Source organism: Aegilops tauschii, chromosome 5 (assembly GCF_002575655.3).
Source record: "Aegilops tauschii subsp. strangulata cultivar AL8/78 chromosome 5, Aet v6.0, whole genome shotgun sequence".
Lineage (NCBI taxonomy): Eukaryota > Viridiplantae > Streptophyta > Magnoliopsida > Poales > Poaceae > Aegilops > Aegilops tauschii.
Window position 1 is genome coordinate 567733640 of NC_053039.3, and position 72089 is coordinate 567805728.

General features: G+C 44.9%; 4 protein-coding genes and 1 pseudogene across 4 annotated transcripts; 1 reads left to right on the forward strand and 4 right to left on the reverse strand.

The window, feature by feature from the left end:
- Positions 1-5904: 5904 nt before the first annotated feature.
- LOC141022728 (uncharacterized) lies at positions 5905-7497 on the reverse strand. The gene has a single exon (XM_073498986.1). It carries the CDS (start codon positions 7384-7386, stop codon positions 6454-6456), a length of 933 nt encoding a protein of 310 aa, XP_073355087.1. The 5' UTR covers positions 7387-7497; the 3' UTR covers positions 5905-6453.
- A 10661-nt stretch (positions 7498-18158) lies between these two features.
- LOC141023185 (uncharacterized) lies at positions 18159-20270 on the forward strand. Its single transcript, XM_073499525.1, has 4 exons — positions 18159-18744; positions 18833-18921; positions 19494-19856; positions 19917-20270. Exons 1-4 carry the CDS (start codon positions 18159-18161, stop codon positions 20268-20270), a joined length of 1392 nt encoding a protein of 463 aa, XP_073355626.1.
- A 4917-nt stretch (positions 20271-25187) lies between these two features.
- Positions 25188-26836, reverse strand: LOC141022729 (uncharacterized). Its single transcript, XM_073498987.1, has one exon. It carries the CDS (start codon positions 26667-26669, stop codon positions 25737-25739), a length of 933 nt encoding a protein of 310 aa, XP_073355088.1. The 5' UTR covers positions 26670-26836; the 3' UTR covers positions 25188-25736.
- Positions 26837-37601: 10765 nt separating this feature from the next.
- On the reverse strand, positions 37602-39250 carry LOC141022730 (uncharacterized). Its single transcript, XM_073498988.1, has one exon. It carries the CDS (start codon positions 39081-39083, stop codon positions 38151-38153), a length of 933 nt encoding a protein of 310 aa, XP_073355089.1. The 5' UTR covers positions 39084-39250; the 3' UTR covers positions 37602-38150.
- An 18089-nt stretch (positions 39251-57339) lies between these two features.
- Positions 57340-58970, reverse strand: LOC141023186 (uncharacterized; annotated as a pseudogene).
- Positions 58971-72089: the final 13119 nt, after the last annotated feature.

Genomic DNA, 72089 nt, shown 5'->3' on the forward strand with positions numbered 1-72089 from the left:
GTCGGAGATTTGTAAACCGCCCTACCAGGGTGGTCTCGGGATCATGTCCTCCAAACGCATGAACATTGCCCTCCTAACGAGATGGTTTTGGCGGATTGCCAACGGACAGGGTGGCCTGTGGCTTCACCTCATTCAGCAGAAATACCTCCGTGGCCAGCCTCTCACCTTCTGCCAGTGGTCTGGAGGTTCCTAGTTCTGGCAATCCATCATACAGCTCCTACCGATCCTCCGCATCGGCACCTTGATCGCGGTTGGATCGGGCACCTCCACGATGTTCTGGTTCCATAGATGGGCTGGAGACTTACCCCTCGCGGCACGTTTTCCCTACCTATTCTCCATCGCGGTTGACCCGCGGATCTCTGTCGCGACGACCCTTATTGACTTAGGGCAACTCGCGTTCCGGAGAGCGTTTGGCCTGCCTGAGAACGCGGACTGGCATGAGCTGCTGGAATGCATCGCGCTGCACGAACCTGATCTTGAGGTAGGAGAAGACCGTGCCAGGTGGCGTCTAGAGCCATCTGAGCAATTCTCCACTAAATCTCTATACCAGGCCATCACAGCTTCGCTGGGTCATGAGGTACACACCACCATCTGGGATATATGGCTCCCCTTGAAGATTAGGATTTTCTTGTGACAGTGGATTCGCGGCTGCCTCCCATCCGGCGTGGAGGTCCTGAAGCGCAACGGCCCAGGGGATGGGCGATGCCCGCTCTGCGGGCCTGAAGAGGATTTGAACCATATCTTCTTCACATGCTTGTCCGCGCAGTTCCTATGGAGCTGTTTCCGTGAAATAGTGGGTGGAAGCAGGGACCACAACAACTTCCCCGCTCTTTTCGCGGAACTCCAGGCGTCAGCTCCCTCAATTCGCCACATTAGGTGGCTGATCATCGGGGTGCTAACCTGGACGCTGTGGACTGTTAGGAATAAACTTTTGATTCAGCGCATTCCTTTTCGACGTGCTACTGACGCTTTGTTCAAATGGTCTGGTTAGTTGCAGTTTTGGCGGCCGCTTAGCCGTCCCCGGGAGATAGACGCCATCACCTCCATCATCATCCAGCTTCGCTCGATGGCTCTCCTTATGGCTCCACCGCTTCCCCCACCAGCGCCGGAGCCGGATTAGATCTTCTACACCTCGCCACCGCCGTTATGTTTGTTGTGTGTGTCTTGCGCCGATGTTGGGCTTGTTGTGCTGTGCCCACAGCTGAACTTGGGTTTCGACTGTGTGTGTGTGTTCGTCGGAACTGCCTGCGGTGGCTGTGTGTGTGTGTTTTTGTGGTCGGAACCTTGTTAACTTTGTGCTCGATGGTTGCTTTTTTTATAAAGAGGGGAGAAAGCCTTTTTCGGTAAGGGAAGTGTTGATAGATTCAAGATGATTATGCAGATCTAACAGGGCCATTATCAGGCATTCCATTTAGTCTTGCCGCTCTGGCAGAGCCTTCTTGACACCTTCAAGTATGTTTTTGCTAGTGTAAAAGTGTACGTAATCTTCACATATTGAAGTTCATGCTACGCACCTAGCACGACATGCTTCATGTTCTTGCTGCTGCTCTTCTAGGTCCATCTTGACAGCTTCAAGTTCTAGTTGTTGCTCTGCTAGGGTCTTCTTAACGGCTCCAAGTTCTATTTTCTGCTCACCTAGGGCCTTCTTCATAGCATGAAGTTCCTACTGCTGTACAACCAATGTGTGCTCGACTGCTTCTTTTGCTTCATGGTGCACCACCACCACATTGTTGATAGCTTCAGGTTACTGTTTCTGGACCCCAATACTTGCAAGAAAGTCATCATTTGAGAATCCTTGCTTTCCTACAAAATAATATATACGGAGGTTACAACATATGGATGAATTCCAAAATATATATGCACATGCCGCAATACACAGAGGTAGGGTAAATAAAGATAATTACATGTAAATTTTATAAAACATGTGAACATTCTTAGGAAAAAAGAAAATCATTTTCTAAATACATGAGTATCTATTATAAATTATATGGATATTTGTCTAGATAGTTCATGAATCATTTTTGAAAGTACAATAATTTTTTATTTAGAATAGTCAAACACTTTCTAAATTCAATTACATATTTTTAAATGAGTGGGCACTTATTTTTGTACAGGAACTATTTTTTCAACAACAACAACAAAGCCTTTAGTCCCAAACAAGTTGGGGTAGGCTAGAGGTGAAACCCATAAGATTTCGCAACCAACTCATGGCTCTGGCACATGGATAGCAAGTTTCCACGCACCCCTGTCCATAGCTAGCTCTTTGGTGATACTCCAATCCTTCAGGTCTCTCTTAACAGACTCCTCCCATGTCAAATTTGGTCTACCCCGCCCTCTGTTAACATTCTCCGCATGCTTTAGCCGTCCGCTATGCACGGGAGCTTCTGGAGGCCTGCGCTGAATATGCCCAAACCATCTCAGACGATGTTGGACAAGCTTCTCTTCAATTGGTGCTACCCCAACTCTATCTCGTATATCATCATTCCGGACTCTCGATCCTTCCTCGTGTGGCCACACATCCATCACAACATACGCATCTCCGCCACACCTAACTGTTGAACATGTCGCCTTTTAGTCGGCCAACACTCAGCGCCATACAACATTCCGGGTCAAACCGCTGTCCTGCAGAACTTGCCTTTTAGCTTTTGTGGTACTCTCTTGTCACAGAGAATGCCAGAAGCTTGGCGCCACTTCATCCATCCGGCTTTGATTCGATGGCTCACACCTTCATCAATACCCCCATCCTCCTACAACATGGACCCCAAATACCGAAAGGTGTCCTTCTGGGGTACCACCTGGCCATCAAGGCTAACCTCCTCCTTCTCACACCTAGTAGTACTGAAATCGCACATCATATACTCGGTTTTAGTTCTACTAAGCCTAAACCCTTTCAATTCCAAGGTTTGTCTCCATAACTCTAACTCCTATTTACCCCCGTCCGACTATCGTCAACTAGCACCACATCATCCACAAAGAGCATACACCATGGGATATCTCCTTGCATATCCCTTGTGACCTCATCCATCACCAATGCAAAAAGATAAGGGCTCAAAGCTGACCCCTAATGCAGTCCTATCTTAATCGGGAAGTCATCAGTGTCGACATCACTTGTTCGAACACTTGTCACAACATTATCATACATGTCCTTGATGAGGGTAATGTACTTTGCTGGGACTTTGTATTTCTCCAAGGCCCACCGCATGACATTCCGCGGTATCTTATCATAGGCCTTCTCCACGTCAATGAACACCATATGCAAGTCCTTCTTTTGCTCCATATATCTCTCCATAAGTTGTCGTACCAAGAAAATGGCTTCCATGGTCGACCTCTGATACGTCTATTTTGCATGATGCTTTTATATCGATATTTATTGCATTATGGGTTGTTATTACACATTATGTCACAATACTTATGCCTATTCTCTCTCATTTTACAAGGTTTACATGAAGAGGAGAATGCCGGCAGCTGGAATTCTGGGCTGGAAAAGGAGCAAATATTAGAGACCTATTTTGCACAGCTCCAAAAGTCCTGAAACTTCACGGAGGCACGTTTTGGAATATATAAAAAATACTGGAGAAAGAATCAACCAGAGGGGGCCCACACCCTGGCCACGAGGGTGGGGGCGCGCCCCCTGCCTCGTGGGCCCCCTGGCAGGCCTTCGGTGCCCATATTCTGCTATATGAAGTCTTTCACCTTGGAAAAAATCATAAGCAAGCTTTCGGGACGAAACACCGCCGCCACGAGGCAGAACCTTGGCGGAACCAACCTAGGGCTCCGTTGGAGCTGTTATGCCGGGGAGACATCCCTCCGGGAGGGGGAAATCATCACCATCGATCCTCTCAGCGGGAGGTGGTCAATCTCCATCAACATCTTCACCAGCACCATCTCCTCTAAAACCCTAGTTCATCTCTTGTATCCAATCTTTGTCCCAAAACCTCAGATTGGCACCTGTGGGTTGCTAGTAGTGTTGATTACTCCTTGTAGTTGATGCTAATTGGTTTATTTGGTGGAAGATCATATGTTCAGATCCTTAATGCATGTTAATACCCCTCTGTTTATGAACATGAATATGATTTGTGAGTAGTTACGTTTGTTCCTGAGAACATGGGAGAAGTCTTGCTATAAGTAGTCATGTGAATTTGGTATTCGTTCGATATTTTGATGAGATGTATGTTGTCTTTCCTCTAGTGGTGTTATGTGAACGTCGACTACATGACACTTCACCATTGTTTGGGCCTAGAGGAAGGCATTGAGAAGTAATAAGTAGATGATGGGTTGCTAGAGTGACAAAAGCTTAAACTCTAGTTTATGCGTTGCTTCGTAAGGGGCTGATTTGGATCCATATGTTTCATGCTATGGTTAGGTTTACCTTAATACTTCTTTTGTAGTTGTGGATGCTTGCAATAGGGGTTAATCATAAGTGAGATGCTTGTCCAAGGAAGGGCAGTACCCAAGCACCGGTTCACCCACATATCAAATTATCAAAGTAACGAACGCGAATCATATGAGCGTGATTTAAACTAGCTTGACGATAATTCCCATATGTCCCCGGGAGCGTTTTCCTTCATATAAGAGTTTGTCCAGGCTTGTCCTTTGCTACAAAAAGGATTGGGACATCTTGCTGCAGCTTATTTACTTTGATTACTTGTTATCCGTTACAAATTACCTTATCACAAAACTATCTGTTACCGATAATATCAGTGCTTGCAGAGTATACCTTACTGAAAACCGCTTGTCCTTTCCTTCTGCTCCTCGTTGGGTTCGACACTCTTACTTATCGAAAGGACTACGATAGATCTCCTATACTTGTGGGTCATCAAGACTCTTTTCTGGCGCCGTTGCCAGGGAGTGAAGCGCCTTTGGTAGGTGGAATTTGGTAAGGAAAAAATTATATAGTGTGCTGAAATTTACTGTCACTTGTTACTATGGAACATAATCCTTTGAGGGGCTTGTTCGGGGTATCTTCACCCCGGCCAATAGAGCAAAGAGTTGCTCCTCAACCTACTGAACCTGCCGATACAAAAACACACACACACACACACACACAAGGCCGGATACAAGGACGCTGATAACAGCAACACTACCCCGACAAAATCCTAGCCAACATCAGATGAACATAATAAGCACTACTACGAAGATGTCGGGGCCCTCAACCGTGGGCGGGCCACCGCGAGGAGGAGAAGTCGTGTAGGACGAACAATGAGCTCCAAAGCGACGCCTTCAGCAAGGGAACGACACCATTGTGTCGCCACCGCCCAATCCAAGGATTAGAGTTTCCCCCGGAGCACTCCGACGACAAATGAGATGCCGCGACGGCGCCTTCAAGAAGAGGACGACGCTAGAACGCCGGTGCCGTCGGCCTGGCAAAGCAGAACGGGTTTTCACCACCGGCAGGGGCACCCTGCCCCTTCCCGAAGTCCCGTGCCACCACCGGCAGGCCTCGCGCGCACCACCACACCATGGCGCCACCCCGACCCGACAAGCGCGTCGCTGAGTCCAAAGAAGAGGGAGGGAGCTCACCCGAGTCCGACGCTGATGAACCGCCGCCGGAGAGACCCGCAGTTGCCGCGCGCATATCAGACAACCACCAGGCCACAGCAGCGCCGCTGCAGACCACCCCACTCCGAGGTCAAGACCGACCTCAGCCACCGTCCCGCGCCGCCCGCCGCCATCCAGGAGCCGGATCCGGGAGGGTCGGGCCGGATCCGCGCCAGCACGCCACTGCCCAGATCGGGAATCCCAGCGGCCGCCACACCACAAACGAGCCTGCCACTCGACATCGTGTCCCCACCAGGCAACCCCGCCGCCGAACTCCGAGCACGCCGCCGCGCCGCCGGCCCTGCCAAAGACCGGCGCCCCCACTCGACCGGCTGTCTCACGCCAGCCGCGGAGCACGAGGGCGAGGAAGAAGAGGCCCCGCCGCCGCCCCCACCGACCGGGCTTCGCCCGACGGCGTCGCTGGGCGGCGGCGAGGGAGGAGAGCAGAGGAGAGGGAGGACAGGTCACGGCAGCTAGGGTTCACCCCGGTCGCTCGCAAGAGCGACACGGGAGAGGAGGGGAGAGGGATTATATCCCGTGATGCCCTGTACGTTTTGAGGGGAAATGGGTACTTGGATTTGGATAGATGAAACAATCAAGCACCTTTTCAATCACGAACAGAGAAACTGAAACACTAACCATTACTGATAAAAAAAACCTAACCATTACATACGTAATACAAAATGAATATATGGAGAAAAAAATGGAGAAATTAATCAATTCGGCTGCTGCACACGGATTAATTGCTTGTTCATCATCACAATACAATTAGCAAGACACCTTTTGTGCCATGACAATGACATACATCAAAGCTAAGCAAGACTAGTACATCATCTCTTGGATCATCTCCTGGATGCAGGTTTCGGAGTTCTTCATCACGCACTCGGCCCTCACGTGGTGAAAGGATCCACTCTCCTAGACTAGTACAGTCGTGTCGTCGCACAAGCCGAGCAGCTCATCTAACGTGCACCGGAAGGCCTCGTCTTCATCATCTGCAGCACTAGTGCCTTCTTGGACTTCGCCGTCGAGTTTGCCGGGCAAGAACCCCTGCGCCACCACAGCGTCATGGAGCACGGGAAAATCTTGAAGCATGTCGTCGGTGAAGAACCCGCCTGGATCCACGCTTCCGTCGTCCACAGCTCCGGGCGGCAAGAACGTCTCGCCTTCGTCGGACATGAACCAGCGCCCATACTCGTGAAGCATCCCGGGTTGTTGGACGATCGGCGGTTCCTGGCGGCGTGGGGTTTGGGGACGTGGAGCATCCGGGTGCTGGACGTCGGCGGCCTTCCTTTTCCTGGAACCGGGAGCATTGATTACCTCGTGGTATGTGGTCTCGCTCCTGTGACGAGACACGCAGACCTTGCAGAGCACCAAGCCGTCTTGCTTGTCATCGCTGTACTCGTTCATGCACCAGCCGATCCTGATCCTCTCTTTCTCTCCCGGCAACTTCTTGACGTAGCTGAGGTTTCGTCTATGGCCTACGAGTTTACCTTGGTTGTCTAGCACGGGTATCCCGCCCTTCTCCGAGTGCCAGTAGTAACCCTCGCCGGCGTCGGCCACGCCACGCTGTCGCCTCCCGCCACCGCGGCCGCCTTTGGTCTGGTGACGACGGGCAGGGGTGAAGAAGTACCAGACGCCCCCTTTCCCGTCGCCCTTGTCCGTTCCTTGCGCGTGTTGATACATCTCGACGAGGTCGCCGGGGGCGGCGGAGTAGGCGTCGAACTCGTGGATGAGGCGGCTGGCGAAGAAGGCGTCGGCGATCCGTGGGCGGAGGAACTTGGTGATCAGCTCGTGCTCGGCTGGGTCGAAGGCGTAGCCGGCGGGAGGATCCAGCTTGCCGTCGGCCATCGCAGAGCTAGCTACGCACGTACGAGATGGATCAAGTAGCTAGGTATGTACGTGTAACCCTGAACTCGCTAGCTGCTTGCCATCTGGGTACCTAGCTTATATAGATGGATCGACAGCGAGCCCGCCCGGGATTCAGTTTCCTTGACCGGTCATACGTACGTGTCCTAAGCAATCCGTACATGAAATGGATTAGTACAGCAATCCGTACATAAAATGGACTAGTGCAGCGCGCCCCATGATGCTCCGTCGCGGCACCGACCTTGCTCCATTGCAGCTCGCGTCGGTGCACCTTGCCGCTCGGTAATACTCAGCATGCTTCGACGGACATGGTGATGCTACGAGGCGTGCTACATCGACCGCCGCGATGGCGCTTTGACGGCCACGACAATGCTTCAATGGCAGACTTCGACGGTCGCGGTGATGCTACGGGACGTGCTTCGACGACCATGGCAATGGTGCGGCAACATGCTTCTAACGTCGGTGTTGTACTTGGATGGCAGCGATGATGTTGTGACGACATGGTTGGACAGCCACGACGTCCTGCTTCGACAACCATGATGATGTTGCGGCAACGTGTTCCAGGGCCACGAAAGTGTTGCAATGATGGACATGGCTGCACCAACGATAATGCAACGACTGCAGCGGTGCAGCAATGGTGACCCGGCTGCTTCGATGATGCTACGATGGCATGCGTCGAAGAAGGTGGTGGCGTCAATGGTGCTACTCTAAACATTAGCAACCTTCACTTTACCACAATCAGCATCGAGAAAGATGGTGTTCTAGTATTTGTACCATCACATGTGTAGTTACCTAGCAAAATCACTGCATATGGAGTACGTTAAAAAAGATCATTTAAATAGGCAGTTGTCCGAACGCTACCACATGTCACGAACTTTGGATACTTTTGCGTGTGGAAGACAGAGCATTCGCTACCTTCCTGCGTGGGAGATAGCGCTCGCGCCACACGATCATGTGGGATCGGACGGCTCTGGACGTGATTGATAAAGACAAGAAATCATCCGACTTATTTAAAACATTTTCCCTCGCCGAATGCTCACCTTTTACTCGCAATGGCCACTTGTCGGTTAGCCTGGTTGACGCATTTCTGTTTGTTTGTGACTTTGCAGTGTTTTTGCTGCTTTATTTGTTCTTTTATATATTTTTACTGGCCTTTCTTATTTTATCAACTTATGATTATTTTATTATATTATAAAAAATATGTCTGTTTTATTCTAGGTAATGCTTTTTATTTGCACTATTGACAGAAATAGTTCGTATTAAAAAGGTCCTTACTCATTTCAAAATATATAATACATTTGAAATTTGTTAATATATTCTAAATAAAATGTTCTTGTACTTTTGAATATGATTTACCTATTTCGAAAAATATTCATTTAGTTCGTAAAAAAATCTTTTATTCAAAACGAAATTACATGTATTCGCAAAGAGTGTTCACGTATTTCTAAAAATGTCCATGTAATTATTAAAGTATTCTCACATTTAAAAATATATTCACATAAGTTTGGAAAATAATCATTTAGGACATAAAATAGAAAATACACTTGAATTTTTTTATCGCGTATTTAAAAAAAATACTCATCATATATTAAATAAATTTCATTGTGTAAAAAAATATTCATCATTTATTTAAAATACATACGTTGGTCATGTGTACTGTTATTTTCTAATTGCATAAGTAAAATAAGTAAGAAGAAAATCACAGAAAATAAAGAAAGAGAAAAATGTGGGAAAAGAACAACAAATAATAGGGAAATGAAAAAAGAGGCAAAGATAATTAAAAGAATTCAAGAAAAAAAATTGATTAAAAAAACCCACAAGAAACTAGTCGAAAACAAGAAAAAAAGATAATATCATGAACAAAAATCAGGTAGATACACCAAGAAGAGAGCCATGTGTTCAACGAACCTAAAAGTAACCAGTACATCGCATGTGCGTATCGGGCCATGGCCCGGGTGTTCTGCAGGCGAGCTCTAACTAAGAGCATCTCCACCCCCCCCCCCACCCCCAGGACGTCCCCCACGACACCTTTTTAGGCTCGGTTTTACGCTCGGACCATCTTTTTGCCGAAAAACGGCCCAGCAACGCCCCCAGCGCCCCCACAGGACATCAAAATAGCGCCGGCAAACCCAGGAAAAAAGCAGCACGTTGGGGGCTTTTGGGGGCGCCGGCAGAAGTTTCGGCGAATCGTGTCTCACCACATGTCTTTTTTCTTGGCCCACTTAGTCATTTTCCTCACAAACTTTTGATTGGGGTGGGGTGTGGCTGAGAAGATGCCCTCCTCATGCACCCATATTTCGGCCGGATGAAGCATTTGGACCCCCAAGACACCTACTTTTTTGGTTCGGTGGTGTTCTTGGTGCTCCAACGGCTGGAGATGCTCTAATACTTGGTACAATCGATATATATATATTATTTGCCACCCCGAAGCACGTCTAGTAAAAGAGTTTCTCAAGAAGGTTGGGCGAATGTGTGATAGCCCACCCTGAGATCTCCCAACCTTCTATATATATTATAGAAAAGAGTAAAAAAGACATGTTTAACCCTAAAACCGTACGAAAAGATAGTTATTGGCCAAGCTTGGCCTAAAAACGTGGATCTGCCGCTGGTTTTTAAGCTAGCAATGCCTACTGAGGCTGTCCTTCTATTATTAAGCGTAAATTAAATACTTGAGTAATTAAAAATTGGATAATGCCATCAGTGTGTTTTGACGCAAGCTAGAAGGTAGAGTATTTTTAAAGTTAAATATACATGTATCAAGTAACCGGTGCAGCTAGACTCGCATGATCGAGATAAACATTTATTTTGTAACCCTACCAAGTAATTAATAAACGAATACATTTGCTAAGGATTACAGTAATTCTAATGCACAGACGGTTGAATTGTTTTTACGTTTTTATCAATATTTTCTTTAATGTTTTTTATCCATCTCTTTGAAGTTTTTATTTTCTTTTTAAATTGTAGTTTTGTTATTTATTTATCGAGGTATTCATTTATATTTTGTTATTTTTATATGCACAATCACGACAAAAAGCCACGACTCCGCGTGCACTATGTCACCTCCCTCTGTTAAGCCCCTATTCCCTCACTCATTCATTCAAACTAGATGACACCCCGCACATTGTTGCGGGAACTGTTGTAGGAAAAATGGGATATGTTAGACAAATGAAATATAAATAATTTGGATATGCTTTCAGCCATATCGTTTCTTGGCTAAATTAAAACCATTTCATGAGATTGAACAATGCAGAACTGGCTAGAAAAAATACATAACATTTCCTTTAAAAAATATTAAAATTAGTGGTTTCAGTTCCCACTGGCAAAATATCGTGGCCCTGACAAACATTTGTGCATCAAATTGCCCACAAAGAATAAAAAATATAGCACAAATCAAATTGGCATTGGAGATTTGCTTCAGATGTGGTAATGATTCTTCTTATGTGCCCGCATCATAACTCACTACTTATCGTCATGGTGAAGAAAACAAACAATCACCTCCATTAATAGGAACTGAGTGCTGGCACTTGAAAAGTGGGAAAAATAATAGTGTGTAAGAGTTGATGACAGCGAGAACATAAATTGCCAATTCAGTTTGTCCCATAATTTCTGCACATAAAAAGCCGAACCACTCCTACATTTAGTGAAGGCAACATTATACAACAATTAGCATGAAAAAAAATCATGATGAAATAAAATGGTGATGCAATTTTGACTTCATAAGGCAAGACCATTCAAGGGAGAAATCTTTTGAACATAGCACGATGATGATCTTTTGGTCAATAACCGAACATGACAATTCATAAGCATATTATGCATTCAATATTCTATTCTAGATAATATTTTAAGTCTGAAATATCCATGGTTTGGGAAGTCAGGATGACCTGTTCCAAAACAAAGGCATGTACGTAAACCGAACAAATATGAAAATGAAGAGAGAATGGTGAAGTATGTATCTTACTGATTCCGCAAAGGTGAACATAATTAGATTAAAGGTGTTGAACTGAAGTAGTTATATAAGGGTCAAAGGATAAAAGTCAATAAGGAAAATTAAAGGAGGGCATGTTCTTATGTATATAGAATTGAATGAAGATTTGCTTCAGAGGTGGTAATGATTCTTCTTAGTTGCCCACGCCACAGTACTATTTTAAGGCCATGCAAGACTAATGAGAGTTGAATGAAAGAAATAGGCTGACCGTCCTTCGACTATTTTTGTATCATCTTCCTTCAACTGCTCTAAATAGGCTGACCGTCCTTCGACTATTTTTGTATCATCTTCCTTCAACTGCTCAGACCAATACTTGTCAACACTTTCGGGTGTGCATATATGCGGAAGTAACTCACAACATTAAAACATGAGAATGATTGGAAGCGAACTAATCCAGACAAAAGCTTTCTTTACCCCGTAAGTCAGACCAAAGTAACCTGCGAATATCAAGATATTTTGATTATTCTGAAATATGTTCAGAACACATCAGTAATTAAAAATAGAAGATGTATTGCACATCAAAGAAGATTATGGATATCATACCATCAAAAGAGATTTATGCATTTTGTAAGACAATTTCTTCAGAGGTCTCCTTTAGCAAGGGACGATAGAGTCTGTGTAGATTATGTAATCGTACCAACAAAATGGCTCAGCAAGAGTCACCTTTAGTGGATGGTCACAAAGAAATTCAGTAACATTAGTGATTCAACCTGCTAAAGAAAATAAGGTCAATAACAAATATGCATCTTGAAAGTAGTATTTGGTATCTCGGGTGTACCTATATATGTTCTTTAGTCTTGACTGCTAGCGTCTCTTCTCCTCTCAGCAGATCATAATGCAGTTGTCTCGAAAAACTATTTGAAGCAGCAGCTCTCCTCCTCCTGACCATGTCTACACTTCCGTTGGCTGCTGCTACTACTTTTCATGAAGTTAACACAATGTTTAATAAATAAAAAGAAATTTCATGAATTTACAAAAACCAGTGGACTAAGGATTGCTATGACGGGAAAAATTAACAAAACCTATTTTTTCTTTTGATTTTGCAGTGTTTTTGCTGTTTTATTTGATCTTTTTATTTATTTTTACTTGGTTATTTTTCTTTTTCTCCTATTGTATTTATTTAATATATAAAATAATGAGTGAATTCCGGTTTTTACCCCCTATTTTGCCATTTTTGACACTAATTACCCCGTTTAGTGGGATTTTATCCATTTTACCCCATTTAGCAAAAGTGTTACCTCAATTTACCCCGTGGTGAACATATGTGGACCAGCGAAGAATAAGTATATGTTTCCTGAGATACTATAGTGCAATCATATCGAGCCTAGCTTATCAGAAGAAGCTAGGGCGGTGCGGTTCGGCGTGCAGAAAAAGCATCAAGAAAAAACCTGTGGATGTGGCATCTAGCTAGACCTTACAATTGGGACCCATCGGTCAGAACACTCATAAATTTTAAACATGGTGAACTGTGGCAACACTTTTGCTAAATAATGTAAAATGGATGAAATTCTGCTAAATAGGGTAATTGGTGTAAAAAATGTCAAAATAGAGGGTAAAAACCAGAATTCACTCTAAAAATATTCTAAACTATTCTGGTTCAATTTTTTGATTCAATGAAACTGATCCATGTTGATTAAATGAAACTGATGCATATGCAATGATACGCATGGATGCTGATTAAACAAAACATATGCATATCAATCTTCGTATGGGTGCGCGGACCTTTTTCTTTTCGATTGCCTAGCAACTTAATAATTGATTGATGCATCTCAACCTTGGTATCACGGCGACCAAAACCGTGGATTCCTTGCCCTTCACTCCATCAGATCACCACCGGCCAACATTCCTCGCTCATGTCTAGTCTTCTTTCCTCTGCCTCCGCCTCCACGCACTCCTCCTTAGATATAATTAAACCAAACTGACCGCCCCATGGTGGCCCCCATCCTTGTCGGCATGAAATCCAATGCAACGTGCGGAGCAAGTAGTCATCCCTCCCTTGTGGCGAGCTCGGCGCCGTGTGTGGATGAGGCCGTAGGTATTCACATACCAGGAGCACAAGACCATGTCAAGGAGTGGAGAGGAGGTCTATATGGAATGTTGTGTTGGCCAGAGACCACCAAACACATGTCACATGATCACATAACCCCTACCCACCCTAAATCATTGGTTCAGTGGCCAGAACCCCAACTGACCATAGCTCGATGTCTGGACCATGTCAAGGCACATGGAGAGAGAAGGGAGACTAGGGACTCACCAGAACTAACTCGCTATCTGGATCAGCTTGAAAGTTGACTACACGAGGATTGTATCAGCTTCCCTCCTTGACACTCTGACTTCCAGGGTTGTTTTTCCCCTTTAGCTCTCGTCATAATCAAAGAAACAACGATGTTAGATCTCTCTCAAATGAACATAACAAGAGACAGAAAAATATAGTTTGTGTTCAGCGGAGATAAAGATTATGCACCACTCATATAGCTGGTGAGGATATAATAGTAGCGAGCTACTCCACAACAGTTTAAGCAATCGTAATATTAACCAAACCACAAACAAAACCTATGTTCTGGAACCCATTCATCATCACCTAAGAAATAGCAAATTGCACAACACCTACACTACTCATGCGTGGGTAAAGTATCAAATATCTTCATCTAGTCTAAGTAGATAGTACCAAGGGTTATTTAGCAAGCCTATGTAAAGAGTTGCAATTCCCAAATTCCGGCATCAAGAGATATGCCCATAACAATCACATCCATTTGTTAAACATATATAATAGCATGACTAAAGGCTCTAATTATTAATAGGAGCATTAATATTGACCCCAGGTAAATGTGGAGCGATACAAAAGCAGCTACGTATCATCCAATGGCCTAGAATTGTCAACATCGAACGAAAACATGCCATCCTATTCAAACTGGCTAATTACAAGTAGGGAAAATCATATCTAGCAGACTATCATCACCAAAATCATAAGCAGGACAGTGCACCATGACAATATCATAATCATGACTTCAAAAGGTTAGGATAACTAAACAACATGCATCTTGACTAATATGTTTTTTCATAGAAGTTACAGCCTTACCAAGCCACTCAACCGATTTGAAACACCACGACATGTGTGGCCCATGCAGGTCCTTGCTGGCAGTCGCTGTGGGGTCATGGGAATTCAGATTGGCTCCGACGTGATCTACATGTCGGAACCGAACTTCATCGTCGACGTCGGCATCTGTGTTGCTGGCTCAACTGGTCACCTTTCCTGGACCAAGGACTACGCTTCGCGTCAAATCGTCATGATCAGGCGGGTGCCTTCATCATCAACTCTGATCCTAGCCGAAGTCATAGAGGAATTCGTCCATGGAGCTTGGGGGCTCAACGTCAACATTGCCCTCGTGTGATCATGCCGTTTTTGTTGAACAACGGATTGTGTTCACCTTCTCCGCCTCCTCGAGTGTCGCTTTGATGATTGCTTCGGTGAAATTGTGTGGAATTGAGTCTACAACAACCTTGTAAAATTTCCTCGCGTTCCTATGGAGGTATCTCCGGCAATCTCCGACATACCGGAGCCCAATCGAATCTGGACGGGAATCTGGATGACTTTGTGGCGAGGAGTCTAGCGTCCATCCCGGACATCCGTTGGAAAATCCAACTGTTCATCGGTTGCGCAATTCCTATGTTGACCACCACTCAAATTTCAGCTTGGTCCGACCGTTCAAACTCTAGGGAACGTCCGAGTAGTAAATCAATTCTCTGATATGTTTTCTGCGCGCAAACAAATCTGACCCGAGTTCATCTTTTCATGAACGGGTTATCGGACATCCTTTTTGAATGAAATTGCTACTGCTGGTACACGTATGCCTACGGCCTCGTCCACACACGGCGCAGAGCTCGCTAGCACAGAGGGACGGCGGCCTGCTCACCGCGTAGCATTGGATTTGATGCCGCCAAGGATGGGGGCCTTCATGCTGTGGGCAGTTTGGTTTAATTAGGCGAAGGCAGAGCAGAGGAAAGAAGACTAGACAAAAGTGAGGGAGGTCGGGAGGTGGTGTTTTGAGGGAGTGAAGGGCGAGGCGTCCATGGCTTGGTCGCCGTGATACCAAGATTGAGATGCTTCAATCAATTATTAAGCTAGCAGGCAAACGGAAAGAAAAAGGTATGCATCAGTTTCGTTTTTATTAGTTTTGCCTTTTCTTTATTTCCCTCTTTTCCTTTTTTTTTCCTTTCCTGTCTTAGTTCTTTCATAATTTTTTTGTTTTGACTTATTATCCCTTTTCATTTAGAAAATGAACAACATGACTTTTTTATCATATGATTTACATATTTTAATCACCTGATGAATTTTTTTAACACACGATGAATGTTTTTTGATATACAATGGCTATTTTCTTAAATACAGATAATTTTTTTAAGTGTATATTCTGTTTTATATGATTTCTTTTCAAAATTATGTGAATTGTTTCATAAGCATGGCTACTTTAACAATCACATGTACATTTTCTAAAATACATAAACACACTTTGTAAATTCAAGATTTTTTTCTAAAGATTTATTTAGAAACTAAATGAATATTTTTCTAAATAGGTGAATTGGTTTGATAGTATAAGAAAAATTTATTTAGAATAGTTTTATCGTGAGTAAGCATTTTTTTTGTTTACACAAACTATTTTGTCAAATGTGCACAAAGAAAAATTGAACAAGAATACTTTAGAAATACTATATATGTAAGAGGAGAAAAAGTAAAACAACCAAGTGGAAATATATAAAAAGAACAAAAAAGGGCAAAAGCACTGGAAAATCACAAATATAGGAGTCTAGCTGCATGGGTTACTTGATATCATGTTTATTTAACATTTTTTCACTCTACCTTGTAGCTTGCATCAAAACACACTAATGTCCTTATCCATTTTTTATTTCGTCAAGTATTCATTTCACATTTAAGATGAGAGGGACTGAATCAGTAGCCATTGCTAGCTAAATAATAGGCGGCAGAACCGTGTTATTAGGCCAACCTTCTTGAGAGACTCTTTTATCAGACGTGCTGTCGGGCGCCAAATGATATATATCGCTTGTACCGGGCATTACCTAGAGCTTGCCTGCAGAACCGTCTTGATTTATTTTATTATTTTTGGCTTTTTGTTTATTCCCCTTTTGCTGTTCTTCTTTTTCTATTTTTTCTGTTTCTTTAGTTTTCTTTTGATTTTCTTTTTTTACTTTTTTTACTTTTTCATTTAGAGAATTAATATTAGACATGACTTTTTAATCACACGGTTATGGTCACGTAGCACGGTTTTATAATAACCGATTCCTAAATGTGAGCCAATAATAGTAACGATACAATTTGTATATAGAAAGTAAACCCTGGCCACTCCATGGCATATTCATCATGGAACCTACAAAGGACGCATATAAACTCCATTTTTTTTCCCTTTTTGCTTTCGTGTAGGAGGCGCATGACTCCATGGATGATCAGCCATCATTTTTTCTGTGACGTTGACCGTCACTAACAATTACGATGATGCATTTGACCGGTCAACTATTCTGGCATGAAGACCCAATGAGATGCTGACATGGCTGCTACCAAGTGGGTCCAGACGTGGGTAATTTGGCTTCTTACATGTGGATCCAATGCCATACGCGGGCGACGGCATGCATACCTATCCCAATTTGTAGATGCGGTCAATTTATTATATATTGCAATTGGCGGGCATATTTGAAAATTTAATCATTTTTATAATTCGTATATGAATTTGTGCGAGATTTCAATTTTAATGCCAAGTCAGCTATCCTTACTCGATTAAATGACAGACAATTATCACACAGACTTTCTGAACCATTACAATAAAAAACCATGGGACAGAGCCACACAATAAAATTAGGCACATGGCGCATTTTCATGACCATCAAACAATGCACTAGTATGATGGGGTTTGTTTGCTCAGCTATAGACATGGGATCCTGGCGTCGCAATCGTGGCGATGTACTTAAGCGTCCTATCAAGATCATTAAGCTTCTTTCGATAGCTAACGTTTTCTCTTTCTTAGCATTCTTGATGACTTCAAGTTCTCCCTTCTGGTTGCGCCAACCTCGGTTTGTGTCAGTGGTGGCCGCCCGGTGGCGCGAGGCGCGTGATGCCCCCCATCGCGCCCTTTCGGCCGTTGACTCCTGACACTTTTGTGCTAAGCGGTCCCGGCAATTCATGAAAGGATGGGGTGCAAATGTGGGCCGTGACATTCGCGAGCGTAAGAAAGCCCTTCTTGAGGCCATCCAGGCCCTCGATCTGCGGGCTGATGCCGCAGGCCTCTCTGCTGAGGAGTGGATGCTTAGGTACGACCTGGAAGACTAGCTCACGGTCATCTACACGGACGAGGAGGCCTACTGGCGCTTGCGAGGTACGCAGAATTGGGTCCTCAAGGGGGATGCCAATACCGCCTACTTCCAGGCCATTGCCAACGGTCGTCGTCGCCGTAATTCCATCCCGCTTCTCTGGGACGGCGAGACCCTCCTGCAGCTGCCAGAGGACATCCGGGCCCATGTAGTCGGCTTTGACAGAGACCTATTCTCTGCCTCCCCTCGGGGAGGTCTTGCCCTGGCGCAAGACATCTGGCCGGCCCACAGTTGTGTCTCTCCTGCGGACAACGCGGCCCTTACGGCCCCGTTCTCTAAGGCTGAAGTGTGGGCAACAATTAAGGGTATGAACCCTTCTTCGGCCCCCGGTCCGGATGGCCTCCCAGTGAAGTTCTTCCAGACTTTCTGGGAGGTAATAAAACCGGAGGTGATGGCCTTGTCTGAGGAATTCTTTGTAGGGTCCATTGACCTCGCCAGGCTGGACTTTGGGATCATCACCCTCATCCCCAAAGTAACTGGGGCTTCGGATATTCGCCAGTTTCGGCCGATTACGGTGATTAATGTCATCTTCCGCATCCTCGCGAGGGGGTACGCCCTTAGGGTGGCCCCCATTGCCGACGGGATCACTCACCCTGATCAGTCGGCATTTATTCAGGGCCAGTATATCCTTGACAGAGTTCTGGTTTTTCACGAAGCACTCCATGAGGTTCACTCCAAACACCTCAAGGCAGTCTTCCTGAAACTGGATTTCCACAAGGCGTATGACACGGTCAGTTGGCCCTTCCTTCGGGAATGCTTGCTGCGGAAGGGCTTCAACGACAGGTGGGTCTCCCGAGTGATGCAAATGGTATCCTCAGGCCGGACCGCGGTGAACATTAATGGCGAGGTTGGCCCATTCTTCCCCACATCTTGTGGGATGTGCCAGGGCGACCCCTTCTCACCGTTCCTCTTCAACATGGTTGTCGATGCTCTGGCAGCCATCTTAGATAAAGCCAAGGCTGCGGGCCACATTAAGGGCATAGCCCCGCATCTAGTTGGGGGGGGGGGGGGGGAACGGGATCTCCCTCCTCCAATATGCGGATGACACCATTATCATGGTGGAAGGCTCGGCGACCGACATCATGAACTTGAAGTTCCTCCTGATATGCTTCCAGCAGATGTCTGGCCTCGGGATCAACTTCAATAAGAGTGTGGTAATGGTCTTGGGATACTCCCAAGACGAACGGCAGAGCATCACGGATCAGCTCAATTGCCAGCTTGGGTGTTTCCCCACGACCTATCTGGGGATCCCCATTAGTGATTTGAGGCTCACGGTGGCTGAGCTTCGCCCCACAGTTGGGAAGCTTCAACACCGCATCGAGGCTTGGCAGGGCCGATGTCTCTCGAAGGCGGCCCTGACAGTGCTTATTAACTCGTCCCTGGCCATCCTTCTCTTATTCATCATGAGCTTCTACAGCCTTCCTGAGACTCTGATCACGAGATTGCCATAGTTCAGGGGCGCTTCTTCTGGGCCGGCGAGGGCGACAAGTAGAAATACAACATGGTTCGTTGGTCGGAGATTTGTAAACCGCCCTACCAGGGTGGTCTCGGGATCATGTCCTCCAAACGCATGAACATTGCCCTCCTAACGAGATGGTTTTGGCGGATTGCCAACGGACAGGGTGGCCTGTGGCTTCACCTCATTCAGCAGAAATACCTCCGTGGCCAGCCTCTCACCTTCTGCCAGTGGTCTGGAGGTTCCTAGTTCTGGCAATCCATCATACAGCTCCTACCGATCCTCCGCATCGGCACCTTGATCGCGGTTGGATCGGGCACCTCCACGATGTTCTGGTTCCATAGATGGGCTGGAGACTTACCCCTCGCGGCACGTTTTCCCTACCTATTCTCCATCGCGGTTGACCCGCGGATCTCTGTCGCGACGACCCTTATTGACTTAGGGCAACTCGCGTTCCGGAGAGCGTTTGGCCTGCCTGAGAACGCGGACTGGCATGAGCTGCTGGAATGCATCGCGCTGCACGAACCTGATCTTGAGGTAGGAGAAGACCGTGCCAGGTGGCGTCTAGAGCCATCTGAGCAATTCTCCACTAAATCTCTATACCAGGCCATCACAGCTTCGCTGGGTCATGAGGTACACACCACCATCTGGGATATATGGCTCCCCTTGAAGATTAGGATTTTCTTGTGACAGTGGATTCGCGGCTGCCTCCCATCCGGCGTGGAGGTCCTGAAGCGCAACGGCCCAGGGGATGGGCGATGCCCGCTCTGCGGGCCTGAAGAGGATTTGAACCATATCTTCTTCACATGCTTGTCCGCGCAGTTCCTATGGAGCTGTTTCCGTGAAATAGTGGGTGGAAGCAGGGACCACAACAACTTCCCCGCTCTTTTCGCGGAACTCCAGGCGTCAGCTCCCTCAATTCGCCACATTAGGTGGCTGATCATCGGGGTGCTAACCTGGACGCTGTGGACTGTTAGGAATAAACTTTTGATTCAGCGCATTCCTTTTCGACGTGCTACTGACGCTTTGTTCAAATGGTCTGGTTAGTTGCAGTTTTGGCGGCCGCTTAGCCGTCCCCGGGAGATAGACGCCATCACCTCCATCATCATCCAGCTTCGCTCGATGGCTCTCCTTATGGCTCCACCGCTTCCCCCACCAGCGCCGGAGCCGGATTAGATCTTCTACACCTCGCCACCGCCGTTATGTTTGTTGTGTGTGTCTTGCGCCGATGTTGGGCTTGTTGTGCTGTGCCCACAGCTGAACTTGGGTTTCGACTGTGTGTGTGTGTTCGTCGGAACTGCCTGCGGTGGCTGTGTGTGTGTGTTTTTGTGGTCGGAACCTTGTTAACTTTGTGCTCGATGGTTGCTTTTTTTATAAAGAGGGGAGAAAGCCTTTTTCGGTAAGGGAAGTGTTGATAGATTCAAGATGATTATGCAGATCTAACAGGGCCATTATCAGGCATTCCATTTAGTCTTGCCGCTCTGGCAGAGCCTTCTTGACACCTTCAAGTATGTTTTTGCTAGTGTAAAAGTGTACGTAATCTTCACATATTGAAGTTCATGCTACGCACCTGGCACGACATGCTTCATGTTCTTGCTGCTGCTCTTCTAGGTCCATCTTGACAGCTTCAAGTTCTAGTTGTTGCTCTGCTAGGGTCTTCTTAACGGCTCCAAGTTCTATTTTCTGCTCACCTAGGGCCTTCTTCATAGCATGAAGTTCCTACTGCTGTACAACCAATGTGTGCTCGACTGCTTCTTTTGCTTCATGGTGCACCACCACCACATTGTTGATAGCTTCAGGTTACTGTTTCTGGACCCCAATACTTGCAAGAAAGTCATCATTTGAGAATCCTTGCTTTCCTAGAAAATAATATATACGGAGGTTACAACATATGGATGAATTCCAAAATATATATGCACATGCCGCAATACACAGAGGTAGGGTAAATAAAGATAATTACATGTAAATTTTATAAAACATGTGAACATTCTTAGGAAAAAAGAAAATCATTTTCTAAATACATGAGTATCTATTATAAATTATATGGATATTTGTCTAGATAGTTCATGAATCATTTTTGAAAGTACAATAATTTTTTATTTAGAATAGTCAAACACTTTCTAAATTCAATTACATATTTTTAAATGAGTGGGCACTTATTTTTGTACAGGAACTATTTTTTCAACAACAACAACAAAGCCTTTAGTCCCAAACAAGTTGGGGTAGGCTAGAGGTGAAACCCATAAGATTTCGCAACCAACTCATGGCTCTGGCACATGGATAGCAAGTTTCCACGCACCCCTGTCCATAGCTAGCTCTTTGGTGATACTCCAATCCTTCAGGTCTCTCTTAACAGACTCCTCCCATGTCAAATTTGGTCTACCCCGCCCTCTGTTAACATTCTCCGCATGCTTTAGCCGTCCGCTATGCACGGGAGCTTCTGGAGGCCTGCGCTGAATATGCCCAAACCATCTCAGACGATGTTGGACAAGCTTCTCTTCAATTGGTGCTACCCCAACTCTATCTCGTATATCATCATTCCGGACTCTCGATCCTTCCTCGTGTGGCCACACATCCATCACAACATACGCATCTCCGCCACACCTAACTGTTGAACATGTCGCCTTTTAGTCGGCCAACACTCAGCGCCATACAACATTCCGGGTCAAACCGCTGTCCTGCAGAACTTGCCTTTTAGCTTTTGTGGTACTCTCTTGTCACAGAGAATGCCAGAAGCTTGGCGCCACTTCATCCATCCGGCTTTGATTCGATGGCTCACACCTTCATCAATACCCCCATCCTCCTACAACATGGACCCCAAATACCGAAAGGTGTCCTTCTGGGGTACCACCTGGCCATCAAGGCTAACCTCCTCCTTCTCACACCTAGTAGTACTGAAATCGCACATCATATACTCGGTTTTAGTTCTACTAAGCCTAAACCCTTTCAATTCCAAGGTTTGTCTCCATAACTCTAACTCCTATTTACCCCCGTCCGACTATCGTCAACTAGCACCACATCATCCACAAAGAGCATACACCATGGGATATCTCCTTGCATATCCCTTGTGACCTCATCCATCACCAATGCAAAAAGATAAGGGCTCAAAGCTGACCCCTAATGCAGTCCTATCTTAATCGGGAAGTCATCAGTGTCGACATCACTTGTTCGAACACTTGTCACAACATTATCATACATGTCCTTGATGAGGGTAATGTACTTTGCTGGGACTTTGTATTTCTCCAAGGCCCACCGCATGACATTCCGCGGTATCTTATCATAGGCCTTCTCCACGTCAATGAACACCATATGCAAGTCCTTCTTTTGCTCCATATATCTCTCCATAAGTTGTCGTACCAAGAAAATGGCTTCCATGGTCGACCTCTGATACGTCTATTTTGCATGATGCTTTTATATCGATATTTATTGCATTATGGGTTGTTATTACACATTATGTCACAATACTTATGCCTATTCTCTCTCATTTTACAAGGTTTACATGAAGAGGAGAATGCCGGCAGCTGGAATTCTGGGCTGGAAAAGGAGCAAATATTAGAGACCTATTTTGCACAGCTCCAAAAGTCCTGAAACTTCACGGAGGCACGTTTTGGAATATATAAAAAATACTGGAGAAAGAATCAACCAGAGGGGGCCCACACCCTGGCCACGAGGGTGGGGGCGCGCCCCCTGCCTCGTGGGCCCCCTGGCAGGCCTTCGGTGCCCATATTCTGCTATATGAAGTCTTTCACCTTGGAAAAAATCATAAGCAAGCTTTCGGGACGAAACACCGCCGCCACGAGGCAGAACCTTGGCGGAACCAACCTAGGGCTCCGTTGGAGCTGTTATGCCGGGGAGACATCCCTCCGGGAGGGGGAAATCATCACCATCGATCCTCTCAGCGGGAGGTGGTCAATCTCCATCAACATCTTCACCAGCACCATCTCCTCTAAAACCCTAGTTCATCTCTTGTATCCAATCTTTGTCCCAAAACCTCAGATTGGCACCTGTGGGTTGCTAGTAGTGTTGATTACTCCTTGTAGTTGATGCTAATTGGTTTATTTGGTGGAAGATCATATGTTCAGATCCTTAATGCATGTTAATACCCCTCTGTTTATGAACATGAATATGATTTGTGAGTAGTTACGTTTGTTCCTGAGAACATGGGAGAAGTCTTGCTATAAGTAGTCATGTGAATTTGGTATTCGTTCGATATTTTGATGAGATGTATGTTGTCTTTCCTCTAGTGGTGTTATGTGAACGTCGACTACATGACACTTCACCATTGTTTGGGCCTAGAGGAAGGCATTGAGAAGTAATAAGTAGATGATGGGTTGCTAGAGTGACAAAAGCTTAAACTCTAGTTTATGCGTTGCTTCGTAAGGGGCTGATTTGGATCCATATGTTTCATGCTATGGTTAGGTTTACCTTAATACTTCTTTTGTAGTTGTGGATGCTTGCAATAGGGGTTAATCATAAGTGAGATGCTTGTCCAAGGAAGGGCAGTACCCAAGCACCGGTTCACCCACATATCAAATTATCAAAGTAACGAACGCGAATCATATGAGCGTGATTTAAACTAGCTTGACGATAATTCCCATATGTCCCCGGGAGCGTTTTCCTTCATATAAGAGTTTGTCCAGGCTTGTCCTTTGCTACAAAAAGGATTGGGACATCTTGCTGCAGCTTATTTACTTTGATTACTTGTTATCCGTTACAAATTACCTTATCACAAAACTATCTGTTACCGATAATATCAGTGCTTGCAGAGTATACCTTACTGAAAACCGCTTGTCCTTTCCTTCTGCTCCTCGTTGGGTTCGACACTCTTACTTATCGAAAGGACTACGATAGATCTCCTATACTTGTGGGTCATCAAGACTCTTTTCTGGCGCCGTTGCCAGGGAGTGAAGCGCCTTTGGTAGGTGGAATTTGGTAAGGAAAAAATTATATAGTGTGCTGAAATTTACTGTCACTTGTTACTATGGAACATAATCCTTTGAGGGGCTTGTTCGGGGTATCTTCACCCCGGCCAATAGAGCAAAGAGTTGCTCCTCAACCTACTGAACCTGCCGATACAAAAACACACACACACACACACACACACACAAGGCCGGATACAAGGACGCTGATAACAGCAACACTACCCCGACAAAATCCTAGCCAACATCAGATGAACATAATAAGCACTACTACGAAGATGTCGGGGCCCTCAACCGTGGGCGGGCCACCGCGAGGAGGAGAAGTCGTGTAGGACGAACAATGAGCTCCAAAGCGACGCCTTCAGCAAGGGAACGACACCATTGTGTCGCCACCGCCCAATCCAAGGATTAGAGTTTCCCCCGGAGCACTCCGACGACAAATGAGATGCCGCGACGGCGCCTTCAAGAAGAGGACGACGCTAGAACGCCGGTGCCGTCGGCCTGGCAAAGCAGAACGGGTTTTCACCACCGGCAGGGGCACCCTGCCCCTTCCCGAAGTCCCGTGCCACCACCGGCAGGCCTCGCGCGCACCACCACACCATGGCGCCACCCCGACCCGACAAGCGCGTCGCTGAGTCCAAAGAAGAGGGAGGGAGCTCACCCGAGTCCGACGCTGATGAACCGCCGCCGGAGAGACCCGCAGTTGCCGCGCGCATATCAGACAACCACCAGGCCACAGCAGCGCCGCTGCAGACCACCCCACTCCGAGGTCAAGACCGACCTCAGCCACCGTCCCGCGCCGCCCGCCGCCATCCAGGAGCCGGATCCGGGAGGGTCGGGCCGGATCCGCGCCAGCACGCCACTGCCCAGATCGGGAATCCCAGCGGCCGCCACACCACAAACGAGCCTGCCACTCGACATCGTGTCCCCACCAGGCAACCCCGCCGCCGAACTCCGAGCACGCCGCCGCGCCGCCGGCCCTGCCAAAGACCGGCGCCCCCACTCGACCGGCTGTCTCACGCCAGCCGCGGAGCACGAGGGCGAGGAAGAAGAGGCCCCGCCGCCGCCCCCACCGACCGGGCTTCGCCCGACGGCGTCGCTGGGCGGCGGCGAGGGAGGAGAGCAGAGGAGAGGGAGGACAGGTCACGGCAGCTAGGGTTCACCCCGGTCGCTCGCAAGAGCGACACGGGAGAGGAGGGGAGAGGGATTATATCCCGTGATGCCCTGTACGTTTTGAGGGGAAATGGGTACTTGGATTTGGATAGATGAAACAATCAAGCACCTTTTCAATCACGAACAGAGAAACTGAAACACTAACCATTACTGATAAAAAAAACCTAACCATTACATACGTAATACAAAATGAATATATGGAGAAAAAAATGGAGAAATTAATCAATTCGGCTGCTGCACACGGATTAATTGCTTGTTCATCATCACAATACAATTAGCAAGACACCTTTTGTGCCATGACAATGACATACATCAAAGCTAAGCAAGACTAGTACATCATCTCTTGGATCATCTCCTGGATGCAGGTTTCGGAGTTCTTCATCACGCACTCGGCCCTCACGTGGTGAAAGGATCCACTCTCCTAGACTAGTACAGTCGTGTCGTCGCACAAGCCGAGCAGCTCATCTAACGTGCACCGGAAGGCCTCGTCTTCATCATCTGCAGCACTAGTGCCTTCTTGGACTTCGCCGTCGAGTTTGCCGGGCAAGAACCCCTGCGCCACCACAGCGTCATGGAGCACGGGAAAATCTTGAAGCATGTCGTCGGTGAAGAACCCGCCTGGATCCACGCTTCCGTCGTCCACAGCTCCGGGCGGCAAGAACGTCTCGCCTTCGTCGGACATGAACCAGCGCCCATACTCGTGAAGCATCCCGGGTTGTTGGACGATCGGCGGTTCCTGGCGGCGTGGGGTTTGGGGACGTGGAGCATCCGGGTGCTGGACGTCGGCGGCCTTCCTTTTCCTGGAACCGGGAGCATTGATTACCTCGTGGTATGTGGTCTCGCTCCTGTGACGAGACACGCAGACCTTGCAGAGCACCAAGCCGTCTTGCTTGTCATCGCTGTACTCGTTCATGCACCAGCCGATCCTGATCCTCTCTTTCTCTCCCGGCAACTTCTTGACGTAGCTGAGGTTTCGTCTATGGCCTACGAGTTTACCTTGGTTGTCTAGCACGGGTATCCCGCCCTTCTCCGAGTGCCAGTAGTAACCCTCGCCGGCGTCGGCCACGCCACGCTGTCGCCTCCCGCCACCGCGGCCGCCTTTGGTCTGGTGACGACGGGCAGGGGTGAAGAAGTACCAGACGCCCCCTTTCCCGTCGCCCTTGTCCGTTCCTTGCGCGTGTTGATACATCTCGACGAGGTCGCCGGGGGCGGCGGAGTAGGCGTCGAACTCGTGGATGAGGCGGCTGGCGAAGAAGGCGTCGGCGATCCGTGGGCGGAGGAACTTGGTGATCAGCTCGTGCTCGGCTGGGTCGAAGGCGTAGCCGGCGGGAGGATCCAGCTTGCCGTCGGCCATCGCAGAGCTAGCTACGCACGTACGAGATGGATCAAGTAGCTAGGTATGTACGTGTAACCCTGAACTCGCTAGCTGCTTGCCATCTGGGTACCTAGCTTATATAGATGGATCGACAGCGAGCCCGCCCGGGATTCAGTTTCCTTGACCGGTCATACGTACGTGTCCTAAGCAATCCGTACATGAAATGGATTAGTACAGCAATCCGTACATAAAATGGACTAGTGCAGCACGCCCCATGATGCTCCGTCGCGGCACCGACCTTGCTCCATTGCAGCTCGCGTCGGTGCACCTTGCCGCTCGGTAATACTCAGCATGCTTCGACGGACATGGTGATGCTACGAGGCGTGCTACATCGACCGCCGCGATGGCGCTTTGACGGCCACGACAATGCTTCAATGGCAGACTTCGACGGTCGCGGTGATGCTACGGGACGTGCTTCGACGACCATGGCAATGGTGCGGCAACATGCTTCTAACGTCGGTGTTGTACTTGGATGGCAGCGATGATGTTGTGACGACATGGTTGGACAGCCACGACGTCCTGCTTCGACAACCATGATGATGTTGCGGCAACGTGTTCCAGGGCCACGAAAGTGTTGCAATGATGGACATGGCTGCACCAACGATAATGCAACGACTGCAGCGGTGCAGCAATGGTGACCCGGCTGCTTCGATGATGCTACGATGGCATGCGTCGAAGAAGGTGGTGGCGTCAATGGTGCTACTCTAAACATTAGCAACCTTCACTTTACCACAATCAGCATCGAGAAAGATGGTGTTCTAGTATTTGTACCATCACATGTGTAGTTACCTAGCAAAATCACTGCATATGGAGTACGTTAAAAAAGATCATTTAAATAGGCAGTTGTCCGAACGCTACCACATGTCACGAACTTTGGATACTTTTGCGTGTGGAAGACAGAGCATTCGCTACCTTCCTGCGTGGGAGATAGCGCTCGCGCCACACGATCATGTGGGATCGGACGGCTCTGGACGTGATTGATAAAGACAAGAAATCATCCGACTTATTTAAAACATTTTCCCTCGCCGAATGCTCACCTTTTACTCGCAATGGCCACTTGTCGGTTAGCCTGGTTGACGCATTTCTGTTTGTTTGTGACTTTGCAGTGTTTTTGCTGCTTTATTTGTTCTTTTATATATTTTTACTGGCCTTTCTTATTTTATCAACTTATGATTATTTTATTATATTATAAAAAATATGTCTGTTTTATTCTAGGTAATGCTTTTTATTTGCACTATTGACAGAAATAGTTCGTATTAAAAAGGTCCTTACTCATTTCAAAATATATAATACATTTGAAATTTGTTAATATATTCTAAATAAAATGTTCTTGTACTTTTGAATATGATTTACCTATTTCGAAAAATATTCATTTAGTTCGTAAAAAAATCTTTTATTCAAAACGAAATTACATGTATTCGCAAAGAGTGTTCACGTATTTCTAAAAATGTCCATGTAATTATTAAAGTATTCTCACATTTAAAAATATATTCACATAAGTTTGGAAAATAATCATTTAGGACATAAAATAGAAAATACACTTGAATTTTTTTATCGCGTATTTAAAAAAAATACTCATCATATATTAAATAAATTTCATTGTGTAAAAAAATATTCATCATTTATTTAAAATACATACGTTGGTCATGTGTACTGTTATTTTCTAATTGCATAAGTAAAATAAGTAAGAAGAAAATCACAGAAAATAAAGAAAGAGAAAAATGTGGGAAAAGAACAACAAATAATAGGGAAATGAAAAAAGAGGCAAAGATAATTAAAAGAATTCAAGAAAAAAAATTGATTAAAAAAACCCACAAGAAACTAGTCGAAAACAAGAAAAAAAGATAATATCATGAACAAAAATCAGGTAGATACACCAAGAAGAGAGCCATGTGTTCAACGAACCTAAAAGTAACCAGTACATCGCATGTGCGTATCGGGCCATGGCCCGGGTGTTCTGCAGGCGAGCTCTAACTAAGAGCATCTCCACCCCCCCCCCCCCCCCCACCCCCAGGACGTCCCCCACGACACCTTTTTAGGCTCGGTTTTACGCTCGGACCATCTTTTTGCCGAAAAACGGCCCAGCAACGCCCCCAGCGCCCCCACAGGACATCAAATAGCGCCGGCAAACCCAGGAAAAAAGCAGCACGTTGGGGGCTTTTGGGGGCGCCGGCAGAAGTTTCGGCGAATCGTGTCTCACCACATGTCTTTTTTCTTGGCCCACTTAGTCATTTTCCTCACAAACTTTTGATTGGGGTGGGGTGTGGCTGAGAAGATGCCCTCCTCATGCACCCATATTTCGGCCGGATGAAGCATTTGGACCCCCAAGACACCTACTTTTTTGGTTCGGTGGTGTTCTTGGTGCTCCAACGGCTGGAGATGCTCTAATACTTGGTACAATCGATATATATATATATATATTATTTGCCACCCCGAAGCACGTCTAGTAAAAGAGTTTCTCAAGAAGGTTGGGCGAATGTGTGATAGCCCACCCTGAGATCTCCCAACCTTCTATATATATTATAGAAAAGAGTAAAAAAGACATGTTTAACCCTAAAACCGTACGAAAAGATAGTTATTGGCCAAGCTTGGCCTAAAAACGTGGATCTGCCGCTGGTTTTTAAGCTAGCAATGCCTACTGAGGCTGTCCTTCTATTATTAAGCGTAAATTAAATACTTGAGTAATTAAAAATTGGATAATGCCATCAGTGTGTTTTGACGCAAGCTAGAAGGTAGAGTATTTTTAAAGTTAAATATACATGTATCAAGTAACCGGTGCAGCTAGACTCGCATGATCGAGATAAACATTTATTTTGTAACCCTACCAAGTAATTAATAAACGAATACATTTGCTAAGGATTACAGTAATTCTAATGCACAGACGGTTGAATTGTTTTTACGTTTTTATCAATATTTTCTTTAATGTTTTTTATCCATCTCTTTGAAGTTTTTATTTTCTTTTTAAATTGTAGTTTTGTTATTTATTTATCGAGGTATTCATTTATATTTTGTTATTTTTATATGCACAATCACGACAAAAAGCCACGACTCCGCGTGCACTATGTCACCTCCCTCTGTTAAGCCCCTATTCCCTCACTCATTCATTCAAACTAGATGACACCCCGCACATTGTTGCGGGAACTGTTGTAGGAAAAATGGGATATGTTAGACAAATGAAATATAAATAATTTGGATATGCTTTCAGCCATATCGTTTCTTGGCTAAATTAAAACCATTTCATGAGATTGAACAATGCAGAACTGGCTAGAAAAAATACATAACATTTCCTTTAAAAAATATTAAAATTAGTGGTTTCAGTTCCCACTGGCAAAATATCGTGGCCCTGACAAACATTTGTGCATCAAATTGCCCACAAAGAATAAAAAATATAGCACAAATCAAATTGGCATTGGAGATTTGCTTCAGATGTGGTAATGATTCTTCTTATGTGCCCGCATCATAACTCACTACTTATCGTCATGGTGAAGAAAACAAACAATCACCTCCATTAATAGGAACTGAGTGCTGGCACTTGAAAAGTGGGAAAAATAATAGTGTGTAAGAGTTGATGACAGCGAGAACATAAATTGCCAATTCAGTTTGTCCCATAATTTCTGCACATAAAAAGCCGAACCACTCCTACATTTAGTGAAGGCAACATTATACAACAATTAGCATGAAAAAAAATCATGATGAAATAAAATGGTGATGCAATTTTGACTTCATAAGGCAAGACCATTCAAGGGAGAAATCTTTTGAACATAGCACGATGATGATCTTTTGGTCAATAACTGAACATGACAATTCATAAGCATATTATGCATTCAATATTCTATTCTAGATAATATTTTAAGTCTGAAATATCCATGGTTTGGGAAGTCAGGATGACCTGTTCCAAAACAAAGGCATGTACGTAAACCGAACAAATATGAAAATGAAGAGAGAATGGTGAAGTATGTATCTTACTGATTCCGCAAAGGTGAACATAATTAGATTAAAGGTGTTGAACTGAAGTAGTTATATAAGGGTCAAAGGATAAAAGTCAATAAGGAAAATTAAAGGAGGGCATGTTCTTATGTATATAGAATTGAATGAAGATTTGCTTCAGAGGTGGTAATGATTCTTCTTAGTTGCCCACGCCACAGTACTATTTTAAGGCCATGCAAGACTAATGAGAGTTGAATGAAAGAAATAGGCTGACCGTCCTTCGACTATTTTTGTATCATCTTCCTTCAACTGCTCTAAATAGGCTGACCGTCCTTCGACTATTTTTGTATCATCTTCCTTCAACTGCTCAGACCAATACTTGTCAACACTTTCGGGTGTGCATATATGCGGAAGTAACTCACAACATTAAAACATGAGAATGATTGGAAGCGAACTAATCCAGACAAAAGCTTTCTTTACCCCGTAAGTCAGACCAAAGTAACCTGCGAATATCAAGATATTTTGATTATTCTGAAATATGTTCAGAACACATCAGTAATTAAAAATAGAAGATGTATTGCACATCAAAGAAGATTATGGATATCATACCATCAAAAGAGATTTATGCATTTTGTAAGACAATTTCTTCAGAGGTCTCCTTTAGCAAGGGACGATAGAGTCTGTGTAGATTATGTAATCGTACCAACAAAATGGCTCAGCAAGAGTCACCTTTAGTGGATGGTCACAAAGAAATTCAGTAACATTAGTGATTCAACCTGCTAAAGAAAATAAGGTCAATAACAAATATGCATCTTGAAAGTAGTATTTGGTATCTCGGGTGTACCTATATATGTTCTTTAGTCTTGACTGCTAGCGTCTCTTCTCCTCTCAGCAGATCATAATGCAGTTGTCTCGAAAAACTATTTGAAGCAGCAGCTCTCCTCCTCCTGACCATGTCTACACTTCCGTTGGCTGCTGCTACTACTTTTCATGAAGTTAACACAATGTTTAATAAATAAAAAGAAATTTCATGAATTTACAAAAACCAGTGGACTAAGGATTGCTATGACGGGAAAAATTAACAAAACCTATTTTTTCTTTTGATTTTGCAGTGTTTTTGCTGTTTTATTTGATCTTTTTATTTATTTTTACTTGGTTATTTTTCTTTTTCTCCTATTGTATTTATTTAATATATAAAATAATGAGTGAATTCCGGTTTTTACCCCCTATTTTGCCATTTTTGACACTAATTACCCCGTTTAGTGGGATTTTATCCATTTTACCCCATTTAGCAAAAGTGTTACCTCAATTTACCCCGTGGTGAACATATGTGGACCAGCGAAGAATAAGTATATGTTTCCTGAGATACTATAGTGCAATCATATCGAGCCTAGCTTATCAGAAGAAGCTAGGGCGGTGCGGTTCGGCGTGCAGAAAAAGCATCAAGAAAAAACCTGTGGATGTGGCATCTAGCTAGACCTTACAATTGGGACCCATCGGTCAGAACACTCATAAATTTTAAACATGGTGAACTGTGGCAACACTTTTGCTAAATAATGTAAAATGGATGAAATTCTGCTAAATAGGGTAATTGGTGTAAAAAATGTCAAAATAGAGGGTAAAAACCAGAATTCACTCTAAAAATATTCTAAACTATTCTGGTTCAATTTTTTGATTCAATGAAACTGATCCATGTTGATTAAATGAAACTGATGCATATGCAATGATACGCATGGATGCTGATTAAACAAAACATATGCATATCAATCTTCGTATGGGTGCGCGGACCTTTTTCTTTTCGATTGCCTAGCAACTTAATAATTGATTGATGCATCTCAACCTTGGTATCACGGCGACCAAAACCGTGGATTCCTTGCCCTTCACTCCATCAGATCACCACCGGCCAACATTCCTCGCTCATGTCTAGTCTTCTTTCCTCTGCCTCCGCCTCCACGCACTCCTCCTTAGATATAATTAAACCAAACTGACCGCCCCATGGTGGCCCCCATCCTTGTCGGCATGAAATCCAATGCAACGTGCGGAGCAAGTAGTCATCCCTCCCTTGTGGCGAGCTCGGCGCCGTGTGTGGATGAGGCCGTAGGTATTCGCATACCAGGAGCACAAGACCATGTCAAGGAGTGGAGAGGAGGTCTATATGGAATGTTGTGTTGGCCAGAGACCACCAAACACATGTCACATGATCACATAACCCCTACCCACCCTAAATCATTGGTTCAGTGGCCAGAACCCCAACTGACCATAGCTCGATGTCTGGACCATGTCAAGGCACATGGAGAGAGAAGGGAGACTAGGGACTCACCAGAACTAACTCGCTATCTGGATCAGCTTGAAAGTTGACTACACGAGGATTGTATCAGCTTCCCTCCTTGACACTCTGACTTCCAGGGTTGTTTTTCCCCTTTAGCTCTCGTCATAATCAAAGAAACAACGATGTTAGATCTCTCTCAAATGAACATAACAAGAGACAGAAAAATATAGTTTGTGTTCAGCGGAGATAAAGATTATGCACCACTCATATAGCTGGTGAGGATATAATAGTAGCGAGCTACTCCACAACAGTTTAAGCAATCGTAATATTAACCAAACCACAAACAAAACCTATGTTCTGGAACCCATTCATCATCACCTAAGAAATAGCAAATTGCACAACACCTACACTACTCATGCGTGGGTAAAGTATCAAATATCTTCATCTAGTCTAAGTAGATAGTACCAAGGGTTATTTAGCAAGCCTATGTAAAGAGTTGCAATTCCCAAATTCCGGCATCAAGAGATATGCCCATAACAATCACATCCATTTGTTAAACATATATAATAGCATGACTAAAGGCTCTAATTATTAATAGGAGCATTAATATTGACCCCAGGTAAATGTGGAGCGATACAAAAGCAGCTACGTATCATCCAATGGCCTAGAATTGTCAACATCGAACGAAAACATGCCATCCTATTCAAACTGGCTAATTACAAGTAGGGAAAATCATATCTAGCAGACTATCATCACCAAAATCATAAGCAGGACAGTGCACCATGACAATATCATAATCATGACTTCAAAAGGTTAGGATAACTAAACAACATGCATCTTGACTAATATGTTTTTTCATAGAAGTTACAGCCTTACCAAGCCACTCAACCGATTTGAAACACCACGACATGTGTGGCCCATGCAGGTCCTTGCTGGCAGTCGCTGTGGGGTCATGGGAATTCAGATTGGCTCCGACGTGATCTACATGTCGGAACCGAACTTCATCGTCGACGTCGGCATCTGTGTTGCTGGCTCAACTGGTCACCTTTCCTGGACCAAGGACTACGCTTCGCGTCAAATCGTCATGATCAGGCGGGTGCCTTCATCATCAACTCTGATCCTAGCCGAAGTCATAGAGGAATTCGTCCATGGAGCTTGGGGGCTCAACGTCAACATTGCCCTCGTGTGATCATGCCGTTTTTGTTGAACAACGGATTGTGTTCACCTTCTCCGCCTCCTCGAGTGTCGCTTTGATGATTGCTTCGGTGAAATTGTGTGGAATTGAGTCTACAACAACCTTGTAAAATTTCCTCGCGTTCCTATGGAGGTATCTCCGGCAATCTCCGACATACCGGAGCCCAATCGAATCTGGACGGGAATCTGGATGACTTTGTGGCGAGGAGTCTAGCGTCCATCCCGGACATCCGTTGGAAAATCCAACTGTTCATCGGTTGCGCAATTCCTATGTTGACCACCACTCAAATTTCAGCTTGGTCCGACCGTTCAAACTCTAGGGAACGTCCGAGTAGTAAATCAATTCTCTGATATGTTTTCTGCGCGCAAACAAATCTGACCCGAGTTCATCTTTTCATGAACGGGTTATCGGACATCCTTTTTGAATGAAATTGCTACTGCTGGTACACGTATGCCTACGGCCTCGTCCACACACGGCGCAGAGCTCGCTAGCACAGAGGGACGGCGGCCTGCTCACCGCGTAGCATTGGATTTGATGCCGCCAAGGATGGGGGCCTTCATGCTGTGGGCAGTTTGGTTTAATTAGGCGAAGGCAGAGCAGAGGAAAGAAGACTAGACAAAAGTGAGGGAGGTCGGGAGGTGGTGTTTTGAGGGAGTGAAGGGCGAGGCGTCCATGGCTTGGTCGCCGTGATACCAAGATTGAGATGCTTCAATCAATTATTAAGCTAGCAGGCAAACGGAAAGAAAAAGGTATGCATCAGTTTCGTTTTTATTAGTTTTGCCTTTTCTTTATTTCCCTCTTTTCCTTTTTTTTTCCTTTCCTGTCTTAGTTCTTTCATAATTTTTTTGTTTTGACTTATTATCCCTTTTCATTTAGAAAATGAACAACATGACTTTTTTATCATATGATTTACATATTTTAATCACCTGATGAATTTTTTTAACACACGATGAATGTTTTTTGATATACAATGGCTATTTTCTTAAATACAGATAATTTTTTTAAGTGTATATTCTGTTTTATATGATTTCTTTTCAAAATTATGTGAATTGTTTCATAAGCATGGCTACTTTAACAATCACATGTACATTTTCTAAAATACATAAACACACTTTGTAAATTCAAGATTTTTTTCTAAAGATTTATTTAGAAACTAAATGAATATTTTTCTAAATAGGTGAATTGGTTTGATAGTATAAGAAAAATTTATTTAGAATAGTTTTATCGTGAGTAAGCATTTTTTTTGTTTACACAAACTATTTTGTCAAATGTGCACAAAGAAAAATTGAACAAGAATACTTTAGAAATACTATATATGTAAGAGGAGAAAAAGTAAAACAACCAAGTGGAAATATATAAAAAGAACAAAAAAGGGCAAAAGCACTGGAAAATCACAAATATAGGAGTCTAGCTGCATGGGTTACTTGATATCATGTTTATTTAACATTTTTTCACTCTACCTTGTAGCTTGCATCAAAACACACTAATGTCCTTATCCATTTTTTATTTCGTCAAGTATTCATTTCACATTTAAGATGAGAGGGACTGAATCAGTAGCCATTGCTAGCTAAATAATAGGCGGCAGAACCGTGTTATTAGGCCAACCTTCTTGAGAGACTCTTTTATCAGACGTGCTGTCGGGCGCCAAATGATATATATCGCTTGTACCGGGCATTACCTAGAGCTTGCCTGCAGAACCGTCTTGATTTATTTTATTATTTTTGGCTTTTTGTTTATTCCCCTTTTGCTGTTCTTCTTTTTCTATTTTTTCTGTTTCTTTAGTTTTCTTTTGATTTTCTTTTTTTACTTTTTTTACTTTTTCATTTAGAGAATTAATATTAGACATGACTTTTTAATCACACGGTTATGGTCACGTAGCACGGTTTTATAATAACCGATTCCTAAATGTGAGCCAATAATAGTAACGATACAATTTGTATATAGAAAGTAAACCCTGGCCACTCCATGGCATATTCATCATGGAACCTACAAAGGACGCATATAAACTCCATTTTTTTTCCCTTTTTGCTTTCGTGTAGGAGGCGCATGACTCCATGGATGACCAGCCATCATTTTTTCTGTGACGTTGACCGTCACTAACAATTACGATGATGCATTTGACCGGTCAACTATTCTGGCATGAAGACCCAATGAGATGCTGACATGGCTGCTACCAAGTGGGTCCAGACGTGGGTAATTTGGCTTCTTACATGTGGATCCAATGCCATACGCGGGCGACGGCATGCATACCTATCCCAATTTGTAGATGCGGTCAATTTATTATATATTGCAATTGGCGGGCATATTTGAAAATTTAATCATTTTTATAATTCGTATATGAATTTGTGCGAGATTTCAATTTTAATGCCAAGTCAGCTATCCTTACTCGATTAAATGACAGACAATTATCACACAGACTTTCTGAACCATTACAATAAAAAACCATGGGACAGAGCCAGGGAGTGAAGCGCCTTTGGTAGGTGGAATTTGGTAAGGAAAAAATTATATAGTGTGCTGAAATTTACTGTCACTTGTTACTATGGAACATAATCCTTTGAGGGGCTTGTTCGGGGTATCTTCACCCCGGCCAATAGAGCAAAGAGTTGCTCCTCAACCTACTGAACCTGCCGATACAAAAACACACACACACACACACACACACAAGGCCGGATACAAGGACGCTGATAACAGCAACACTACCCCGACAAAATCCTAGCCAACATCAGATGAACATAATAAGCACTACTACGAAGATGTCGGGGCCCTCAACCGTGGGCGGGCCACCGCGAGGAGGAGAAGTCGTGTAGGACGAACAATGAGCTCCAAAGCGACGCCTTCAGCAAGGGAACGACACCATTGTGTCGCCACCGCCCAATCCAAGGATTAGAGTTTCCCCCGGAGCACTCCGACGACAAATGAGATGCCGCGACGGCGCCTTCAAGAAGAGGACGACGCTAGAACGCCGGTGCCGTCGGCCTGGCAAAGCAGAACGGGTTTTCACCACCGGCAGGGGCACCCTGCCCCTTCCCGAAGTCCCGTGCCACCACCGGCAGGCCTCGCGCGCACCACCACACCATGGCGCCACCCCGACCCGACAAGCGCGTCGCTGAGTCCAAAGAAGAGGGAGGGAGCTCACCCGAGTCCGACGCTGATGAACCGCCGCCGGAGAGACCCGCAGTTGCCGCGCGCATATCAGACAACCACCAGGCCACAGCAGCGCCGCTGCAGACCACCCCACTCCGAGGTCAAGACCGACCTCAGCCACCGTCCCGCGCCGCCCGCCGCCATCCAGGAGCCGGATCCGGGAGGGTCGGGCCGGATCCGCGCCAGCACGCCACTGCCCAGATCGGGAATCCCAGCGGCCGCCACACCACAAACGAGCCTGCCACTCGACATCGTGTCCCCACCAGGCAACCCCGCCGCCGAACTCCGAGCACGCCGCCGCGCCGCCGGCCCTGCCAAAGACCGGCGCCCCCACTCGACCGGCTGTCTCACGCCAGCCGCGGAGCACGAGGGCGAGGAAGAAGAGGCCCCGCCGCCGCCCCCACCGACCGGGCTTCGCCCGACGGCGTCGCTGGGCGGCGGCGAGGGAGGAGAGCAGAGGAGAGGGAGGACAGGTCACGGCAGCTAGGGTTCACCCCGGTCGCTCGCAAGAGCGACACGGGAGAGGAGGGGAGAGGGATTATATCCCGTGATGCCCTGTACGTTTTGAGGGGAAATGGGTACTTGGATTTGGATAGATGAAACAATCAAGCACCTTTTCAATCACGAACAGAGAAACTGAAACACTAACCATTACTGATAAAAAAAACCTAACCATTACATACGTAATACAAAATGAATATATGGAGAAAAAAATGGAGAAATTAATCAATTCGGCTGCTGCACACGGATTAATTGCTTGTTCATCATCACAATACAATTAGCAAGACACCTTTTGTGCCATGACAATGACATACATCAAAGCTAAGCAAGACTAGTACATCATCTCTTGGATCATCTCCTGGATGCAGGTTTCGGAGTTCTTCATCACGCACTCGGCCCTCACGTGGTGAAAGGATCCACTCTCCTAGACTAGTACAGTCGTGTCGTCGCACAAGCCGAGCAGCTCATCTAACGTGCACCGGAAGGCCTCGTCTTCATCATCTGCAGCACTAGTGCCTTCTTGGACTTCGCCGTCGAGTTTGCCGGGCAAGAACCCCTGCGCCACCACAGCGTCATGGAGCACGGGAAAATCTTGAAGCATGTCGTCGGTGAAGAACCCGCCTGGATCCACGCTTCCGTCGTCCACAGCTCCGGGCGGCAAGAACGTCTCGCCTTCGTCGGACATGAACCAGCGCCCATACTCGTGAAGCATCCCGGGTTGTTGGACGATCGGCGGTTCCTGGCGGCGTGGGGTTTGGGGACGTGGAGCATCCGGGTGCTGGACGTCGGCGGCCTTCCTTTTCCTGGAACCGGGAGCATTGATTACCTCGTGGTATGTGGTCTCGCTCCTGTGACGAGACACGCAGACCTTGCAGAGCACCAAGCCGTCTTGCTTGTCATCGCTGTACTCGTTCATGCACCAGCCGATCCTGATCCTCTCTTTCTCTCCCGGCAACTTCTTGACGTAGCTGAGGTTTCGTCTATGGCCTACGAGTTTACCTTGGTTGTCTAGCACGGGTATCCCGCCCTTCTCCGAGTGCCAGTAGTAACCCTCGCCGGCGTCGGCCACGCCACGCTGTCGCCTCCCGCCACCGCGGCCGCCTTTGGTCTGGTGACGACGGGCAGGGGTGAAGAAGTACCAGACGCCCCCTTTCCCGTCGCCCTTGTCCGTTCCTTGCGCGTGTTGATACATCTCGACGAGGTCGCCGGGGGCGGCGGAGTAGGCGTCGAACTCGTGGATGAGGCGGCTGGCGAAGAAGGCGTCGGCGATCCGTGGGCGGAGGAACTTGGTGATCAGCTCGTGCTCGGCTGGGTCGAAGGCGTAGCCGGCGGGAGGATCCAGCTTGCCGTCGGCCATCGCAGAGCTAGCTACGCACGTACGAGATGGATCAAGTAGCTAGGTATGTACGTGTAACCCTGAACTCGCTAGCTGCTTGCCATCTGGGTACCTAGCTTATATAGATGGATCGACAGCGAGCCCGCCCGGGATTCAGTTTCCTTGACCGGTCATACGTACGTGTCCTAAGCAATCCGTACATGAAATGGATTAGTACAGCAATCCGTACATAAAATGGACTAGTGCAGCACGCCCCATGATGCTCCGTCGCGGCACCGACCTTGCTCCATTGCAGCTCGCGTCGGTGCACCTTGCCGCTCGGTAATACTCAGCATGCTTCGACGGACATGGTGATGCTACGAGGCGTGCTACATCGACCGCCGCGATGGCGCTTTGACGGCCACGACAATGCTTCAATGGCAGACTTCGACGGTCGCGGTGATGCTACGGGACGTGCTTCGACGACCATGGCAATGGTGCGGCAACATGCTTCTAACGTCGGTGTTGTACTTGGATGGCAGCGATGATGTTGTGACGACATGGTTGGACAGCCACGACGTCCTGCTTCGACAACCATGATGATGTTGCGGCAACGTGTTCCAGGGCCACGAAAGTGTTGCAATGATGGACATGGCTGCACCAACGATAATGCAACGACTGCAGCGGTGCAGCAATGGTGACCCGGCTGCTTCGATGATGCTACGATGGCATGCGTCGAAGAAGGTGGTGGCGTCAATGGTGCTACTCTAAACATTAGCAACCTTCACTTTACCACAATCAGCATCGAGAAAGATGGTGTTCTAGTATTTGTACCATCACATGTGTAGTTACCTAGCAAAATCACTGCATATGGAGTACGTTAAAAAAGATCATTTAAATAGGCAGTTGTCCGAACGCTACCACATGTCACGAACTTTGGATACTTTTGCGTGTGGAAGACAGAGCATTCGCTACCTTCCTGCGTGGGAGATAGCGCTCGCGCCACACGATCATGTGGGATCGGACGGCTCTGGACGTGATTGATAAAGACAAGAAATCATCCGACTTATTTAAAACATTTTCCCTCGCCGAATGCTCACCTTTTACTCGCAATGGCCACTTGTCGGTTAGCCTGGTTGACGCATTTCTGTTTGTTTGTGACTTTGCAGTGTTTTTGCTGCTTTATTTGTTCTTTTATATATTTTTACTGGCCTTTCTTATTTTATCAACTTATGATTATTTTATTATATTATAAAAAATATGTCTGTTTTATTCTAGGTAATGCTTTTTATTTGCACTATTGACAGAAATAGTTCGTATTAAATAGGTCCTTACTCATTTCAAAATATATAATACATTTGAAATTTGTTAATATATTCTAAATAAAATGTTCTTGTACTTTTGAATATGATTTACCTATTTCGAAAAATATTCATTTAGTTCGTAAAAAAATCTTTTATTCAAAACGAAATTACATGTATTCGCAAAGAGTGTTCACGTATTTCTAAAAATGTCCATGTAATTATTAAAGTATTCTCACATTTAAAAATATATTCACATAAGTTTGGAAAATAATCATTTAGGACATAAAATAGAAAATACACTTGAATTTTTTTATCGCGTATTTAAAAAAAATACTCATCATATATTAAATAAATTTCATTGTGTAAAAAAATATTCATCATTTATTTAAAATACATACGTTGGTCATGTGTACTGTTATTTTCTAATTGCATAAGTAAAATAAGTAAGAAGAAAATCACAGAAAATAAAGAAAGAGAAAAATGTGGGAAAAGAACAACAAATAATAGGGAAATGAAAAAAGAGGCAAAGATAATTAAAAGAATTCAAGAAAAAAATTGATTAAAAAAACCCACAAGAAACTAGTCGAAAACAAGAAAAAAAGATAATATCATGAACAAAAATCAGGTAGATACACCAAGAAGAGAGCCATGTGTTCAACGAACCTAAAAGTAACCAGTACATCGCATGTGCGTATCGGGCCATGGCCCGGGTGTTCTGCAGGCGAGCTCTAACTAAGAGCATCTCCACCCCCCCCCCCCCACCCCCAGGACGTCCCCCACGACACCTTTTTAGGCTCGGTTTTACGCTCGGACCATCTTTTTGCCGAAAAACGGCCCAGCAACGCCCCCAGCGCCCCCACAGGACATCAAAATAGCGCCGGCAAACCCAGGAAAAAAGCAGCACGTTGGGGGCTTTTGGGGGCGCCGGCAGAAGTTTCGGCGAATCGTGTCTCACCACATGTCTTTTTTCTTGGCCCACTTAGTCATTTTCCTCACAAACTTTTGATTGGGGTGGGGTGTGGCTGAGAAGATGCCCTCCTCATGCACCCATATTTCGGCCGGATGAAGCATTTGGACCCCCAAGACACCTACTTTTTTGGTTCGGTGGTGTTCTTGGTGCTCCAACGGCTGGAGATGCTCTAATACTTGGTACAATCGATATATATATATATTATTTGCCACCCCGAAGCACGTCTAGTAAAAGAGTTTCTCAAGAAGGTTGGGCGAATGTGTGATAGCCCACCCTGAGATCTCCCAACCTTCTATATATATTATAGAAAAGAGTAAAAAAGACATGTTTAACCCTAAAACCGTACGAAAAGATAGTTATTGGCCAAGCTTGGCCTAAAAACGTGGATCTGCCGCTGGTTTTTAAGCTAGCAATGCCTACTGAGGCTGTCCTTCTATTATTAAGCGTAAATTAAATACTTGAGTAATTAAAAATTGGATAATGCCATCAGTGTGTTTTGACGCAAGCTAGAAGGTAGAGTATTTTTAAAGTTAAATATACATGTATCAAGTAACCGGTGCAGCTAGACTCGCATGATCGAGATAAACATTTATTTTGTAACCCTACCAAGTAATTAATAAACGAATACATTTGCTAAGGATTACAGTAATTCTAATGCACAGACGGTTGAATTGTTTTTACGTTTTTATCAATATTTTCTTTAATGTTTTTTATCCATCTCTTTGAAGTTTTTATTTTCTTTTTAAATTGTAGTTTTGTTATTTATTTATCGAGGTATTCATTTATATTTTGTTATTTTTATATGCACAATCACGACAAAAAGCCACGACTCCGCGTGCACTATGTCACCTCCCTCTGTTAAGCCCCTATTCCCTCACTCATTCATTCAAACTAGATGACACCCCGCACATTGTTGCGGGAACTGTTGTAGGAAAAATGGGATATGTTAGACAAATGAAATATAAATAATTTGGATATGCTTTCAGCCATATCGTTTCTTGGCTAAATTAAAACCATTTCATGAGATTGAACAATGCAGAACTGGCTAGAAAAAATACATAACATTTCCTTTAAAAAATATTAAAATTAGTGGTTTCAGTTCCCACTGGCAAAATATCGTGGCCCTGACAAACATTTGTGCATCAAATTGCCCACAAAGAATAAAAAATATAGCACAAATCAAATTGGCATTGGAGATTTGCTTCAGATGTGGTAATGATTCTTCTTATGTGCCCGCATCATAACTCACTACTTATCGTCATGGTGAAGAAAACAAACAATCACCTCCATTAATAGGAACTGAGTGCTGGCACTTGAAAAGTGGGAAAAATAATAGTGTGTAAGAGTTGATGACAGCGAGAACATAAATTGCCAATTCAGTTTGTCCCATAATTTCTGCACATAAAAAGCCGAACCACTCCTACATTTAGTGAAGGCAACATTATACAACAATTAGCATGAAAAAAAATCATGATGAAATAAAATGGTGATGCAATTTTGACTTCATAAGGCAAGACCATTCAAGGGAGAAATCTTTTGAACATAGCACGATGATGATCTTTTGGTCAATAACTGAACATGACAATTCATAAGCATATTATGCATTCAATATTCTATTCTAGATAATATTTTAAGTCTGAAATATCCATGGTTTGGGAAGTCAGGATGACCTGTTCCAAAACAAAGGCATGTACGTAAACCGAACAAATATGAAAATGAAGAGAGAATGGTGAAGTATGTATCTTACTGATTCCGCAAAGGTGAACATAATTAGATTAAAGGTGTTGAACTGAAGTAGTTATATAAGGGTCAAAGGATAAAAGTCAATAAGGAAAATTAAAGGAGGGCATGTTCTTATGTATATAGAATTGAATGAAGATTTGCTTCAGAGGTGGTAATGATTCTTCTTAGTTGCCCACGCCACAGTACTATTTTAAGGCCATGCAAGACTAATGAGAGTTGAATGAAAGAAATAGGCTGACCGTCCTTCGACTATTTTTGTATCATCTTCCTTCAACTGCTCTAAATAGGCTGACCGTCCTTCGACTATTTTTGTATCATCTTCCTTCAACTGCTCAGACCAATACTTGTCAACACTTTCGGGTGTGCATATATGCGGAAGTAACTCACAACATTAAAACATGAGAATGATTGGAAGCGAACTAATCCAGACAAAAGCTTTCTTTACCCCGTAAGTCAGACCAAAGTAACCTGCGAATATCAAGATATTTTGATTATTCTGAAATATGTTCAGAACACATCAGTAATTAAAAATAGAAGATGTATTGCACATCAAAGAAGATTATGGATATCATACCATCAAAAGAGATTTATGCATTTTGTAAGACAATTTCTTCAGAGGTCTCCTTTAGCAAGGGACGATAGAGTCTGTGTAGATTATGTAATCGTACCAACAAAATGGCTCAGCAAGAGTCACCTTTAGTGGATGGTTACAAAGAAATTCAGTAACATTAGTGATTCAACCTGCTAAAGAAAATAAGGTCAATAACAAATATGCATCTTGAAAGTAGTATTTGGTATCTCGGGTGTACCTATATATGTTCTTTAGTCTTGACTGCTAGCGTCTCTTCTCCTCTCAGCAGATCATAATGCAGTTGTCTCGAAAAACTATTTGAAGCAGCAGCTCTCCTCCTCCTGACCATGTCTACACTTCCGTTGGCTGCTGCTACTACTTTTCATGAAGTTAACACAATGTTTAATAAATAAAAAGAAATTTCATGAATTTACAAAAACCAGTGGACTAAGGATTGCTATGACGGGAAAAATTAACAAAACCTATTTTTTCTTTTGATTTTGCAGTGTTTTTGCTGTTTTATTTGATCTTTTTATTTATTTTTACTTGGTTATTTTTCTTTTTCTCCTATTGTATTTATTTAATATATAAAATAATGAGTGAATTCCGGTTTTTACCCCCTATTTTGCCATTTTTGACACTAATTACCCCGTTTAGTGGGATTTTATCCATTTTACCCCATTTAGCAAAAGTGTTACCTCAATTTACCCCGTGGTGAACATATGTGGACCAGCGAAGAATAAGTATATGTTTCCTGAGATACTATAGTGCAATCATATCGAGCCTAGCTTATCAGAAGAAGCTAGGGCGGTGCGGTTCGGCGTGCAGAAAAAGCATCAAGAAAAAACCTGTGGATGTGGCATCTAGCTAGACCTTACAATTGGGACCCATCGGTCAGAACACTCATAAATTTTAAACATGGTGAACTGTGGCAACACTTTTGCTAAATAATGTAAAATGGATGAAATTCTGCTAAATAGGGTAATTGGTGTAAAAAATGTCAAAATAGAGGGTAAAAACCAGAATTCACTCTAAAAATATTCTAAACTATTCTGGTTCAATTTTTTGATTCAATGAAACTGATCCATGTTGATTAAATGAAACTGATGCATATGCAATGATACGCATGGATGCTGATTAAACAAAACATATGCATATCAATCTTCGTATGGGTGCGCGGACCTTTTTCTTTTCGATTGCCTAGCAACTTAATAATTGATTGATGCATCTCAACCTTGGTATCACGGCGACCAAAACCGTGGATTCCTTGCCCTTCACTCCATCAGATCACCACCGGCCAACATTCCTCGCTCATGTCTAGTCTTCTTTCCTCTGCCTCCGCCTCCACGCACTCCTCCTTAGATATAATTAAACCAAACTGACCGCCCCATGGTGGCCCCCATCCTTGTCGGCATGAAATCCAATGCAACGTGCGGAGCAAGTAGTCATCCCTCCCTTGTGGCGAGCTCGGCGCCGTGTGTGGATGAGGCCGTAGGTATTCGCATACCAGGAGCACAAGACCATGTCAAGGAGTGGAGAGGAGGTCTATATGGAATGTTGTGTTGGCCAGAGACCACCAAACACATGTCACATGATCACATAACCCCTACCCACCCTAAATCATTGGTTCAGTGGCCAGAACCCCAACTGACCATAGCTCGATGTCTGGACCATGTCAAGGCACATGGAGAGAGAAGGGAGACTAGGGACTCACCAGAACTAACTCGCTATCTGGATCAGCTTGAAAGTTGACTACACGAGGATTGTATCAGCTTCCCTCCTTGACACTCTGACTTCCAGGGTTGTTTTTCCCCTTTAGCTCTCGTCATAATCAAAGAAACAACGATGTTAGATCTCTCTCAAATGAACATAACAAGAGACAGAAAAATATAGTTTGTGTTCAGCGGAGATAAAGATTATGCACCACTCATATAGCTGGTGAGGATATAATAGTAGCGAGCTACTCCACAACAGTTTAAGCAATCGTAATATTAACCAAACCACAAACAAAACCTATGTTCTGGAACCCATTCATCATCACCTAAGAAATAGCAAATTGCACAACACCTACACTACTCATGCGTGGGTAAAGTATCAAATATCTTCATCTAGTCTAAGTAGATAGTACCAAGGGTTATTTAGCAAGCCTATGTAAAGAGTTGCAATTCCCAAATTCCGGCATCAAGAGATATGCCCATAACAATCACATCCATTTGTTAAACATATATAATAGCATGACTAAAGGCTCTAATTATTAATAGGAGCATTAATATTGACCCCAGGTAAATGTGGAGCGATACAAAAGCAGCTACGTATCATCCAATGGCCTAGAATTGTCAACATCGAACGAAAACATGCCATCCTATTCAAACTGGCTAATTACAAGTAGGGAAAATCATATCTAGCAGACTATCATCACCAAAATCATAAGCAGGACAGTGCACCATGACAATATCATAATCATGACTTCAAAAGGTTAGGATAACTAAACAACATGCATCTTGACTAATATGTTTTTTCATAGAAGTTACAGCCTTACCAAGCCACTCAACCGATTTGAAACACCACGACATGTGTGGCCCATGCAGGTCCTTGCTGGCAGTCGCTGTGGGGTCATGGGAATTCAGATTGGCTCCGACGTGATCTACATGTCGGAACCGAACTTCATCGTCGACGTCGGCATCTGTGTTGCTGGCTCAACTGGTCACCTTTCCTGGACCAAGGACTACGCTTCGCGTCAAATCGTCATGATCAGGCGGGTGCCTTCATCATCAACTCTGATCCTAGCCGAAGTCATAGAGGAATTCGTCCATGGAGCTTGGGGGCTCAACGTCAACATTGCCCTCGTGTGATCATGCCGTTTTTGTTGAACAACGGATTGTGTTCACCTTCTCCGCCTCCTCGAGTGTCGCTTTGATGATTGCTTCGGTGAAATTGTGTGGAATTGAGTCTACAACAACCTTGTAAAATTTCCTCGCGTTCCTATGGAGGTATCTCCGGCAATCTCCGACATACCGGAGCCCAATCGAATCTGGACGGGAATCTGGATGACTTTGTGGCGAGGAGTCTAGCGTCCATCCCGGACATCCGTTGGAAAATCCAACTGTTCATCGGTTGCGCAATTCCTATGTTGACCACCACTCAAATTTCAGCTTGGTCCGACCGTTCAAACTCTAGGGAACGTCCGAGTAGTAAATCAATTCTCTGATATGTTTTCTGCGCGCAAACAAATCTGACCCGAGTTCATCTTTTCATGAACGGGTTATCGGACATCCTTTTTGAATGAAATTGCTACTGCTGGTACACGTATGCCTACGGCCTCGTCCACACACGGCGCAGAGCTCGCTAGCACAGAGGGACGGCGGCCTGCTCACCGCGTAGCATTGGATTTGATGCCGCCAAGGATGGGGGCCTTCATGCTGTGGGCAGTTTGGTTTAATTAGGCGAAGGCAGAGCAGAGGAAAGAAGACTAGACAAAAGTGAGGGAGGTCGGGAGGTGGTGTTTTGAGGGAGTGAAGGGCGAGGCGTCCATGGCTTGGTCGCCGTGATACCAAGATTGAGATGCTTCAATCAATTATTAAGCTAGCAGGCAAACGGAAAGAAAAAGGTATGCATCAGTTTCGTTTTTATTAGTTTTGCCTTTTCTTTATTTCCCTCTTTTCCTTTTTTTTTCCTTTCCTGTCTTAGTTCTTTCATAATTTTTTTGTTTTGACTTATTATCCCTTTTCATTTAGAAAATGAACAACATGACTTTTTTATCATATGATTTACATATTTTAATCACCTGATGAATTTTTTTAACACACGATGAATGTTTTTTGATATACAATGGCTATTTTCTTAAATACAGATAATTTTTTTAAGTGTATATTCTGTTTTATATGATTTCTTTTCAAAATTATGTGAATTGTTTCATAAGCATGGCTACTTTAACAATCACATGTACATTTTCTAAAATACATAAACACACTTTGTAAATTCAAGATTTTTTTCTAAAGATTTATTTAGAAACTAAATGAATATTTTTCTAAATAGGTGAATTGGTTTGATAGTATAAGAAAAATTTATTTAGAATAGTTTTATCGTGAGTAAGCATTTTTTTTGTTTACACAAACTATTTTGTCAAATGTGCACAAAGAAAAATTGAACAAGAATACTTTAGAAATACTATATATGTAAGAGGAGAAAAAGTAAAACAACCAAGTGGAAATATATAAAAAGAACAAAAAAGGGCAAAAGCACTGGAAAATCACAAATATAGGAGTCTAGCTGCATGGGTTACTTGATATCATGTTTATTTAACATTTTTTCACTCTACCTTGTAGCTTGCATCAAAACACACTAATGTCCTTATCCATTTTTTATTTCGTCAAGTATTCATTTCACATTTAAGATGAGAGGGACTGAATCAGTAGCCATTGCTAGCTAAATAATAGGCGGCAGAACCGTGTTATTAGGCCAACCTTCTTGAGAGACTCTTTTATCAGACGTGCTGTCGGGCGCCAAATGATATATATCGCTTGTACCGGGCATTACCTAGAGCTTGCCTGCAGAACCGTCTTGATTTATTTTATTATTTTTGGCTTTTTGTTTATTCCCCTTTTGCTGTTCTTCTTTTTCTATTTTTTCTGTTTCTTTAGTTTTCTTTTGATTTTCTTTTTTTACTTTTTTTACTTTTTCATTTAGAGAATTAATATTAGACATGACTTTTTAATCACACGGTTATGGTCACGTAGCACGGTTTTATAATAACCGATTCCTAAATGTGAGCCAATAATAGTAACGATACAATTTGTATATAGAAAGTAAACCCTGGCCACTCCATGGCATATTCATCATGGAACCTACAAAGGACGCATATAAACTCCATTTTTTTTTCCCTTTTTGCTTTCGTGTAGGAGGCGCATGACTCCATGGATGACCAGCCATCATTTTTTCTGTGACGTTGACCGTCACTAACAATTACGATGATGCATTTGACCGGTCAACTATTCTGGCATGAAGACCCAATGAGATGCTGACATGGCTGCTACCAAGTGGGTCCAGACGTGGGTAATTTGGCTTCTTACATGTGGATCCAATGCCATACGCGGGCGACGGCATGCATACCTATCCCAATTTGTAGATGCGGTCAATTTATTATATATTGCAATTGGCGGGCATATTTGAAAATTTAATCATTTTTATAATTCGTATATGAATTTGTGCGAGATTTCAATTTTAATGCCAAGTCAGCTATCCTTACTCGATTAAATGACAGACAATTATCACACAGACTTTCTGAACCATTACAATAAAAAACCATGGGACAGAGCCACACAATAAAATTAGGCACATGGCGCATTTTCATGACCATCAAACAATGCACTAGTATGATGGGGTTTGTTTGCTCAGCTATAGACATGGGATCCTGGCGTCGCAATCGTGGCGATGTACTTAAGCGTCCTATCAAGATCATTAAGCTTCTTTCGATAGCTAACGTTTTCTCTTTCTTAGCATTCTTGATGACTTCAAGTTCTCCCTTCTGGTTGCGCCAACCTCGGTTTGTGTCAGTGGTGGCCGCCCGGTGGCGCGAGGCGCGTGATGCCCCCCATCGCGCCCTTTCGGCCGTTGACTCCTGACACTTTTGTGCTAAGCGGTCCCGGCAATTCATGAAAGGATGGGGTGCAAATGTGGGCCGTGACATTCGCGAGCGTAAGAAAGCCCTTCTTGAGGCCATCCAGGCCCTCGATCTGCGGGCTGATGCCGCAGGCCTCTCTGCTGAGGAGTGGATGCTTAGGTACGACCTGGAAGACTAGCTCACGGTCATCTACACGGACGAGGAGGCCTACTGGCGCTTGCGAGGTACGCAGAATTGGGTCCTCAAGGGGGATGCCAATACCGCCTACTTCCAGGCCATTGCCAACGGTCGTCGTCGCCGTAATTCCATCCCGCTTCTCTGGGACGGCGAGACCCTCCTGCAGCTGCCAGAGGACATCCGGGCCCATGTAGTCGGCTTTGACAGAGACCTATTCTCTGCCTCCCCTCGGGGAGGTCTTGCCCTGGCGCAAGACATCTGGCCGGCCCACAGTTGTGTCTCTCCTGCGGACAACGCGGCCCTTACGGCCCCGTTCTCTAAGGCTGAAGTGTGGGCAACAATTAAGGGTATGAACCCTTCTTCGGCCCCCGGTCCGGATGGCCTCCCAGTGAAGTTCTTCCAGACTTTCTGGGAGGTAATAAAACCGGAGGTGATGGCCTTGTCTGAGGAATTCTTTGTAGGGTCCATTGACCTCGCCAGGCTGGACTTTGGGATCATCACCCTCATCCCCAAAGTAACTGGGGCTTCGGATATTCGCCAGTTTCGGCCGATTACGGTGATTAATGTCATCTTCCGCATCCTCGCGAGGGGGTACGCCCTTAGGGTGGCCCCCATTGCCGACGGGATCACTCACCCTGATCAGTCGGCATTTATTCAGGGCCAGTATATCCTTGACAGAGTTCTGGTTTTTCACGAAGCACTCCATGAGGTTCACTCCAAACACCTCAAGGCAGTCTTCCTGAAACTGGATTTCCACAAGGCGTATGACACGGTCAGTTGGCCCTTCCTTCGGGAATGCTTGCTGCGGAAGGGCTTCAACGACAGGTGGGTCTCCCGAGTGATGCAAATGGTATCCTCAGGCCGGACCGCGGTGAACATTAATGGCGAGGTTGGCCCATTCTTCCCCACATCTTGTGGGATGTGCCAGGGCGACCCCTTCTCACCGTTCCTCTTCAACATGGTTGTCGATGCTCTGGCAGCCATCTTAGATAAAGCCAAGGCTGCGGGCCACATTAAGGGCATAGCCCCGCATCTAGTTGGGGGGGGGAACGGGATCTCCCTCCTCCAATATGCGGATGACACCATTATCATGGTGGAAGGCTCGGCGACCGACATCATGAACTTGAAGTTCCTCCTGATATGCTTCCAGCAGATGTCTGGCCTCGGGATCAACTTCAATAAGAGTGTGGTAATGGTCTTGGGATACTCCCAAGACGAACGGCAGAGCATCACGGATCAGCTCAATTGCCAGCTTGGGTGTTTCCCCACGACCTATCTGGGGATCCCCATTAGTGATTTGAGGCTCACGGTGGCTGAGCTTCGCCCCACAGTTGGGAAGCTTCAACACCGCATCGAGGCTTGGCAGGGCCGATGTCTCTCGAAGGCGGCCCTGACAGTGCTTATTAACTCGTCCCTGGCCATCCTTCTCTTATTCATCATGAGCTTCTACAGCCTTCCTGAGACTCTGATCACGAGATTGCCATAGTTCAGGGGCGCTTCTTCTGGGCCGGCGAGGGCGACAAGTAGAAATACAACATGGTTCGTTGGTCGGAGATTTGTAAACCGCCCTACCAGGGTGGTCTCGGGATCATGTCCTCCAAACGCATGAACATTGCCCTCCTAACGAGATGGTTTTGGCGGATTGCCAACGGACAGGGTGGCCTGTGGCTTCACCTCATTCAGCAGAAATACCTCCGTGGCCAGCCTCTCACCTTCTGCCAGTGGTCTGGAGGTTCCTAGTTCTGGCAATCCATCATACAGCTCCTACCGATCCTCCGCATCGGCACCTTGATCGCGGTTGGATCGGGCACCTCCACGATGTTCTGGTTCCATAGATGGGCTGGAGACTTACCCCTCGCGGCACGTTTTCCCTACCTATTCTCCATCGCGGTTGACCCGCGGATCTCTGTCGCGACGACCCTTATTGACTTAGGGCAACTCGCGTTCCGGAGAGCGTTTGGCCTGCCTGAGAACGCGGACTGGCATGAGCTGCTGGAATGCATCGCGCTGCACGAACCTGATCTTGAGGTAGGAGAAGACCGTGCCAGGTGGCGTCTAGAGCCATCTGAGCAATTCTCCACTAAATCTCTATACCAGGCCATCACAGCTTCGCTGGGTCATGAGGTACACACCACCATCTGGGATATATGGCTCCCCTTGAAGATTAGGATTTTCTTGTGACAGTGGATTCGCGGCTGCCTCCCATCCGGCGTGGAGGTCCTGAAGCGCAACGGCCCAGGGGATGGGCGATGCCCGCTCTGCGGGCCTGAAGAGGATTTGAACCATATCTTCTTCACATGCTTGTCCGCGCAGTTCCTATGGAGCTGTTTCCGTGAAATAGTGGGTGGAAGCAGGGACCACAACAACTTCCCCGCTCTTTTCGCGGAACTCCAGGCGTCAGCTCCCTCAATTCGCCACATTAGGTGGCTGATCATCGGGGTGCTAACCTGGACGCTGTGGACTGTTAGGAATAAACTTTTGATTCAGCGCATTCCTTTTCGACGTGCTACTGACGCTTTGTTCAAATGGTCTGGTTAGTTGCAGTTTTGGCGGCCGCTTAGCCGTCCCCGGGAGATAGACGCCATCACCTCCATCATCATCCAGCTTCGCTCGATGGCTCTCCTTATGGCTCCACCGCTTCCCCCACCAGCGCCGGAGCCGGATTAGATCTTCTACACCTCGCCACCGCCGTTATGTTTGTTGTGTGTGTCTTGCGCCGATGTTGGGCTTGTTGTGCTGTGCCCACAGCTGAACTTGGGTTTCGACTGTGTGTGTGTGTTCGTCGGAACTGCCTGCGGTGGCTGTGTGTGTGTGTTTTTGTGGTCGGAACCTTGTTAACTTTGTGCTCGATGGTTGCTTTTTTTATAAAGAGGGGAGAAAGCCTTTTTCGGTAAGGGAAGTGTTGATAGATTCAAGATGATTATGCAGATCTAACAGGGCCATTATCAGGCATTCCATTTAGTCTTGCCGCTCTGGCAGAGCCTTCTTGACACCTTCAAGTATGTTTTTGCTAGTGTAAAAGTGTACGTAATCTTCACATATTGAAGTTCATGCTACGCACCTGGCACGACATGCTTCATGTTCTTGCTGCTGCTCTTCTAGGTCCATCTTGACAGCTTCAAGTTCTAGTTGTTGCTCTGCTAGGGTCTTCTTAACGGCTCCAAGTTCTATTTTCTGCTCACCTAGGGCCTTCTTCATAGCATGAAGTTCCTACTGCTGTACAACCAATGTGTGCTCGACTGCTTCTTTTGCTTCATGGTGCACCACCACCACATTGTTGATAGCTTCAGGTTACTGTTTCTGGACCCCAATACTTGCAAGAAAGTCATCATTTGAGAATCCTTGCTTTCCTAGAAAATAATATATACGGAGGTTACAACATATGGATGAATTCCAAAATATATATGCACATGCCGCAATACACAGAGGTAGGGTAAATAAAGATAATTACATGTAAATTTTATAAAACATGTGAACATTCTTAGGAAAAAAGAAAATCATTTTCTAAATACATGAGTATCTATTATAAATTATATGGATATTTGTCTAGATAGTTCATGAATCATTTTTGAAAGTACAATAATTTTTTATTTAGAATAGTCAAACACTTTCTAAATTCAATTACATATTTTTAAATGAGTGGGCACTTATTTTTGTACAGGAACTATTTTTTCAACAACAACAACAAAGCCTTTAGTCCCAAACAAGTTGGGGTAGGCTAGAGGTGAAACCCATAAGATTTCGCAACCAACTCATGGCTCTGGCACATGGATAGCAAGTTTCCACGCACCCCTGTCCATAGCTAGCTCTTTGGTGATACTCCAATCCTTCAGGTCTCTCTTAACAGACTCCTCCCATGTCAAATTTGGTCTACCCCGCCCTCTGTTAACATTCTCCGCATGCTTTAGCCGTCCGCTATGCACGGGAGCTTCTGGAGGCCTGCGCTGAATATGCCCAAACCATCTCAGACGATGTTGGACAAGCTTCTCTTCAATTGGTGCTACCCCAACTCTATCTCGTATATCATCATTCCGGACTCTCGATCCTTCCTCGTGTGGCCACACATCCATCACAACATACGCATCTCCGCCACACCTAACTGTTGAACATGTCGCCTTTTAGTCGGCCAACACTCAGCGCCATACAACATTCCGGGTCAAACCGCTGTCCTGCAGAACTTGCCTTTTAGCTTTTGTGGTACTCTCTTGTCACAGAGAATGCCAGAAGCTTGGCGCCACTTCATCCATCCGGCTTTGATTCGATGGCTCACACCTTCATCAATACCCCCATCCTCCTACAACATGGACCCCAAATACCGAAAGGTGTCCTTCTGGGGTACCACCTGGCCATCAAGGCTAACCTCCTCCTTCTCACACCTAGTAGTACTGAAATCGCACATCATATACTCGGTTTTAGTTCTACTAAGCCTAAACCCTTTCAATTCCAAGGTTTGTCTCCATAACTCTAACTCCTATTTACCCCCGTCCGACTATCGTCAACTAGCACCACATCATCCACAAAGAGCATACACCATGGGATATCTCCTTGCATATCCCTTGTGACCTCATCCATCACCAATGCAAAAAGATAAGGGCTCAAAGCTGACCCCTAATGCAGTCCTATCTTAATCGGGAAGTCATCAGTGTCGACATCACTTGTTCGAACACTTGTCACAACATTATCATACATGTCCTTGATGAGGGTAATGTACTTTGCTGGGACTTTGTATTTCTCCAAGGCCCACCGCATGACATTCCGCGGTATCTTATCATAGGCCTTCTCCACGTCAATGAACACCATATGCAAGTCCTTCTTTTGCTCCATATATCTCTCCATAAGTTGTCGTACCAAGAAAATGGCTTCCATGGTCGACCTCTGATACGTCCATTTTGCATGATGCTTTTATATCGATATTTATTGCATTATGGGTTGTTATTACACATTATGTCACAATACTTATGCCTATTCTCTCTCATTTTACAAGGTTTACATGAAGAGGAGAATGCCGGCAGCTGGAATTCTGGGCTGGAAAAGGAGCAAATATTAGAGACCTATTTTGCACAGCTCCAAAAGTCCTGAAACTTCACGGAGGCACGTTTTGGAATATATAAAAAATACTGGAGAAAGAATCAACCAGAGGGGGCCCACACCCTGGCCACGAGGGTGGGGGCGCGCCCCCTGCCTCGTGGGCCCCCTGGCAGGCCTTCGGTGCCCATATTCTGCTATATGAAGTCTTTCACCTTGGAAAAAATCATAAGCAAGCTTTCGGGACGAAACACCGCCGCCACGAGGCAGAACCTTGGCGGAACCAACCTAGGGCTCCGTTGGAGCTGTTATGCCGGGGAGACATCCCTCCGGGAGGGGGAAATCATCACCATCGATCCTCTCAGCGGGAGGTGGTCAATCTCCATCAACATCTTCACCAGCACCATCTCCTCTAAAACCCTAGTTCATCTCTTGTATCCAATCTTTGTCCCAAAACCTCAGATTGGCACCTGTGGGTTGCTAGTAGTGTTGATTACTCCTTGTAGTTGATGCTAATTGGTTTATTTGGTGGAAGATCATATGTTCAGATCCTTAATGCATGTTAATACCCCTCTGTTTATGAACATGAATATGATTTGTGAGTAGTTACGTTTGTTCCTGAGAACATGGGAGAAGTCTTGCTATAAGTAGTCATGTGAATTTGGTATTCGTTCGATATTTTGATGAGATGTATGTTGTCTTTCCTCTAGTGGTGTTATGTGAACGTCGACTACATGACACTTCACCATTGTTTGGGCCTAGAGGAAGGCATTGAGAAGTAATAAGTAGATGATGGGTTGCTAGAGTGACAAAAGCTTAAACTCTAGTTTATGCGTTGCTTCGTAAGGGGCTGATTTGGATCCATATGTTTCATGCTATGGTTAGGTTTACCTTAATACTTCTTTTGTAGTTGTGGATGCTTGCAATAGGGGTTAATCATAAGTGAGATGCTTGTCCAAGGAAGGGCAGTACCCAAGCACCGGTTCACCCACATATCAAATTATCAAAGTAACGAACGCGAATCATATGAGCGTGATTTAAACTAGCTTGACGATAATTCCCATATGTCCCCGGGAGCGTTTTCCTTCATATAAGAGTTTGTCCAGGCTTGTCCTTTGCTACAAAAAGGATTGGGACATCTTGCTGCAGCTTATTTACTTTGATTACTTGTTATCCGTTACAAATTACCTTATCACAAAACTATCTGTTACCGATAATATCAGTGCTTGCAGAGTATACCTTACTGAAAACCGCTTGTCCTTTCCTTCTGCTCCTCGTTGGGTTCGACACTCTTACTTATCGAAAGGACTACGATAGATCTCCTATACTTGTGGGTCATCAAGACTCTTTTCTGGCGCCGTTGCCAGGGAGTGAAGCGCCTTTGGTAGGTGGAATTTGGTAAGGAAAAAATTATATAGTGTGCTGAAATTTACTGTCACTTGTTACTATGGAACATAATCCTTTGAGGGGCTTGTTCGGGGTATCTTCACCCCGGCCAATAGAGCAAAGAGTTGCTCCTCAACCTACTGAACCTGCCGATACAAAAACACACACACACACACACACACAAGGCCGGATACAAGGACGCTGATAACAGCAACACTACCCCGACAAAATCCTAGCCAACATCAGATGAACATAATAAGCACTACTACGAAGATGTCGGGGCCCTCAACCGTGGGCGGGCCACCGCGAGGAGGAGAAGTCGTGTAGGACGAACAATGAGCTCCAAAGCGACGCCTTCAGCAAGGGAACGACACCATTGTGTCGCCACCGCCCAATCCAAGGATTAGAGTTTCCCCCGGAGCACTCCGACGACAAATGAGATGCCGCGACGGCGCCTTCAAGAAGAGGACGACGCTAGAACGCCGGTGCCGTCGGCCTGGCAAAGCAGAACGGGTTTTCACCACCGGCAGGGGCACCCTGCCCCTTCCCGAAGTCCCGTGCCACCACCGGCAGGCCTCGCGCGCACCACCACACCATGGCGCCACCCCGACCCGACAAGCGCGTCGCTGAGTCCAAAGAAGAGGGAGGGAGCTCACCCGAGTCCGACGCTGATGAACCGCCGCCGGAGAGACCCGCAGTTGCCGCGCGCATATCAGACAACCACCAGGCCACAGCAGCGCCGCTGCAGACCACCCCACTCCGAGGTCAAGACCGACCTCAGCCACCGTCCCGCGCCGCCCGCCGCCATCCAGGAGCCGGATCCGGGAGGGTCGGGCCGGATCCGCGCCAGCACGCCACTGCCCAGATCGGGAATCCCAGCGGCCGCCACACCACAAACGAGCCTGCCACTCGACATCGTGTCCCCACCAGGCAACCCCGCCGCCGAACTCCGAGCACGCCGCCGCGCCGCCGGCCCTGCCAAAGACCGGCGCCCCCACTCGACCGGCTGTCTCACGCCAGCCGCGGAGCACGAGGGCGAGGAAGAAGAGGCCCCGCCGCCGCCCCCACCGACCGGGCTTCGCCCGACGGCGTCGCTGGGCGGCGGCGAGGGAGGAGAGCAGAGGAGAGGGAGGACAGGTCACGGCAGCTAGGGTTCACCCCGGTCGCTCGCAAGAGCGACACGGGAGAGGAGGGGAGAGGGATTATATCCCGTGATGCCCTGTACGTTTTGAGGGGAAATGGGTACTTGGATTTGGATAGATGAAACAATCAAGCACCTTTTCAATCACGAACAGAGAAACTGAAACACTAACCATTACTGATAAAAAAAACCTAACCATTACATACGTAATACAAAATGAATATATGGAGAAAAAAATGGAGAAATTAATCAATTCGGCTGCTGCACACGGATTAATTGCTTGTTCATCATCACAATACAATTAGCAAGACACCTTTTGTACCATGACAATGACATACATCAAAGCTAAGCAAGACTAGTACATCATCTCTTGGATCATCTCCTGGATGCAGGTTTCGGAGTTCTTCATCACGCACTCGGCCCTCACGTGGTGAAAGGATCCACTCTCCTAGACTAGTACAGTCGTGTCGTCGCACAAGCCGAGCAGCTCATCTAACGTGCACCGGAAGGCCTCGTCTTCATCATCTGCAGCACTAGTGCCTTCTTGGACTTCGCCGTCGAGTTTGCCGGGCAAGAACCCCTGCGCCACCACAGCGTCATGGAGCACGGGAAAATCTTGAAGCATGTCGTCGGTGAAGAACCCGCCTGGATCCACGCTTCCGTCGTCCACAGCTCCGGGCGGCAAGAACGTCTCGCCTTCGTCGGACATGAACCAGCGCCCATACTCGTGAAGCATCCCGGGTTGTTTGACGATCGGCGGTTCCTGGCGGCGTGGGGTTTGGGGACGTGGAGCATCCGGGTGCTGGACGTCGGCGGCCTTCCTTTTCCTGGAACCGGGAGCATTGATTACCTCGTGGTATGTGGTCTCGCTCCTGTGACGAGACACGCAGACCTTGCAGAGCACCAAGCCGTCTTGCTTGTCATCGCTGTACTCGTTCATGCACCAGCCGATCCTGATCCTCTCTTTCTCTCCCGGCAACTTCTTGACGTAGCTGAGGTTTCGTCTATGGCCTACGAGTTTACCTTGGTTGTCTAGCACGGGTATCCCGCCCTTCTCCGAGTGCCAGTAGTAACCCTCGCCGGCGTCGGCCACGCCACGCTGTCGCCTCCCGCCACCGCGGCCGCCTTTTGTCTGGTGACGACGGGCAGGGGTGAAGAAGTACCAGACGCCCCCTTTCCCGTCGCCCTTGTCCGTTCCTTGCGCGTGTTGATACATCTCGACGAGGTCGCCGGGGGCGGCGGAGTAGGCGTCGAACTCGTGGATGAGGCGGCTGGCGAAGAAGGCGTCGGCGATCCGTGGGCGGAGGAACTTGGTGATCAGCTCGTGCTCGGCTGGGTCGAAGGCGTAGCCGGCGGGAGGATCCAGCTTGCCGTCGGCCATCGCAGAGCTAGCTACGCACGTACGAGATGGATCAAGTAGCTAGGTATGTACGTGTAACCCTGAACTCGCTAGCTGCTTGCCATCTGGGTACCTAGCTTATATAGATGGATCGACAGCGAGCCCGCCCGGGATTCAGTTTCCTTGACCGGTCATACGTACGTGTCCTAAGCAATCCGTACATGAAATGGATTAGTACAGCAATCCGTACATAAAATGGACTAGTGCAGCACGCCCCATGATGCTCCGTCGCGGCACCGACCTTGCTCCATTGCAGCTCGCGTCGGTGCACCTTGCCGCTCGGTAATACTCAGCATGCTTCGACGGACATGGTGATGCTACGAGGCGTGCTACATCGACCGCCGCGATGGCGCTTTGACGGCCACGACAATGCTTCAATGGCAGACTTCGACGGTCGCGGTGATGCTACGGGACGTGCTTCGACGACCATGGCAATGGTGCGGCAACATGCTTCTAACGTCGGTGTTGTACTTGGATGGCAGCGATGATGTTGTGACGACATGGTTGGACAGCCACGACGTCCTGCTTCGACAACCATGATGATGTTGCGGCAACGTGTTCCAGGGCCACGAAAGTGTTGCAATGATGGACATGGCTGCACCAACGATAATGCAACGACTGCAGCGGTGCAGCAATGGTGACCCGGCTGCTTCGATGATGCTACGATGGCATGCGTCGAAGAAGGTGGTGGCGTCAATGGTGCTACTCTAAACATTAGCAACCTTCACTTTACCACAATCAGCATCGAGAAAGATGGTGTTCTAGTATTTGTACCATCACATGTGTAGTTACCTAGCAAAATCACTGCATATGGAGTACGTTAAAAAAGATCATTTAAATAGGCAGTTGTCCGAACGCTACCACATGTCACGAACTTTGGATACTTTTGCGTGTGGAAGACAGAGCATTCGCTACCTTCCTGCGTGGGAGATAGCGCTCGCGCCACACGATCATGTGGGATCGGACGGCTCTGGACGTGATTGATAAAGACAAGAAATCATCCGACTTATTTAAAACATTTTCCCTCGCCGAATGCTCACCTTTTACTCGCAATGGCCACTTGTCGGTTAGCCTGGTTGACGCATTTCTGTTTGTTTGTGACTTTGCAGTGTTTTTGCTGCTTTATTTGTTCTTTTATATATTTTTACTGGCCTTTCTTATTTTATCAACTTATGATTATTTTATTATATTATAAAAAATATGTCTGTTTTATTCTAGGTAATGCTTTTTATTTGCACTATTGACAGAAATAGTTCGTATTAAATAGGTCCTTACTCATTTCAAAATATATAATACATTTGAAATTTGTTAATATATTCTAAATAAAATGTTCTTGTACTTTTGAATATGATTTACCTATTTCGAAAAATATTCATTTAGTTCGTAAAAAAATCTTTTATTCAAAACGAAATTACATGTATTCGCAAAGAGTGTTCACGTATTTCTAAAAATGTCCATGTAATTATTAAAGTATTCTCACATTTAAAAATATATTCACATAAGTTTGGAAAATAATCATTTAGGACATAAAATAGAAAATACACTTGAATTTTTTTATCGCGTATTTAAAAAAATACTCATCATATATTAAATAAATTTCATTGTGTAAAAAGATATTCATCATTTCTCAAGAAGGTTGGGCGAATGTGTGATAGCCCACCCTGAGATCTCCCAACCTTCTATATATATTATAGAAAAGAGTAAAAAAGACATGTTTAACCCTAAAACCGTACGAAAAGATAGTTATTGGCCAAGCTTGGCCTAAAAACGTGGATCTGCCGCTGGTTTTTAAGCTAGCAATGCCTACTGAGGCTGTCCTTCTATTATTAAGCGTAAATTAAATACTTGAGTAATTAAAAATTGGATAATGCCATCAGTGTGTTTTGACGCAAGCTAGAAGGTAGAGTATTTTTAAAGTTAAATATACATATATCAAGTAACCGGTGCAGCTAGACTTGCATGATCGAGATAAACATTTATTTTGTAACCCTACCAAGTAATTAATAAACGAATACATTTGCTAAGGATTACAGTAATTCTAATGCACAGACGGTTGAAGTTTTTATTTTCTTTTTAAATTGTAGTTTTGTTATTCATTTATCGAGGTATTCATTTATATTTTGTTATTTTTATATGCATAATCACAACAAAAAGCCACGACTCCGCGTGCACTATGTCACCTCCCTCTGTTAAGCCCCTATTCCCTCACTCATTCATTCAAACTAGATGACACCCCGCACGTTGTTGCGGGAACTGTTGTAGGAAAAATGGGATATGTTAGACAAATGAAATATAAATAATTTGGATATGCTTTCAGCCATATCGTTTCTTGGCTAAATTAAAACCATTTCATGAGATTGAACAATGCAGAACTGGCTAGAAAAAATACATAACATTTCCTTTAAAAAATATTAACATTAGTGGTTTCAGTTCCCACTGGCAAAATATCGTGGCCCTGACAAACATTTGTGCATCGAATTGCCCACAAAGAATAAAAAAATATAGCACAAATCAAATTGGCATTGGAGATTTGCTTCAGATGTGGTAATGATTCTTCTTATGTGCCTGCATCATAACTCACTACTTATCGTCATGGTGAAGAAAACAAACAATCACCTCCATTAATAGGAACTGAGTGCTGGCACTTGAAAAGTGGGAAAAATAATAGTGTGTAAGAGTTGATGACAGCGAGAACATAAATTGCCAATTCAGTTTGTCCCATAATTTCTGCACATAAAAAGCCGAACCACTCCTACATTTAGTGAAGGCAACATTATACAACAATTAGCATGAAAAAAAATCATGATGAAATAAAATGGTGATGCAATTTTGACTTCATAAGGCAAGACCATTCAAGGGAGAAATCTTTTGAACATAGCACGATGATGATCTTTTGGTCAATAACTGAACATGACAATTCATAAGCATATTATGCATTCAATATTCTATTCTAGATAATATTTTAAGTCTGAAATATCCATGGTTTGGGAAGTCAGGATGACCTGTTCCAAAACAAAGGCATGTACGTAAACCGAACAAATATGAAAATGAAGAGAGAATGGTGAAGTATGTATCTTACTGATTCCGCAAAGGTGAACATAATTAGATTAAAGGTGTTGAACTGAAGTAGTTATATAAGGGTCAAAGGATAAAAATCAATAAGGAAAATTAAAGGAGGGCATGTTCTTATGTATATAGAATTGAATGAAGATTTGCTTCAGAGGTGGTAATGATTCTTCTTAGTTGCCCACGCCATAGTACTATTTTAAGGCCATGCAAGACTAATGAGAGTTGAATGAAAGAAATAGGCTGACCGTCCTTCGACTATTTTTGTATCATCTTCCTTCAACTGCTCAGACCAATACTTGTCAACACTTTCGGGTGTGCATATATGCGGAAGTAACTCACAACATTAAAACATGAGAATGATTGGAAGCGAACTAATCCAGACAAAAGCTTTCTTTACCCCGTAAGTCAGACCAAAGTAACCTGCGAATATCAAGATATTTTGATTATTCTGAAATATGTTCAGAACACATCAGTAATTAAAAATAGAAGATGTATTGCACATCAAAGAAGATTATGGATATCATACCATCAAAAGAGATTTATGCATTTTGTAAGACAATTTCTTCAGAGGTCTCCTTTAGCAAGGGACGATAGAGTCTGTGCAGATAATGTAATCGTACCAACAAAATGGCTCAGCAATAGTCACCTTTAGTGGATGGTCACAAAGAAATTCAGTAACATTAATGATTCAACCTGCTAAAGAAAATAAGGTCAATAACAAATATGCATCTTGAAAGTAGTATTTGGTATCTCGGGTGTACCTATATATGTTCTTTAGTCTTGACTGCTAGCGTCTCTTCTCATCTCAGCAGATCATAATGAAGTTGTCTCGAAAAACTATTTGAAGCAGCAGCTCTCCTCCTCCTGACCATGTCTACACTTCCGTTGGCTGCTGCTACTACTTTTCATGAAGTTAACACAATGTTTAATATATAAAAAGAAATTTCATGAATTTACAAAAACCAGCGGACTAAGGATTGCTATGACGGGAAAAATTAACAAAACCTATTTTTTCTTTCGATTTTGCAGTGTTTTTGCTATTTTATTTGATCTTTTTATTTATTTTTACTTGGTTATTTTTCTTTTTCTCCTATTGTATTTATTTAATATATAAAATAATGAGTGAATTCTGGTTTTTACCCCCTCTTTTGCCATTTTTGACACTAGTTACCCCGTTTAGTGGGATTTTATCCATTTTACCCCATTTAGCAAAAGTGTTACCTCAATTTACCCCGTGGTGAACATATGTGGACCAGCGAAGAATAAGTATATGTTTCCTGAGCTACTCTAGTGCAATCATATCGAGCCTAGCGTATCAGAAGAAGCTAGGGCGGTGCGGTTCGGCGTGCAGAAAAAGCATCAAGAAAAAACCTGTCGGTGTGGCATCTAGCTAGACCTTACAATTGGGACCCATCGGTCAGAACACTCATAAATTTTAAACATGGTGAACTGTGGCAACACTTTTGCTAAATAAGGTAAAATGGATGAAATTTTGCTAAATAGGGTAATTGGTGTCAAAAATGTCAAAATAGAGGGTAAAAACCAGAATTCACTCTAAAAATATTCTAAACTATTCTGGTTCAATTTTTTGATTCAATGAAACTGATCCATGTTGATTAAACGAAACTGATGCATATGCAATGATACGCATGGATGCTGATTAAACAAAACGGATGCATATCAATCTTCGTATGGGTGCGCGGACCTTTTTCTTTTCGATTGCCTAGCAACTTAATAATTGATTGATGCATCTCAACCTTGGTATCACGGCGACCAAAACCGTGGATTCCTTGCCCTTCACTCCATCAGATCACCACCGGCCAACATTCCTCGCTCATGTCTAGTCTTCTTTCCTCTGCCTCCGCCTCCACGCACTCCTCCTTAGATATAATTAAACCAAACTGACCGCCCCATGGTGGCCCCCATCCTTGTCGGCATGAAATCCAATGCTACGTGCGGAGCAAGTAGTCATCCCTCCCTTGTGGCGAGCTCGGCGCCGTGTGTGGATGAGGCCGTAGGTATGCGCATACCAGGAGCACAAGACCATGTCAAGGAGTGGAGAGGGGGTCTATATGGAATGTTGTGTTGGCCAGAGACCACCAAACACATGTTACATGATCACATAACCCCTACCCACCCTAAATCATTGGTTCAGTGGCCAGAACCCCAACTGACCATAGCTCGATGTCTGGACCATGTCAAGGCACATGGAGAGAGAAGGGAGACTAGGGACTCACCAGAACTGACTCGCTATCTGGATCAGCTTGAAAGTTGACTACACGAGGATTGTATCAGCTTCCCTCCTTGACACTCTGACTTCCAGGGTTGTTTTTCCCCTTTAGCTCTCGTCATAATCAAAGAAACAACAATGTTAGATCTCTCTCAAATGAACATAATAAGAGACAGAAAAATATAGTTTGTGTTCAGCGGAGATAAAGATTATGCACCACTCATATAGCTGGTGAGGATATAATAGCAGCGAGCTACTCCACAACAGTTTAAGCAATCGTAACATTAACCAAACCACAAACAAAACCTATGTTCTGGAACCCATTCATCATCACCTAAGAAATAAAAAATTGCACAACACCTACACTACTCATGCATGGGTAAAGTATCAAATATCCTCATCTAGTCTAAGTAGATAGTACCAAGGGTTATTTAGCAAGCCTATGTAAAGAGTTGCAATTCCCAAATTCCGGCATCAAGAGATATGCCCATAAAAATCACATCCATTTGTTAAACATATATAATAGCATGACTAAAGGCTCTAATTATTAATAGGAGCATTATTATTGACCCCAGGTAAATGTGGAGTGATACAAAAGCAGCTACGTATCATCCAATGGCCTAGAATTGTCAACATCGAACGAAAACATGCCATCCTATTCAAACTGGCTAATTACAAGTAGGGAAAATCATAAGCAAGACAGTGCACCATGACAATATCATAATCATGACTTTCAAAAGGTTAGGATAACTAAACAACATGCATCTTGACTAATATGTTTTTTCATAGAAGTTACAGCCTTACCAAGCCACTCAGCCGATTTGAAACACCACGACATTGGTGGCCCATGCAGGTCCCTGCTGGCAGTCGCCGCGGGGTGATGGGAATTCAGATCGGCTCCGACGTGATCTACATGTCGGAACCGAACTTCATCGTCGACGTCGGCATCTGTGTTGCTGGCTCAACTGGTCACCTTTCCTGGACCAAGGACTACTCTTCGCGTCAAATCGTCATGATCAGGCGGGTGCCTTCATCATCAACTCCGATCCTAGCCGAAATCATAGAGGAATTCGTCCATGGAGCTTGGGGGCTCAACGTCAACATTGCCCTCGTGTGACCATCCCGGACATCCGTTGGAAAATCCAACTGTTCATCGGTTGCGCAATTCCTATGTTGACCACCACTCAAATTTTCAGCTTGGTCCGACCGTTCAAACTCTAGGGAACGTCCGAGTAGTAAATCAATTCTCTGATATGTTTTCTGCGCGCAAACAAATCTGACCCGAGTTCATCTTTTCATGAACGGGTTATCGGACATCCTTTTTGAATGAAATTGCTACTGCTGGTACACGTATGCCTACGGCCTCGTCCACACACGGCGCAGACCTCGCTAGCACAGAGGGACGGCGGCCTGCTCACCGCGTAGCATTGGATTTGATGCCGCCAAGGATGGGGGCCTTCATGCTGTGGGCAGTTTGGTTTAATTAGGCGAAGGCAGAGCAGAGGAAAGAAGACTAGACAAAAGTGAGGGAGGTCGGGAGGTGGTGTTTTGAGGGAGTGAAGGGCGAGGCGTCCATGGCTTGGTCGCCGTGATACCAAGAAGCTAGCAGGCAAACGGAAAGAAAAAGGTATGCATCAGTTTCGTTTTTATTAGTTTTGCCTTTTCTTTATTTCCCTCTTTTCCTTTTTTTTCCTTTCCTGTCTTAGTTCTTTCATAATTTTTTTTGACTTATTTTCCTTTTTCATTTAGAAAATGAACAACATGACTTTTTTATCATATGATTTACATATTTTAATCACCTGATGAATTTTTTTAACACACGATGAATGTTCTTTTATATACAATGGCTATTTTCTTAAATACAGATATTTTTTTTAAGTGTATATTCTGTTTTATATGATTTCTTTTCAAAATTATGTGAATTGTTTTATAAGCATGGCTACTTTAACAATCACATGTACATTTTCTAAAATACATAAACACTCTTTGTAAATTCAAGATTTTTTTTCTAAAGATTTATTTAGAAACTAAATGAATATTTTTCTAAATAGGTGAATTGGTTTGATAGTATAAGAAAAATTTATTTAGAATAGTTTTATCGTGAGTAAGCATTTTTTTTGTTTACACAAACTATTTTGTCAAATGTGCAGACACTAGTAGAAAAAGAGGCTTCCATACGCCCCCATTAGTCCCCAAAATAATCGAACCGCGACCAAAGGGGTCTTTAGTCGCGGTTCGGGAAGAGACCCGCGACCAACTATCTGGGCCCAGTGCGCTCGGTCGACAGCTGGCGGACGGGAGGGGCTTTAGTCCCGGTTGGCCTGGCCAACCGGGACTAAAGGTCCTCAGGCTGGCCCGAAGGCCTTTAGTCGCGGTTGGCCAGGCCAACCGGGGCTAAAGGTCCATCCCTATATATAGGACTCAGCTCACTTCACTTCACTCAGCTCACTTCACAATATTCAGAAGGGGGGTGGTGGGTTTGCTTTTGGTTCCTCCTATGCACACAAGGTGTTCGATGAAATGCCCGAGAGCATGAAACAAGCATGATATGAAGTGTCCGAGCCACACTTGAGCTTTCTCATTTATTTTTCCTCCGCGATCGCGGTTAGCAACTTGAACCTTTCATGTGTCATTGATAAAATATGCATGTGTGTAGTTCATTGTTTAATTTGTATTATTTCTAGCTAGTTAGTTTAACAAATGCATGTTGGTTAATTATATACTTTATATAATAATAATGCAGATGAATCGGCAATGGATGTACGGTCCCCGACTCTCCGGCGAGTTCACTACGGGTTTGAAAGATTTCCTCGTAGTGGCAAATGCGAACAAGCAGCGAGGTTTCATTATCTGTCCATGTGATTTCTGTAAGAATCAGAAGGGTTACTCCTCCTTAAGAGACGTTCACATGCACCTGCTTCGGCACGGTTTCATGCGAAGCTATAATTGTTGGACCAAGCATGGAGAAAGAGGGGTTAGAATGGAAGAAGATGAAGAAGGGGATGATATCGATGACAACTATCATGATCATTTCGGTGATACTTTCATGGAGGATGATGCTGAAGGTGGGGAAGGGTTAGGTGAAGGTGAAGAAGAGGCACATGATGAGCCCGCTGATGATCTTGGTCGGACCATTGCTGATGCACGGAGACGCTGCGAAACTGACAAGGAGAGGGAGAATTTGGATCGCATGTTAGAGGATCACAAAAAGTCGTTGTACCCAGGATGCGATAATAGTCTGAAAAAGCTGGGCTGCACACTGGATTTGCTAAAATGGAAGGCACGGGAAGGTGTAGCTGACTCATCATTTGAACATTTGCTGAAAATGTTGAAGAATATGTTTCCGAAGAATAACGAGTTGCCCGCCAGTACGTACGAAGCAAAGAAGGTTGTCTGCCCTCTAGGTTTAGAGGTTCTGAAGATACATGCATGCATTAACGACAGCATCCTCTACCGCGGTGAATACGAGAATTTGAATGAATGCCCTGTATGCACTGCATTGCGTTATAAGATCAGAGGCGATGACCCTGGTGACGATGTTGAGGGCGAGAAACCCAGGAAGAGGGTTCCCGCCAAGGTGATGTGGTATGCTCCTATAATACCACGGTTGAAACGTCTGTTCATGAACAAAACGCATGCCAAGTCGTTGCGATGGCACAAAGAGGACCGTAAGTCCGACGGGGAGTTGAGACACACCGCTGATGGAACGCAATGGAGAAAGATCGACAGAGTGTTCAAAGATTTTGCAGCTGACGCAAGGAACATAAGATTTGGTCTAAGTACTGATGGCATGAATCCTTTTGGCGAGCAGAGCTCCAGCCATAGCACCTGGCCCGTGACTCTATGCATCTACAACCTTCCTCCTTGGTTGTGCATGAAGCGGAAGTTCATTATGATGCCAGTGCTCATGCAAGGTCCAAAGCAACCCGGCAACGACATCGATGTGTACCTAAGGCCATTAGTTGATGAACTTTTACAGTTATGGGGCAGACCTGGTGTACGTGTCTAGGATGAGCACAAAGAAGAGGAATTTGACCTACGAGCGTTGCTTTTTGTAACCATCAACGATTGGCCTGCTCTCAGTAACCTTTCAGGACAGACAAATAAGGGATACAATGCATGCACGCACTGCTTACATGAGACTGAAAGTGTATGTTTGGGTAATTGTAAGAAGAACGTGTACCTGGGTCATCGTCGATTTCTTCCCCGAAATCATAACGTAAGAAAGAAAGGCAAGCATTTCAACGGCAAGGCAGATCACTGGCCGAAGCCTGCGGAACGTACTGGTGCTGAGATATTTGATATGGTCAAGGATTTGAAAGTCATCTTTGGAAAGGGTCCTGGCGGACAATCAGTTCCGCGGGGAGTTGACGGGCACGCACCCATGTGGAAGAAGAAATCTATATTTTGGGAGCTGGAATATTGGAAAGTCCTAGATGTCCGCTCTGCAATCGACGTGATGCATGTTACGAAGAATATTTGCGTGAACCTGCTAAGCTTCTTGGGCGTGTATGGGAAGACAAATGATACAAAGGAAGCACGGCAGGACCAGCAACTTTTGAAAGACCCAGATGACCGGCATCCGGAATGGTTTCAAGGTCATGCCAACTACGCTCTTACCAAAGAAGAGAAGGTCATTTTTTTTGAATGCCTGAGCAGTATGAAGGTCCCGTCTGGCTTCTCGTCGAATATAAAGGGAATAATAAACATGGCGGACAAAAAGTTCCTAAACCTGAAGTCTCACGACTGCCACGTGATTATGACGCAATTGCTTTCGATTGCTTTGAGGGGGCTCCTACCGGAAAATGTTCGAGTAGCCATTGTGAAGCTATGTGCATTCCTCAATGCAATCTCTCAGAAGGTAATCAATCCAAAATATCTACCACGGTTACAGAACGATGTGGTCCAATGCCTTGTCAGTTTCGAGTTGGTGTTCCCACCATCCTTCTTCGATATTATGACGCACCTCCTGCTCCACCTAGTCGAAGAGATTTCCATTCTCGGTCCTGTATTTCTACACAATATGTTCCCCTTTGAGAGGTTCATGGGAGTATTAAAGAAATATGTTCGTAACCGTGCTAGGCCAGAAGGAAGCATCGTCAAGGGCTATGGAAATGAGGAGGTAATTGAGTTCTGTATTGACTATGTTCCTGACCTTAAGCCGATTGGTATTCCTCAATCGCGGCACGAGGGGAGACTAAGTGGAAAAGGCACGATCGGAAGGAAATCAACGATATGTATGGACGGTCATTCTATGACTGAAGCACACCACACAGTTCTGCAAAATTCCAGCTTGGTGGCTCCATACTTCGAGCAACACAAGAATATTTTACGCTCGGACAACCCGGGGAAGCCTGAATCCTGGATTAGAAAGGCCCACATGGAGACTTTCGGTAGTTGGTTGCGAAAACATTTAATGAATGACAATGATGTTGGAGATCAGCTGTACATGTTGGCCAAAACACCATCTTCGACTATAACGACTTTCCAAGGGTACGAGATAAATGGGAATACATTTTACACCATCGCCCAAGATAAAAAGAGCACCAACCAAAACAGTGGTGTCCGCTTTGATGCAGCAACCGAGAATGGGCAAAAGGTCACATATTATGGTTACATAGAGGAGATATGGGAACTTGACTATGGACCCTCCTTTAAGGTCCCTTTGTTCCGGTGCAAATGGTTCAAGCTAACAGGAGGTGGGGTAAAGGTGGACGAGCAATACGGAATGACAATGGTGGATTTGAACAATCTTGGTTACCTTGACGAACCATTCGTCCTTGCCAAAGATGTCGCTCAGGTTTTTTATTTGAAGGACATGAGTAGCAAACCGAGGAAACGGAAAGATAAGAAAACGATCAGTACATCATGCGATGATCCAAAGCGCCACATTGTTCTTTCAGGGAAAAGAAACATCGTGGGAGTGGAGGACAAGACAGACATGTCAGAAGATTATAATATGTTTGGTGAAATTCCGCCCTTCAAAGTGAACACTGACCCAAGCATTAAGTTAAATGATGAGGATGCTCCATGGATACGGCACAATCGTAAGCAAGCAGGGACACAAGGGAAGAATTGATGTGTAATAATTTATTGTACCAAACTTTGTTGAATGGATCATGTGAATTAAAACGTACGATGGCGAATCCGGATGATTTGTATTTGGTCAATGAACTGAATGATGTATCAAACCTTTTGTCAAACCTTCAAGGGATCGAGGATGTAGAACAAAACAATCGGTATCACCATCATACAGCCCTGTCGTGGCTACTGAGTGCATATATGCATACCAAATGCACGGCAGGACGTATGATGGCGAATCCGGATGATTTGTATGTGGTCGATGAACTGAATGATGTATCAAACCTTTTGTCAATCATTCAAGGGATCGAGGATGTAGAACAAAACAATCGGTCTAAATTTTTAAAATGAATTAGTTTTATTTTTCTGGATTTTTTGATATATTATTTGTATTTTTAAGATTTTAAAATGAATTAGTTTTATTTTTTGGAATTTTTTGATATATTATTTGTATTTTTAAGATTTTCAAATGAATTAGTTTTATTTTTTTGAATTTTTTGATATATTATTTCTATTTTTAAGATTTTAAAATGAATTAGTTTTATTTTTGTGAATTTATTAATATATTATTTGTATTTTTAAGATTTTAAAATGAATTAGTTTTATTTTTTTGAATTTTTTGATATATTATTTTTATTTTTAAGATTTTCAAATGAATTAGTTTTATTTTTTTGAATTTTTTGATATATTATTTCTATTTTTAAGATTTTAAAATGAATTAGTTTTATTTTTCTGAATTTTTTGATATATTATTTCTATTTTTAAGATTTTAAAATGAATTAGTTTTATTTTTCTGAATTTTTTGATATATTATTTGTATTTTTAAAATTTTAAAATGAAAAGTATTTGAAAAAGGACCTTTAGTCGCGGTTCGTGACACGAACCGCGACTAAAGGCTCTTTCCCCGCGGGAACGAGAACGGCGCGAAAGAACCTTTAGTCGCGGGTCGTGACACCAACCGCGACTAAAGGTACCCCTTTAGTCCCGGTTGGGGACACCAACCGCGACTAAAGGGTACCTTTAGTCGCGGTTGGTGTCCTCAACCGGGACTAAAGGCTTGCCCTATATATTCTCCGCGCCCTCGTCTTCTCCGCGCTAACCACCAAACGCATCCGCCCAGGCCCTCGTCTTCTCCGCGGCGCCGCCCTCGTCTTCTCCGCACCGCCGCCCTCGTCTTCTCCGCGCCGCCCTCGTCTCCGGTAGGTGCCCGCCGCCGCCTGCCGTCCTCCTCGCGTGCCTAGAAGAAGAGGGGACCGCCGCCGTCGTCTTCTCGCCCGCCTTCTCGCCCTCCGCCGCCTGCCGTCCTCCTCGTCGCCGCGTACTGGATGCGCGCCTTGCCAGCCTCGCGCGCGTGCGGAAACGGCGCCGCCGTGCGTGCCCGTGCTGGTGGTCACCCGTCAGCGAGCGAGAGAGAGAGAGCAGAGAGAGAAATATACAAAAAAAGGAAAAAGAAAATGGCACGGAGAAACAAAAAGAGACGGCTCCTTGTGAAAAGGAAACTCCAACAGAAGAAACAAAAGATACATCTCTGAAATTTGTAAACAAAATAAAAAATAATTGGGTCTCTGTAAGATGCTTGATTAATCACATCAAGCTCATTTACCGATCTAAGACATAGCCCCCGCCGCCGCCTCTTCTTTCAAGATTAGGTTTTCTGTGCTTTCCGCCGACGCCGCCTCCAGTCCGCCTCGTCTACGATGGCCCTAGGGCATCTACATCCGGGCGTCTTAAACCCACCTCATACGCCGGATGGGCCACCTGATCACTGACGGGTCACAATTTTTTTACCCGAACGGGTTCCTTAAACAGGCCTCAAATGCTCGAGTTGATCGGCACCCTTGATATCCAGCCCAAATATGGAGCAGATATGGGGGCGCCCGCCACGTAGGACTGATGAAGGGGTCCCACGTGGACTCGCCAGGAAACCCGGCGGTTCGACGGACGCCTCCACCATTCAACCGGCGGTTCAACGGATGTTGTTTTCCAAAAATGACTGAAATGAAAGCAAAAATTAATAGCTCTTAATCACTCAACCGTCGCTGCTCCTCCTCTATGTCCCCTTAATCTTATTTTTTAATTCCTTTATACTTAATTAATTTTTACTACATGCAGGAGTGACATATGGCGGACGATAGAGCCGAGCCGCTTAGGGATCCGGAGGCTGAACGTTATTTAATGGGCATCATAAACAACGAGATTCCTTATGTGCCGGGCTCAGTAGATGAGCAAGAAGAGGATGTAGTCGCTTCTTTTCTGAACCTTGACGGTGGAACAGACATTGTCGATGATCAATAAGGTGAAGGAACGGACATTGTCGACGGAGGTCAACCGT

Bases quoted from the DNA above. Each gene is read 5' to 3' on its own strand.
- LOC141022728 (XM_073498986.1), bottom strand. From the start codon at position 7,386: ATGGCCGACGGCAAGCTGGATCCTCCCGCCGGCTACGCCTTCGACCCA.
- LOC141023185 (XM_073499525.1), top strand. From the start codon at position 18,159: ATGGCCTTGTCTGAGGAATTCTTTGTAGGGTCCATTGACCTCGCCAGG. The intron at 18,745-18,832 runs GCATAGCCCCGC...TCATGGTGGAAG, and splicing joins GGCTGCGGGCCACATTAAGG to GCTCGGCGACCGACATCATG. The intron at 18,922-19,493 runs GTAATGGTCTTG...TCCATCATACAG, and splicing joins TCAACTTCAATAAGAGTGTG to CTCCTACCGATCCTCCGCAT.
- LOC141022729 (XM_073498987.1), bottom strand. From the start codon at position 26,669: ATGGCCGACGGCAAGCTGGATCCTCCCGCCGGCTACGCCTTCGACCCA.
- LOC141022730 (XM_073498988.1), bottom strand. From the start codon at position 39,083: ATGGCCGACGGCAAGCTGGATCCTCCCGCCGGCTACGCCTTCGACCCA.